The following is a 72089-nucleotide window of genomic DNA, read 5'->3' on the forward strand; positions in this document are numbered from 1 at the left end:
TATTATGTATTCGCTCATGGACAAGCTCGGGCACAAAGCAGACGTACACACATGGGTAGTCATAAGCATTCTCTTTCCTGACATATAAATTGGATAACCATTTCTTTCATTATTAGACAAGCCTTGAGCAACAGAGAAAAAAGTCTTTTCTGCATTTAGTTGCAATAAAGATGAACTGAACTAAACTTCGTGAGCCCGTTGAACTCTACACGACACCTTGGTTTATCAGTTCGGTACATATGCTGACATTTAAGGTTAGATCTCTGTCTGGATAAAATCAAAACGATTCTTAAGCTTCTTTAATAGGAATACAAATATCATTCCAGAGTCACTGACTCTAAGAAAAGAGCACAGACGATAAAAATAATGGACGTAGCCACCATGATGTCACCCATTGGTTTGTGGACACCGACTCCGAGGACTCTGAGCCTCGAATTCGATATTTGGGCCATTTCCATCTTGTGATTTTGCAGCCAGAGGAGACCATTTTTGGACAAGAGGGTAGAGCTAACTTTCACACCAGCTGCTTTATTGGTTAACAATGTGCATTTCAAGTCTATTGTCAACTGCAAGAACTTAAAATACTTAAAATAGCAACAGTTGTTTTCATGAATGGGGAAATTAGCTGTTGAGAACAAAAAAGTTTTTTTTGTTAACATGTTTATTTCTGCTTATTTATTTTTATTATTTATTTATTATTTATCTCTAAAAGTTGCCATTTCAACTTCGAGGTTGACTCACTCTTGGAGTCAGCCTCCAAGAGTGAGTGTAAGAGGAACTGCAGTTTTTGGCACTTACCTTCATTTTTCGGTTCTGGGGGTTGCCATTTGGACTTTGTATTTTCTTAGAAGAAAGGGCTATCATTCACTTGCACGGACAGGGTGATATTACCTTTCACACTTAATAGTAGCCAAGTATTATTTTTTTAAGACAATGAAGAATGGACTGACAGGAGGATTTTAAAAAGTCTTGCAGCTGTAGTGCCAGAGAAGAGTGTTAACATTGACTCTGTGTCGCCTCATTGTTGAATGGTAAGTATTCAGAATTCTCACTTTTTTTCCTCCCTTCACTGAAATTTAATGGCAAAGATTGTGGTAAATAAACTAAATGTAAGGTATGGTTATGTTTAGGTAAAGCTTGTGTGTAGAGTATGTCGCAAACAACAATTGCAGGAGTGTGATGGAAAACAAACTGTGGTCTCCTGCATTAAAACTGATTTGTTTCATGCCAATCAAACATCTTTCTCCACACCCTCAATCTGCCCTGCTGCATGACAAACACATAACTCTCGGCAATGCCTATTGACGCTGTCGGTGAATGTAAATCACAAGGTGCAGAATCATCCAATATACATGTTATTCATATATAAAACATCTCAAAAAATATTGATAGGATGTTGGGCTGAGTCTTGAGTGTAGAGTTACAATGTGTGCCCTAATGGCAACAACAAAAGTATAATTTGACAAGTACTGCAAAACATATGATGTCCAATTTTTCGTGAAATGTGTCAGGGAGCTATTGATCCTATCCATCCATCTACTTTCCAGCACTTATCCAGGACTGTGCCTTGCCATCTCCCTTGCTACATCCTGTATCCCCTCTTGGAGATCCTGGTGTATTCCTGGGCTAGATAGGATTTACAATATAATCCATTCAATGTGTTCTGGGCTTTTTATAGCCTCTCTTCCCATTTGGACACCCAGGATACCTTCCAGTAGAGGATAGATGCCTGAGAACCATTTCAGCCAGTTCCATAAAAGCACAGGAGTGGCAGGTTTACCCTGAGCCCCTTACTGATCTTGTTTTCCATGACAACTAATCATGATATTATGTAATAATGCTCAACTATTCTTTTTATAAACCTTCATTTACGAAGCAAAAGAAAAAAAAGGCATGTAAAAGCCAAAACAATTTGGTTAAAATGTAAGGTTAAGGTTGGAGACTTCAAATAGAAACTGGAATTTGAAATTTGTGGAAATAAACCCAATGCCTCCAGTCCTGTGGAAAACATTTACACTCATCAGGGATTTGACATTTATTGGCAGTCCCTCACTGCAACTGGTGTATAGCAAACAATACAGCATGCAAAGGGGGGACTATCTATATATCATGTTGAAGTTTACTATCTGTGTTGCAGCACTTTGCACTCTTTTCATGGTGAATATGAGGGAGAGAGGATGGCAACAACAGCCAGACCTCCAGGAACATTAAGGTGTCAGTTTGTAACAGCGACTCAAATGCACCATGTACAGATGCTCAGAAAATACACTGTAATGTAACTCATCCTTTCTACAGCCGACTGATTGGTGATAAAAACCTTTAGGGGCACTCAGGGCACTCCACTGGGATAGTTGAGGCTGTATTTCTTTCTGAGTTTACCCTTAAGGCCGACATGTTCAAGTGTAATTTGCAACTTGTATGTTATTTGGAAGGCTGTCTCTCTGGTAACTGACAAGACTATAATCTGACAATGATGCAGGAAAGAACAGAATAATATTGGCTTTTGCCACTTGATTGAACCACTTTCATGCATCAGACTTTGGCTGCATTGAGATATAGTCAGCATTAGGTTCAACTGTTGTGCTTTTTCCATTCTAAAGATTTTCTACTAATACAACAGCATCATGCAAGAACCGCATATGAATTACTTATATAAGATATAATCATGGGAGAACCGCATATGAATTACTTATATAAGAACTAATCATGGGAGAACCGCATATGAATTACCTATATAAGAACTACTCATTGCCATCAATCAAATCAAGTTTTGTATTGGGTTATGTTGTTGTGATCGGCAAAGAAAACCTGTCTATATGCAGATTTCAGTAGCAACAGGCAAACGCTCTAACAGATCAGTGAAACATTATTATCATATTTGCCACTCATTCATACTCCCAACTCATTAAATGCCGACGCTTGATCAGTAGCCCTGCGCACACTATGATGCTCCAGGTACCCCTACAGCGGCAGTTTTGGGTGATCAGGGACATCATGGTTTTGCTTAAAGAAAGTATGCTTGTTAGTAACGTACTGCATCATCACACGAGATGCATCACATTTGTCATACCACATTCATCAGGTGACAAACGTCACTTGCGCGGAATGCTCTTTTTTGTTTTACACGAGACACAAACAGAGGTCTCCTGAGTGAAAGTCCTGAGTTTGTCTGACGAATCCACCTCCCCTTCCGCCTGCCCTATGCGAACTCTCTCGCTCCGTATACCAGTATAGACAGTTGCCTGAAATGTCACAAATGTTGCCCCACTGAGCATATTATGTGGCTGCTGAAGAGAACTTTTTATTTTTTTTACATGGGACATAAACACCAGTCGCCTGGGTTCAAGTCCCAAGTTTGTTTAACTAATCCACCTCCCCTTCAGCTTGCCCAATGCAGACTTTCTCATTTATTTTTACTGTGACAATTTCTTGAAACTTTAAAAGATGTTGCACCACCATGCACTTCATCTCGCCACAAAAGGGTGCTTCGGTATCTGGCATAACAGACACCAACCAGGCGTTGGTATTTGACAAGTGGGAGTAGGACCGGGTTGATAATTGAGTCCTTTTTACATGTGTAATGGAGCATTAGTCTCTTTAGGCTGTATTTTTTAAAATCAGCAGTGTAGAGCACAATCAGGATGTGTGGTGTAACAGCAGCACAGTTGGAAACACTGAGGAAAAATAGACTACGTAACTAGTGGGTGTTGTAGAGGCTAATATCAGCCATGACCAATCAAATCACCTCTTCCCCCTGCCTTTAAAAGCAGTACTTAAGGCTCCAACAATCTGACTCAATCTTAGTGGAGAGAATTGTCTGGAGATCTGCCACAAAGGTGTCTTCCAAGACGAAAACTAAGTCTGTGGTGGGAGGTGTAAAAATCACAAGAACGATTACAAAGCACATCAAATAAAATTTTGTTGGACACATTTGTTTACCCTGGGTCCCAGGAGATCCACTGCCCAACGCAGAGTATAACTCCATTATGAAATAGGGCAAAGAGCCAATAAAGAACTAACAGAGGACTCCACGGACAGTTCCACTGGAGGAAGACGGGCGTCTGCCAGCATTCGTCACCAGTCCATCACATCTATTTAGGATACAGCCGCCTCCACAGTTCACACTAGCATGACGCACACAAACAACTCACACTGCAACACCATAATTAATCCTGCACACACACACACACACACACACACACACACACTGAAGACTCTGCTCTGTCATTGTTTTCCTACACCTACAAATATCTCAGTAAATGTTAGACGTCACACTCGAAGGAAGAAAAAATACTTAAGAAGGAAGGGTTGGTGAGTTCTATGGATATGGATGGGGTTGTGATAAGTTATCATATGGACCATTGTTTGATTATTAAAGTCACAAGTGTTTCAGTTTCTTACAGTTGCTGCTGTAATGGACATCGATTTATCTTACAATATGGAGTTTACCTTTGAAACATGCTTCATTTTTTCATAAAGACAGACAAAAGCAACACTGAATAAAGAGATTGCACCGAGTTACAGAAGCTCAAACAGAGGTTAACGCAGACGTGATGCCACATGACTTTGGCTCTTTATACATTTTTAATCGATATCTTGGCTTGATGTCAAGACCTTCCTTAATTACAAACTGGAGGTGAGGGGTTTGAAAAAAGTGAACCTTTAACGAGGCATAGGGGATCAATTGGAAGATCTTAACATGTTTGGTAAAGGTTGGATCCAGGGGTTTGGGGGCTTTGACGATCCTAGGAACTGAAATTCAGGATGTCTTACCATTTGATGCTTTGAGTTTGCCAATCCTTTCATCAATCATTCTCTTGCAAGCCCCTCAATTCTATTGGCGCCTACTTTTCAGAGAAACATGTGGCAGAAAATGCATTAAAATAAAGAGATATTACGCAAATTGAGACTCAGCATAATTATTTCTTGAGTAATAAATGAATTATTTTCCCCAGCTGAACGCTGCACTACAAACTCTGGTAATTGCCTACGAGGGGGGAGTGGACTGTGAAATTTTTATGATAGTGGCAATTTAGTCAATAAAAGCAGATGTATCGCCTGCTGAGCACTTCCATAAGTAAGTGTTCACAGACTGAGTGAAGTGTCATCACTTTGGCTGGGACAGGAGCATCCTCGGGGCTTTTCTTGTGAAGCCATCATCCAGCACTTCCTCCTACACACCACCTCGCTCCACACGAATGTCACTGTACATTAGTGGGGATTTGTGCCCACCAGTGATGGAAGTTTTCTTCCAAAAGTAACATACAACACATTTTGAGAACTAAAATCAATTCCTGGGAGTTGCAAGTTACACAATACAGTATCTCTGCACAACATTTGTCAGTTTTATTCAATTACAAAAGCAAAAACACTCAGGGTAGAGACATGGATCCCGCATTGACTCTTAAACGTCTCCATTAACTTGGTCACTTGAACACAGATGGTTCTGGTAATCTGTGGTTTTCGGTAACGGAATGATAGAACCGTTCACATATCACATGCTCAACAAAACGACCTCTTCTGAATGGCATAAAGTAATGAGCAGGACAGTACCTCACATTCCCACTGTCACAGCAGTCCTTATTCATGCCATCTCTAGCCAGAGGCCTCTGCTCTGACAATACAGATAGTAGAAAGAAGTAAAGAGTGATATGCCTTTGAGGTTCACCTTCAGAAAAAGGGTTTTATTGAATGCAATAGAGGTATAGTCACTAATTGGAGAGCATAGTAGCAAGCAACTATAGGGTTCAAAATTAATCTATGCAACTGACTATCCATTATTACTATGGAAGCCTACAAGCACCCCAGGAAATGTTAATGCTTAAAAAAGGAAAAATACTGCAGTGTCTGTGAAGTTAGTGAAGACGGAGTGAAGTTACGCTAAAGAGGACTTGCAATTTATCGAATTGGCCCAAATTCAACTTCCCCCCCTTTTTAAGAGCCTAGGTGCAAATGGAATACTAATCAAGGAAAAAAGCTAAGATGACTTCTCTATAACCTTTGATTTAAAATAAAAAAGTATTTCTCAAGCTCCAGGCACAGCTGGTGGTCATAGAACCAAGAAAGGTTCAGTCCCTTTAACAGCCAGCATATGTCCATTAATATACGTGTAAACTGTGAAAGTGTCCTTGAGCGAGGACCCGAACCTTACCCCGTACCCTCTCACCCAGTCTTAGTTGGTCTGGGTAAGAGCTTCAGCTGCAGTAAATCTGTGAAATGTATGTAAATGAAAGTAAGTCATTATGGATCAGACTCGACGCTCCAATTCTGCCAACCTTGTGAGTTTAATTATAGAGCAATTTGAAGGAGGTGTTATGAAGAGAAGGCTACAGGTGCTGGCTTTATAGCTTTGACGTCGACAGAGACCTATTGAATGACTACTTATATTTCAGCTCATGATACGATATGCTTCATTCTTGGCTCAGATGTGACATAAGCGCCGCTCGAATGTTGTGCATTTTCGTTTTCCTGTTTTGCATCGCAATTTTTCACCTTTATTGGGAAAACTGCTGAGAAATCAACTCTGATGAGGAACCACTTCACTGTGTGTGCAATATCTAATGACGGTATAAGGTATGGTTTTTACATGCTCTGCAGATTGTAATCAGAGATAATGGGTCTGACATTCACAATATAATAACTCGGCACTGCACCATTACCAAACTTCTGAAAATGATGGAGCACTATAAAACACTTGTGGTGCTTTCTATTAAAGCAACAGTTGTGTTAAAGTATTCTAATCCAGCAGATATTAAATGGGTGAAATTGAGCGACCCACTGCGCTTGACAACAATCAGAATCATCCACAAAAAAGCAAATGTCGCGTCATAATACTTAACTGCTTTTTTTTTGCAGATGTTATACCAATGTTACCTGTATTTTAGGAAGCAATTATCATTTGTCGGCTTAGTTCTGGCCTTGACAAAATCATTGTTTTGCCGAAAGTCAATCGTGTGTTTGTTTCAGCTTTTCCAGCAGTACACAGTTTTTACTGTACACAATCCTTCCAGAGATGAAACCGACCCCAAAACCTCAATGCACAGCTGCACACCTGGCAGCTAAGTCTTCTCTGTAAAGGAATACTGATTCAAACTGTACAGATTTTCTTTACAGTTTGGGTTACTTTGCAAAGTGAATGGCTGACCTATGAAAGATTGACGTCTTTTCACAGTGTGAAATATCCCCGATGAACCCAAAGCAGCTTGGCTCAGTCAGTCAAAAGGCAGGTGTATGTTTTAAAGGTGCCTCCATCTAACAAATGGATTGGACCCATTTTCTAACATGCCTGTTGCTGCAATAACAACTTGAGCACCGGATACCTTTTTAACTAACCTATATACTTTCATTGATTTATCTGATTCAATCCAAAATGTAAGGGATGGTGGATAGTGTGAGACATAGCTGAATCAGCTAAGATTAGCAAATGAGTGCCAGTAGTTTTTTCAATGGGACATCGCTGCGTTTCCAGCTAGAATTGTGCCCCCAAAAGCGTTTTCTAGCAAGACATTATTACAATTCCAGCAGGGACTGAGCTACGTAAAAGGCAGTTTTCCTCTTTTCATTTGCATTACTAAACTTAAAAGGTTGGTTATTGTGTAACAAATTCACAAAAAACAAGAATGATTGGTCAAATTAAAGAGGGTGCAAATACATGTTTTAGGAGTGAAAATAACTGTAGAGACTAAATGACTCCTGACACCTTGGTATATTAAGAAAAAAAAAAAACAATACAACACTACTGAATTGAGGATTTCTTAAATCAAGCATCACTATACATCTTACATATCACACACTGCTTGCAGTATGTCTGTCTTGGGAAATGCATGCAAAATATAAATTCATGTTTATTGATTTCAAAAATGGGGGCATTAGAACCGTGAAGATAATAAGTTATGGAAAACAAACTCACTAAATTTGGTAGATTTTATAACAGCTTAAGCTATGGGAGGGAAAAAAAATTACCTCATTACTGCGAGAATCGAAAAGTTGTTTAAAATGAAAAAAAAAAAAAACATTCAATATGATTTCAGAGGTAAATGCATGCCCTCGGAAAAAGGTCAGGACTAATGTAAAAAACATAGTATTTCTGTTGAAGCTGTGAAATTATGGCAGTGAGACTGGAAATGTAGTGCAATGTGTAAATGTGATTCAGCCTCTACCTTTTCGCAAAAATTTTAGGAATCATCATGCGGCCGCTAAGTTCGGCATTAAGAGACGATTTGAATTTTCGGCGCTCAGCTAATGTGGTCTTGTCATTGCCGCACAGAGAGCTGTATCAATAACGTATCAGCAGCTGCAGTTGTTATGCCAGCACAGCAAACAGTGGGTAGACATCCGCACTTGAGCGTTCCTTTGGGAAGGGAAGGGAAATCAGAGAACTAATCAGCAGCAGCTAGGACTGTGGAGGTGAATGCAAGTGCAACAAGAAAGTGACGCTGATGGGAGCTGACAGTGAGAATTGGGAGAGGATCAGGAGACACCCTTACTTAAGGAAGCTGTTTCCTCAGCCTGGAAAACTTTGATTTAATGTAATGGAGGCATCATCAAGAGAGGAAGGAAAAAAAACAAAGGGATTCGGGAAATTAAGGCCTGTGGAATTAAGATGAGAAGATTGGAATTTTGTCTAGGAGAGAACTTCATTTCTATATTTCCCAAAACAGTTGGCTACAACGCTCGCTCTTGTTCTCTGATGTTTGCACAGAGTTGTTTGTGCTGCGTAACAACAACGTTATTAACGTCCCAGGGGTGTAGATAGCAGGTAAATTAATACTAATTCTATGCAGAGATGTACAAATTAGCCTGCTTTTTTTTCTCCCAGTGGCTTGTTAGCGAGGAACAACACACACAAATAATCACACACTCACAAGACACATCCATCCAGTTACACACGTGGGTATAAGTAAACATGACAAACCTCCCCTCCCCCCCAGTGGTACATACAAACACAGTACACAAGCCAACACGTGAAACGCAAACACACACACCTACTTCTAAATCTCCCAGCGCCATAAACACAACGAGGGAGTGAATTATGAAGTGCGAGGACTTGGCTTGGTATCAGAGGGAGGCTACCTCGCCCGCTTGTTCGGATGTTAATTAGTTTGGCCTGTTTGCATTTTTATTTATCTGGGTGCAGAGAGTTTGAGCTGATAATCTATTCACACTGATATTGGGAGATAAAACTTGAGCTTGGATGAGGTTGGCCGGCAAAAGAAAAAAAATGCTGCTTTTCTTAAATTATTCATCAACGGCGGCGCTCTGAGTGGCGTCCCATGCATTTCAAAGTCACTTCAAGCGACCGTTTATCTGCTGAAGGTACATGTTGGGGACGAGGTATCGGCATCTAATAACGGATTGCTCCCTGTCCCTCTCCCCTCTCAGCATCAAACACTTATGTGATATATCACCCCCCCACTCTGTTCCCTGAATTAAACTGCTATATCACTCTCAATAGGCTCACGCTATACAGAGATGTATTGATATGCATCCAACATGGAGCATGTAATGAGAAGAGATGACGGAGTGCCTGGACTGCTTGTGCACCTGCCACATACTGCCGGCCAAGTCAGCAGGACGGAAGATGAAGATGAACAGAGCAAAAAAAAAAAAAAAAAAAAAAGGCTGCACCCCCTTTGCCGTGAGGCTGATTTACAAGTTATGGCCTTTTTCCCCTTCATTCCACTGTCATTGAAAGAAGATTAGATGGGGCAGATTGCTTTAGACATCAAACATCATATGGTCGATCCGTCATAGCAGCCGCTTTCAGCGCAGCCTCTTATGCATTCGCAGTGTGAGGGAAAAAAATGAAAACACTCTGTCCCTTTTCCAGCGTCCACCCTCTTCTTCAGCCTCTAACCTCCCCCGTTTCTCCATTCCACAGTCAACTGATGCTCACTGGGATGTAAGGGCACTATTTTCTCCCTTGCCCCCCCCCTTCCCTTTGCTTTTCTTCCCGTTTTCTCTCTCCCTTTTCTTTATCGCCAACTTGTGAATGGCAGCCAATCAGGGGCAGAGTCGCCTCGGCTTCAGCCTCGGTGACATCCACCGCCAGAAGTGATGCACTGCTAGAGAAAGAGAGAGGAGGGGATAGAGAGGAGGAGGAGGTGGAGGGAGGAGGAGGGGGGAGGTGGAGGAGGAGGGAGAGACAGAGAAAGAGAGAGAGAGAGAGATGATAGAAAGAAAGTGTAGAGGAGGAAAAGGGAGAGAAGCCAGAGAGCGGGGAGGAGAAATGGAGCGAGGGAGGGCAGAGAGAAAGAGAGAGGCATAGAGCGAGGGAGGGAAGCAGGCTGGAGTCTCTCTCTCTTTCTCTCACACACACATACACACACACAAACACACACACTCGCATACACATTCGCACCAGCTGAGCTGTTGTCAGTCTTGGAATGTAAGCACTGCCGTGAGGAGTCAGATTCTCCACCGCTAAGCACTGCTAAGGAGTAGGAACACAGTAGCGTGCACTCAGTGACACAGATGGATGCTAAGCTGTGAAAATCAAAGGTAAGGGCTTTTTCTGATTAATGTTTAAGGATATATTTATATTTTTGTGTGCCTCCAGACTCCAGGGGATGATGTGCTTTTTTTTTTTTTTTGCACTGTGACAAAGCCAGACTAATGCAGCAGTGTGGATATCTCGGGAAAAGAAGAAGAGTTGCAACTTCAAAGAGGGTTGATAACAGCTAAATTGAGGGAACCAGGGGGGAATGGTTAGATTTGCTGTTCAATACTCTAATCTTGAATTTGTCTTTGTGATTTATTTATGTACGAGGCGGGCTTGAAAATGAAGGAAACTGAACGTGGTAGTGCTACGGTAGATTCTCTACAGTCTGTTTTTTTTTTGGAGAAATTGGAACTTTATCTCATTAAGGATGCCTGAAAAACACCTTAAAAAATGCATAAATATCTTTAAAATAGATTTCAGCCGATGACACCTGTCACACAGTGAGTAACCGTGCATACGTAACTTTGAGGTTGCCATGATATGTTGGGGGTCACACTGTGCTTTTCTAAAGATTAGAATTAACTTTGTCACCCAATCTAACATTCAAATAACCATCCTTGGCACCACTGGATGCACATAATTGTTGTGTAGATGCACATATGTGATAGATAAGAATGTCCCAAAGTGTGTGTGTGTGCATCTGTGTTTTGTGTGCACCTGTTCAAGTGGCCATGCTAAGCTCTTTTTGTGTACCCGTCTGACTCCTGAGATGCAGCGAGGGCGAAATCATGCTTGTGATGTGCTCGGGGCAGATTTGATGGAGAGGCACTGTACCATTCATATCTCTGAAAATGCATGGAGGTGTTTATCGTGGTGTTTTCGAAGCGGCGCGGCGAGAGCAGCCAACAGTGGTGCTGAGTATGTACATGTGCATATCCTCCACAAAACTTAATCCACCCCTCACTCTTCTGCTTCTCTCCAACCGCCCAGTCCTCGGGTGCACTGCCTCACACACAGACAGCTTTACAATCGGCAAAGTGATATATTAGGGTATGGCTGCGTGCACCGGGTCATCCATGTAACGCCATTACTGTTTAGTGTAAATTAGCCACTAACACGCTCCCTGAATTATTGTCAGATATGGAGTGACCTTTCAGCGTTGAAATGAAAAGAGGTGGAAATCCATTCTCCCACACAGGCACAGAGGCTCTCATGAGCATTCACACAGCTGGTTTTAAAGGACTAAACATGAATATTTATTTGTGAAAACACTGTAAAGAGCAGAAGGGAGGCCATTGGGGGATTTTCTTGACAAAACAATGGAATTAATACGGACATATTAGTGTTTTTCTTATGGTGTGGCTATGGTAGCCTGGGAATAATAGTCTTTACATAGTTGCTGGCAAAACAGATTGATTATCATTACCTCGTTAAAATGCATACACTCCTCTACAGCAATCCCACTATAAGGGATGCACATTTAAGAGTGGATTTTTATGTAACGTTTTCACTGTCAACACTCCCTTTTCAAGAAAGAAGGCCCTCCCTCCCTTTTTAAAGTAGCTTTTCAACGAGGAAGTGTGCACTGTATCACAAAATTGCTTAGAGGATTTCAAAACATGAGTAAAGCTTGCTGAGGTTTGCCAAAGACTGCAGCCAGCCGCGGCAGACTTGGGAAGGTCTAGGGCTCCACCAAGTGGAGGCTCGCACAGGTGCCGCATCCTCCGGTCCCATCACATCAACGCCCCTCATGCTAGATTTACACTCTTGTCTGTGCTGCTCTGTCAACACCGGTAAGCAATCACTGGAGCTCCTCAAACTGCCAATCCCAAAAACACGGCTTTATTGCACCCAGCTCACATGTACGGTTCGTGGTTGTCACTGCAGGGAGGCTGCATTCATTCATGAATCATGTCATTGGATGAACGGTGTGGGAGCAGATGATGGAGACTAATCATGGCAGCAGTTTTGTGACCTTGTAACCCTCCTTCACCCTCTCTCCATCTTTGTCTTTTCCTCTCCCAATTAATCTGTATGTGCTTATTTATGGTCTTCATACGATACATATGCACTTGTTGAACTCCTCAACAGCAAATCTATTATTGAAATGCCAGCAGTTTCAAATGTGATAGATATTTGTGCAGTGGATTAGAGGTTTTGTGCGGTAGATGTTTAATAAAACCTGGTTCGACATCAATTTTCTTTTGGTACTTTAGACACCTCTCACAAGCTTTTTAGCATTTTGAAACCTGAGCAAGCTGATTTCTTTCAAAAAGATTGGGACAAAGTCAATGAGCGACTTGGCGAGAAATGTCCCACAAATTGCAAGAAATAAGTAAAATGTGACAAAAAAAGGTACATTTTCTTGTAACTTTTTATTCATTTCGTATTTTTTGGGCCTTGTGCTGTTGAGTTGCTCATTGCCTTCTCACCATGTGTTTTTAGAAATGAAAGTCAATTTGTTTGTGCAGTTTGATTTTAGAGGTGTGTCCTTCCATGAGGATGTGCAGTTAACCACAAGAGTTAATGACTTAACTCCACTGGCTACTGCAGAAAAAGACATATTAACTTTGACTTAAATGGCAAACCTTAATATTTAGGAGCCTTTAGGTGAAAGTGCAATGTTACGTTTAAACCACACGAACAGGGTGGTACGCTTTCAACAATCTCAGAGCCAAAGGTTGACGAAACATGGAGACCAGATGGTCAGTTTAGGTGTTTATATTCTCCCATGTATAGAGGATTATCGATTTATTATGCATGCAAGACCTCCCGAAAAGCCTTGCCAACCAGACTTGTGCTGCACATAATTATTGTCCTACTAAAGTCAGAGAAGCCATGAAAGTGCTTAGTTGCAGAGCTCAGTTTTATGTTTTTTTTTCTTTGGTGGGGAAGCCTCGCACGTTCAATTTTGGGATGCATGTGCATACAAATTTATACAGACTAATGTGCGAGGCTGTGCTTTTTCGAGGAAGAATATCCTGATGAACAGCCAGTTTATATCTGATCAAAGATATTCTTATTCAGCAAAACAAGAATGTATAATTTTGCAGATTACAGAAATGGAGCACAGCGGAGCTCTTTGCCAGAACCAGCCTTAGCCAAGATTAAGAATAACAACCCTAGACAGCACTTTAAAAGCATATTTAACAATTTGGTCCCTTCACATCTCTGTTTTTAATGCCAAGCCATATAAGCTGTCTACAACTTAATCTAATCATAAACAACTTTTTTCCTAATAAACCCCACTATTTAATAGGCTGAATGAGTTGAGATAATTCAGCTTGAGTCTATAGGATCTGGCACTGATTCAGCATGCTCACTCATCCATTAATGGAGTGTTTGGAAGAATTCTAAAAAGACACACTGGCCCTAATGCTTAATAGGCACACCACATCAAAGATTAATATCCAGAATGCTATTAAAACCCAAGGACAGGCTGGAATGATAATTAGAAAATGCAATCACAAGCATCAGACTAGATTAATTGCAAGGCGGCGTTTCCTGATTTTCGGGAACGCACGTGTCGCAACCACGCCACATTATAGACACGTACAAGAAAATAACATAAAATATGTAGCACTGATCAGCAATTTACAACATTATCTATATTTTATCTCTGCTCCTACTGAGGCAGTACTTTGACAAAATTAAAATCTAAGTACTTTGTGCTCTGGCATCAGAGAAAGAGACTGTTTAGTAAAAGTACTTATACCACATCGTAATACTCTTCTAACAAGCAAAAGTCCTGCACTGAAAAGTAAGTAAGTAAGTAAGTAAGTATATATATATATATATAAGCATTACAAGTGAAAGTACTAACTAAAAGTTTCAGATAAAAGTAATGAATCTAAAAAAAGAAAAAAACACATTATTTCCCTCTGAAGTGTAGTGGAGTAAATGTACAAAATGGCATGTAAAGGAATGAGCTAAGTACAAGTACCCCATATTTGTGCATTATTACAGGACTTAAGTAAATGTACTTAGTTACATTCCATTTGTTCAACTCTGCATTTGGTTACTGCTGGTTTCACAGTTTTTGAGTTTTTCCTCTTTTAAAGTCCCAATGTCAGTGTTCGTCCATAACAAACTTTGATGAACTCCGTCAAAAACTTTTCTGGATACTTGAAAATTATTGCTGATGAAACAGATTCCGTTGAGTAAAACTGTCTGACTCGGAAAGAGCCGAATGAGCGATGTTTAGGTTGAGATCTCATTAGCTCACTCATTTGATTTCCTATTCAAAGGACTGCATTCATTTACATTCACTTTCATCAATGGAACCATAATGCTAATTCGCTCATAGACAGTAATGGGCCCCTTTGTTCGTGTGAATGCTTCCACTGACAGTGCAGTCCTTATTTAAGTGCTCAGGACAAAAGCAGAGGAATTGCTAAAATAGCATGTACATGTTACGCAGCCTTCCCCCGAGGTACACAGGCAGCGCTTGTCAGGATAAGTCTGGCACTCTCGCCCTCGTACGGGAACCCTGCTAAATGGGCTCATTTAGAAAGAGAGGCAAGATTTATTAGGATTAACTTCCAAAAGAGCATAAATTATGCATGCACACCCAAATTACCTATCAGGATGAGTCCTGGTGGGGACTTTTAGAGGAGGACTACCAATAACACAAAATACCGTATCACACGCACAAACCCTCGCATACATGGGGATATTTTGGTGTTTTTGGCATTTCCTCACATCTGTTTAGATTTTATCCTTTAGTGAATGTCATAAAAAAATTAAGAAACATAGATCTATGGAGCTAGCCATCAGAAATGTATGCACAGATAAATTAGAGTTAAATAAATCAGTTAAAATCATGGAGAAATTGGGTCAGGGGGATGAAGAAGATTTTTAGCATACAATACATACGGTAATGAAGGAATGAAGGTCACTCTTTAGTGTTGAAATAAGGGCCACAACCAACAATTATGTTCATACTTGATTAATCTGTCGATTACTTTCAGGATTCATCAATTTAGTCTCCAAAATGCCAAAAATTTTCAAAAATGCTCATTACAATTTGACAGAGCCCAAAGTGACGGCTTCGATTTGATTTATTTTGTCCAGTCAACACAAATACTCTTCATTAACTATCAAAAAATGACAAAGAAAGGCAGCAAACTATAATATATAGAGAGGTGGATCGAGCAAATGGTCAATATTTTTGCTTGAAAAGAAAAAGACAATTTGTAGTTTGTCAAAATACTTGCTGATAAAATGTTCTTTCAACTGACTAATCGATTAATCAAGTAATCATCACAGCTCTAGTTGTGATTTAATTGAGCAAAAACAATACTAGTGATACTTCACTGTGGGGATATTTATGTATTTACTTAATTATAGTCAGTCACCAAAAACATAAAGAATGCTCATCACAATTTCCCAAAGACAAAACTGATGTCTTGAACTTGCTCTGTTTGTCCAACCAAGAGTCAAACCCCAAATGCCTTTCATCTGCAATAATAAATGACAGAGGAAGGCAGCAAACGGTCAGATTAAGAAGCTGGGGCCAGCAAATGTTTGAAGTTTTGCTTAAAAAACGACTGAAACGATTGGTCGATTATCAAAATAGCTGGCGATTAATTTCCTTAGAATTGACTCATCGATTAATCATCTAATCATTGCAGCTCTAGTTGCAATTTAATAACTAAACACATCATGAGAGGCTGCAATATTTCACTCAGGGATTTGTTGATTAAGTTGTAAGAGAGCATCAGGAGAAAACTGCACTTTAACTGGAACTATCATTTCTTTTCTTTTACTCTGGCCCTTTTTGTTCCAATTTAATGTTCAATTTGTTCATTCAAAGAATGTTGAAAACAATTTCCTTTCATTTTCTTTCAATTCAACAGCCATTTGTTGCATTTTAGAAGTGCATTGAAAGAAGCAGAATGAGAGAACTGAGTCAACTTGAATAATGTCAGTTTATCACAATAATATAGTTATCACAATGTTCAACTATTCATTTATCGCAATGATATAGTGATCGCAATATTCAATATTATTGTGTATTGTCATCACAGCCCTAAGCAGAACATAAGAATACAAACTGAGTTTCAGTGGAGTATTTTTACTGTGGTGCCTCTTTTATTCATGTCAGGGGCATTCTGCTTCTGGAGATGCCTCTTCTCCGCTATTCAAATATACTCACCGGCTGTGAAGCACTGTTTACGTATCATCAGTAATGCAACTTATAATTAGTGAAGTGCTGCTCACTCTTTTACTACTCAAACACAAGGAAACAAGGAGGCATGCCAGGGAGTCGTAGCTGCAGTGATTAAACTTCATTTGGATTTGACAAATGCACTAAGATGACTGCAGTCTTTTGTTGATACATTTACATCTCAGTGGCTTTTTATTATTTCTTTCAGTCATGAATCACTACCTAAGAAGTTTGTCTAACAACTCCTGCCGCATTGCATACTTTCTTATTATTAGACTATTTAAATTTTATGAATAAAAAAATATGCTCAGATACGTTTGGGTTGAATCGCTTCAGAACGCTGTTCATTAATTTGTCTCTTTCATTCTACAGCTACTAAATGTAAATGTATTTTTTTGAGTTTACTGATCTTAGATGAATCCAATAACCGAATTAGGACTTTTAAGGTCTCCTACACTCGCACAATGCACATGTACTGATTGTATAATTAGCTGCTGCCCCGGTGAAGCACGAATTGAAAGTGAGACACGGCATACAGAAAAGAGTTTTTGTATACATAAGTGTGCCCTATTGTAGTTCGCGAGCTGACTCAGTGGCTCTTTGACCCCACTCGGATTTAGAGACTATTGTAAAGGAGATACGTAAGTGTCATGAGAGTACTTCTTAAACTAAAGTTTCCTCTTTTCACAGGGATCTAAAGGACATCAAAGAGAGGAATACAATGTCTGTTCTGTTGACACTGCCTTCCAGTGTTCATCCTATCAGAAGTCTATTACCATAATTCAGAAGTCATCCAGGACATTACACAGCTGATTGGATACCATGAAAACCAATCAGGTTCTGCTCCTCCTGATGCTCTCTGTCCTGTGGCCCAGTGCCGCCCTGCCTTTCACACCTGGGAATATTGGGAATCTGTTTGGGATGCCAGAGAGTGATGGGAGGATCCTCCAGCGGTCCAAACGTGGATGGATGTGGAATCAATTCTTTCTGCTCGAGGAATACGCAGGAAATGACCATCAATATGTCGGCAAGGTAACGTGTCCAAACACAATGTCGGCAGACTAATTATAGAAGGTTTAGCTTGTTGAAGTGGTGTTTGATGTAATTGGCTGAAGACGAATGGGCTGCCAGGAATCTGGCTGTTACAAGCGCAGTTAACTGGAGCTATCAGATACACAGAGAGCTCACATAAACGCCTCTCTTTTCCTCCACAGTTCTGCTTTTCATCACAGTTTTTTTTTGCTGAGTAAAAAGCATATTTTTATCTCTAAAGTAAAAACGAGATTGATTCCTTGCTGAGCAGATGTCATCAGTGTTAAAAGAATATCTCAGATCCCCCAAAACAATGACTTGTTTTTTTAACATTAAATATGAAGTCATTTTATTCAGACAAGCATCACAATCACTGCTCACATTCGTCAATAATGCCAAGGGTGTGTGAGTCATGAGCCGATCCAGCTGAGGCTTGCTGTTGGCGAGCCCTATTCAGCACCAGGCCTCTGAAAGAAAGACTTTTCTTTATTAAATGACCCCTTTATTGTGACACATGACAAACTAAAAGAATAAGTAGACAACAATGCCTGCTGCTCAGTAATTTAAATCAGACTTTGACAGTCTATACACTCTCACAACTATGTGTTAATTACTTTGTCAGAGCAAAGCATGTGTTTAAAACTGTTTGCAAGAGCTCCTCCTTACCATGTAACGAGGTTTGATATTGACTTTAATTGTATGGGTGACTTAAAGGGGACCTTTTGTGCTCATTTTTAGCTTCACACTTTTATTTGGGGCTTTCACTAGAACATTTTTACAGGATTCATTTTTAAAAAACACTTTGTTTTCCTCGTACTGTCTGTGCTAGAACACCTGTATTCACCATCTGGCTGAAACACTTCCATTTCGCACCTGCCTCTTTAAGCGTCCCTCCCAAAAAAGCCCATTCAGCTCTGATTGGTCGTTTTTGGGTCTCAAGTATCTTGGCGTCTGTGCACCGCAGTATCATTGCAACTGAAGAATAACGGAGTAGAAACACTTTGTAGTGTGGAAAAAAATCACCACTAAAGCCTTCTTAATACAATCGGCAAAGTAAACAACATCAGCAACCAGGACTACATGTTTGCCTTGCATGCGGCTACATGTAGCAATGTACTTGCAGCTGGGAAATAACCACACATAGTGGGACTTTCCTTAGATAAAAATCACCAATAACAGACTCTAAACAACAAGATCTGTGAGACATTAACAACATCAACAACCGACATTAAGTTTCAGTGATGTTAGCATGTAGCTACATTTAGCAGTGTAGGCTACATAATGTAACCACAGGCAGGATCCTGGCTGGAGCAGCTGACCTGTCTCGAAAGTAGACAAAGAAAATGAAACCGGCTTTCAGAACTGTCTGTAGCCTGAAATATTCACTGACAGGGATTATTTAAAACTTTCGCTACATTTAAGAACATCTGGTACTGTAATATTATACATATGGCAGAAAATAAAGCAAAGCATTAGAGGTCCCCTCTGAAAAACACGAGTAAGGTACAAATTAATAATCAGCATCAGGTCAAGTCAGACTTAAAATAGGCATGCGACAAAAACCAGTCTCAGATGTCACAAAAGTCCTTTGAGAGCAAATTCAACAACTACAGCTCTTGCAAGTCACTTTTCTCCTATGAATCACAAAAAAATGAGAGTTTCGGGACAATGCTCCTCCTCTCCACCCACCCAGATCAGAGAGGTTCTTGTCAGCTCACCCATGCTAGCACTATAAAGACAGGTGTGATGGGGAACGCTACAGTTATCAACTCGAGGGAGGGAAATGAGGTGACTGTCGACAGCCAATTTTCTCAGAGGAAGCTGGCTTTCATCACACACCTCATTCTCCGGAGTAAACAAGTGTCTTGTGCAAGGTTGAGTAGGGTAGATATGACAACTTCTTTTGCAGAAACCATCATCCTGATGTGGTGAAGAGAAAGGATCGGCGAAAAATAAATGGAATATGGTGAGAAGGAGGAGGAAGAAGAAAACATATCAATCAAGAAGGCCAATGAAATTCACCTTGTTGTGTTATGTGATGAAGCAGCAAAGCAAGTGCTAACTATAAATGGGGCCATCCCTTGATATGTCAGTGAGTTGTGCGATGTGGCGTTCGCTCTCGACTCTTTGATGCTCTCTGGCACCCAACTTCTGCGGCATGACAGAAATCACATTCACCAGTTCCCCACTCTGCCTGTGTCCAATATCATTCACTATTAAACTGTCAGAAAAACACGCGGCTGTAATAAATTACTGAGGGGGAAAAATAGGGCAGACACATACAGCCATTCTGCTTTACAGAAGGAGCTGCGGCGATCCGTATCACTAATTCAATCAGTTTAACTTTGGAGTTTTAGATAGAGAGACAGACTGTGATGGCGCCACAGACAGATATACAGAGAACAAGCTAAATGATAGATGCATGGATAGAGAAAAAGTTATAGGAGGAGTAGATAGAAAATAAGCAGCACTGCAAAAAACATTAAATCAACAATGAATTATTCAGTGCCTATTTGGACAATAGAGTGCTGCAGTAATGAGTCCTAAAACCCAGACATGACCTGCATTTCAAGTTGAGTTATGTTAGCTTTTTTGAACGAGTTTTTGGTTAGCTGCCCGAAATAAGGACTGTGGTTAACATAATCTTGAGAGATTTTTATATTTTTTTTCTTTGTCATAAAATTCGTCAGAAATTATCCCACTCATAAAATGTTAAGATTTTACTTGCCTTAACTGGCTTGATGAGACTACAGAGTGTCACTACTGTTAAAATTTACATGGTGCTCATTTGTGAAGACTACCTTCCTGAACTAAATTTCTGTTTGCCACTGAGCCTTGTTTTCTGTAAAAACCCCAAAATCCCCTTAATAAGGGAACCAGGGCAAAATTAACCTCTGGGTTATAATCCCTGCAGCACCCAGTTGGTTAATCAAGCAAAAGTACCACAAGTTTTCTAGGTCCAGCTTCTCATTTGCTGTGTATATTTGTCATAAGATTTAAGACATTACCATGGCCTCTGAGAAATTGTAAATGACATTTATTACAACATTTCAGTAAACTGAGAAAAGAGTGAGTGGATTAATCAATAATGAAAATCTTTATTTGCAGTCCTGAAAAACAAGTTCAAAGATGGATGGATAAATTGGAAAACACGTTGATAGATAGCTATTCAAGTTGAAGTGACGATTCAATTATTTAGTAAGTAAATCCAAAGGAAATTAATCCACTATTTTGATGATTCAATTATTGTTTGGTGAATTTTTCAAGCTAATAGGTCAAGTTTTACCTGGCGTCATTTAGGCTTGGGCTTTATCACAGTATTACCGTATACCGGGGTATTTAGAAACCCCAAAGCTATGTTTTTAAACACCATCATGAATACTAATGCTCCTCTTCCTATTAAACTAATTGTATATAGTGCACAGCATGCACCACCAGAGCTCAGTCTCCAGTCTCTGCTGGTGGAACAGGCAACTGAGCTGAAAGAAACTGTGACACCTACTGGCGGAGGGAGAAGTTACAGGACTGTAAACAACCGACAGCCAGCAGGCAGAAAGAGACACTGTGGGGTATGATAGCATGTTTTTAACATCTAACTTGGGAATTATTCAACCAAACCAGAGCTGGTAATTGTTGGAACAGTAGACATACTAACTAGATTACTAGTAAGAGTAAGTGTGTTTTATAAGGAGTTAACAAGGCAATTGAGCCTTGTGTTTCTCTGTTTAATAAGAAAACAGGCATGAGAATATTACATTTCTTAACATTTTGTGGGTTTGTACTGTGTATTCATTAGTCTGAAAGGCTAAAAGTAAGTAGCGCCCTCGCCATCAGAGTAAGGGTGGGGGCGCACAATTATATTGTTATATACTATAAACTCCAGTAAATTTCAGGAAGATATAAAACGTATGAAATACTACAAATACTCCTCAGCCTAGCTCCAGTTTTTAAAAGTGTTAAAATATGCTAACTGCTGTCAGTGAATATCATTGTAAATTTAGGGTCTCTGGGTTGTGGGCTAGAGCTCCAACTTAATTTCTATTGTTAATTAATCTGTTCTTTTTCTGCCCTATTAATCGATTACTTGTTTCATCTATAAAATGTTAGAAAATAGTAAAAAAAAAAATGTGGATCAGCGTTTCCTAAAGTCCAAGATGACCTCCAAAAACGCCTCGGTTTGTGAATAACCTAAAGATATTCACTTTACTGTCATGGAGGAGTAACAAAACCAGAAGAAAAAAGGAATCATATTTAAGAGGCTGGAATCATTTATAGTTTCACCTCTATCGCGGACTGCTGGTCAGAAAAAAAAATGCTCCGGGAAATGATTAAAGACCTTTTTTTTTTTCTTTTTTGTGAAATCTTGAACACAACGAAAAGTAATTGATAGTTGCAGCTATAAAAGACAGAGCAATATGGACAAAACAGTGGCTGGATAATGGCAATAGCAGAGAGAAAGACAAATAACAGAGGTAGAGAGAGAATGAAACAGGGAGAGAGATGAAGAACCAAGACCAAATGCAAAATCACTTTCATGCCCAGCACAAAGCCATCAGAGCCTCGATGGTCCTCCTCATAAAGATCATTTAATGGCCTTTGCAGAGCTCTGTGGGAAACCTTGTTTATTTCACATTCAATCAAAGCTCTCCAATCAACCCACACACACTCAGTGACTGTCACTCGAGGTTGATTTCTTGATTACGCCAATCAAATCCGATGTAAAGAAACAGCCACACTCTCGTATAGCTCGGCTTTTTTTTTTTTTAAAGTGAAAAAGAAGCAGTGCAACACTGCAACTTCAACATATAATAAATGCAGCTCATAAGGCTTATCAAGGTGTTCAAAAGACACGCTGCTTTGAAGCTCACACACTGAGTGGTGCTGACGGATGCCTCACAGAATGATAAGGAAAATAACTGCATTAGTTAATGTAAGGTTTGGTACACTTACTCAGTGGTAATTGTCAACACTGAAAAAGAGGAGTGTGTTTTATGATTGCAAAAATACTATGCAGTGGCTGCGTGCGTATCAAGCGTAAAACCCTCAAATCTCATTTTAACTGACTTTCACGGGGCCATTAATGAGTGTGAGCACTCACTGTGTGCAGCTGTGGTGCCCTACTTCTTAAGCAGGGCTGTGGAGTGTGAACACTTGCAATGCTGAGCAATAAGACCACAAACTTTGGATTCTGGAGCATTTGAGTGGCGTGTTTGAAGTGAACTAAATCCTATTAAACTCCTGGTACACTCGCATTGTCTTGGAAAAAAAAAATGCTGCTCTAAATTAAAATATTCAAGGTAGCTCACTTTGTTGTGGTAATATTATACCAATAAGTATCCTTGAGATTTTACAAGGCCTTGTTCAATACATTTCTGCATGAATTTTGCAGAACTTTGGAAACTACAAGGCACACAAGAGATACTGAAAGCTGTAACTTTAACCTGCACAATATACATTATAGTACAGTGTTTCAATGGTAAATCATTTCCGCCTATGTCTTAAGAGACAGAGGGAAAAAGGGAGGAAGAGTAATTATTCTGTATCCATCCTGCACTCTATTTTGCTATCTCCTCTTTGCAGCAACGAGCCATGCTTACCAGAGACCTGACAAGAATTGCCAATGATTTTGCCGCTTTACTGACAATTCCTCAGTGTTTGTGCAAGGCGATTTAACTCATCAAGGCTCTCTTCTGTGCTTCTGTTGTAAGGCCTTGAAAACGCCGTGTTTGTGCTACAAGGCCTTGAAAGGAGAGCCACTAAATCTCTGCAAATATAGTGCGGAAGTGCTAACATTTGATTTTGTTAAGGTTGTGTGGAAAAAAAACACTTTGTGTCACACTTTGTCAACAGTATCAATGCCATTTTTTTCTTAGCTGTAAAAGACATAATAGATTTATAACACGTGGTGGATGCAGAGTTGAGCGCACTTTGACTGGAAGAACTCCCCTAGGTATGTCAATAAAAATCAATTTTACTTGGTTTCCACACATCAAGTGCTTGCATTAACTATATCACTTTTATGGGGCATCCCTGCACAAATCAAAGCTTAAATCTCCATGATGCTGGCTGATGTAGATTTACAGGAGCACTATTATTTTTAGGTGGAATGCTACCTCATTATAACTCGCCACAGCATCGCTTACTTCTGCAAAAAAAAAACATCCTTATTTGCACTACCACCACTCAGGAAGAAACTTACTATATGGCCATAGGGAGAAGATTTGTTTACCCATATGATTAGGAAGCTGACATCATGCAGACATCTAATAATTAGCAAAAGTGCATGAGGTAAGGGCTTGAATACCCCCGCGTAGACGAGGGGAAATATGTAAAATGCATACCACGAGGTTCTGCAAACACTGTAAAATTCCTATTATCCTGTAGACAGCTTGGCTGCATAGGGTGCAGGCTCCTTTGATGGCTCATTGTTTGTTGTTCTTGCCTCTCAAGTTCCTTTTTTTTTTCAGGATTAACAACCAAGACTGAAAATATGGTAATAATCAGATGAAAACTACTGAAGAATACAATCAAAAGATGTGCTAAGAAAAATGCATTTCCTGTGGTTTGACTGGAATTGTATTGGCCTAATTATCACCATGAAAGCATAGAGGTGTGTTTGAATGGTAACAGTGCTGAAAACCAGTAATGATATATGCTCTAATATTCAGCACTGCTTAGTGTCCTAATGTGTCATGAAGTCAATGCACAGTACCGTTATGAGGATAATGCATTTCAAAGGGGAGAAAAGGTGTCCGTGGCACTATTCAAGGTTTTTTCTCTGTGAGTAAATGCACATACCACAGATATGAATCCCTTTTTGAATGCAAAAATTCTTTCACACAGATCCTTTCTCACCAAAATTAGCCTGTCATTCATAGTCAGTAGCAGTGGCAGCCTTCACCTCTATAACATGCCATAGATCCTCGCTTCTCTGGTGTACAGCTCAGGCGAGAATTCATATTCATAAACAATGAAAAGAGTCCCAGTACACAGATATATGTGAAAACACAAGCTGATATGTATTCATCTTTAATAGACTTTGGATAATGGAGTTCATCTGCATGGAATATTTTCAAACGTAACGCCAAATACCGCACATACTGTTTATTTGAATTTGACAGCATCTTGGGTTTTTTCTTTTTTAACAAGCGTCCCCATAATTTCTGCCTTAGAATAGCTAGCAATACGTTTCTGATTTCCATTCAAAGCTGTACTGTTGACATCACTCTCCCATCTGCGGTGAATTAAAAAAAAAAAGTTTCCTCACAGCATGCAGACATTAATATTAATAAGTTGGTGACGTACACTCTGTGTCCCTAACTACTTGTCATTTAAAATGCGAACCCATGAGATAGAGCTCTAAATATATCTGCTGACAGATTCCAGTACAGTAATGAGCTTGAACCAAGTGTCTGTCACAGTATGCCGCCATTACTTCTCCACGACACTTGGAGCAGCTTCAAGGTGATGGATAGGTCAGAGGTGACTAATTTTAGCAATTGTTGCTGTAGGTTAGGTTTTCATCATTTTTCAAAGGCACAATTTGGAAGAAAAATCTAAGACTAATTTGATGTGAACTAATGGAGTGTGTCACACTTGACACTGCGGGTGCCAAGGCGATGTTCTGTTCTGAGACTGAAACGGTTACATTCCTCTGCGGGTTTGTGCTGTTATTTCACTGTTCACAAGAGGGTCAAAGTTTTCATACACCTAGACGACGGTGTAAATGTAGTCGAGGTCCCTTTGGCTGTAAACTGTATATTCAATTTATTTATTCCCAAGGAGACTGTGGTGTGCTGTTTATTTACTGCATGCTCTGTAAATGAACCAAAGGATGTGAAATACAAACTAACCTATGTGTTGAGATACAGCCACAACTCGTGCAGTGAAGAAGAAACTTTATGACGGAAAAAAAAATAGCGCAGCATCCCTAAGGAAGACATGTTGTACTGTTTATTCATTGCTTGTTTGGTAAATTAACTAAAGGATGCAGAATACAATCTTATACAAACTTACCTAAGTGTCAAGATACAACCACAATTCAAAGAAGGCAAGAAAAACAAAACAAAACAAAATTTAAAAAACACTAACACCCACAAACATCTGCTTTTGTTTTTAGTGGGAAAAGGTTATAATCTACATTCATTTCCGAGCAACACATTCTCATTCCTAACTCGTCAAATACCAGGGGTGGAAATCACCGCAGCCGCCACCATAAAATATCATTACAATACTTAAGTCAATATAACATAATTGCAGTTTGAAATGTGTTGCAATATGATAAATATTAAGATAAAATATATTGTGATTTATCTTCTTTTTTAAACTGAAAATTATGTCCTCAAAGGAAAACTTCTGTTTTATTTAATAAGATAAGGTTTTTGGTTTGTTCATCTTACTTCAGTCATTTTTATTTGAGCTACATGTATACAGTGATCTGATAAAGCAGATGATTTTATTATTCTAGTCGGCTGACAAAAATTTAACTTGTATTTGTAATACTGATAATTTATTCAATGGAAATAAATCTATATTTGGCGTCCGTGTAACGATATCATATCGCCACAGAAAAATATCATAATACTACGCTGTATCGATTTCACCCTCCCCTATCGGTTCGTGGCCTGTCACAGTACGCTACAAATAACAGTCGATTTGGGTTTCACACAGGACACAAACAGCATGTTCCCGGTTAAAAATCCAGAGTCTGTTTGACCCATCCACCACCACTCCCGCCCACTCAATGTTGACTTTCTGCTCTATAGACGTCGGTAGATGAGTGAACCATCAACAAAATCTGCCCCCTTGGGTGTCTCATACCGCCACTTAATGATGCCTCTGTGTGTGTGTGTGTGTGTGTGTGTGTGTGTGTGTGTGTGTCTCTGATACCGAGTGGTCACTGATCAAGTCAGTATCAAACAAGTTGGAGGATAGACCAGACAGTGCCAGGACAAATGACTTTGCAGTTATCATGGGTATTTTTCACCATCGCTCCAAATTAATCAGCAGCAAGTTTGAAAGAGAGACTGAATAAGTAACAGATATGAAGAAAAAGTAACCCCTGTAACATTTTCACTGACCTCAATGCTGATATCTACTATAATTCACCATTTTCTGGCGCATTATTGTCATCGAACATGACACACCAGTAACAGAAAACAAACAATCAAGCAAAAAAACAAACAAAAAAGGCATACTCATCTAACTACAATGGAAAAGGACTTTACCTATTTTTAGCTGGTTTTCCCACATTTAAAAAGAACAGTGCTAATTTTGGTGGAAAAATGCTAGAGGCAAATGACGACAGTAAAAGTTAAAAGTTCACAAAAGTTACCTCTCACTGGTGCCTGTCATAGTTTTCAATTTTAAAAAAAAGAAAAGAAAGAAAGAGAGAACTGGCAAGCAGGGCATAAAGCTAAAATTGGAGATATGCAGAGAAAGCACATTTCTCTCAGTAACCCCTAAAGACCAATGATCCATGGGTATACTCTGACATGTTCAGATCCATTGTATCACATTTAAATTTATTTTATTTTATCTGGCTGAATGTGTCACCATGCAAACATAAAATAAACTGTCACCTTATTTCACAAAAAGACTTGTAAGATGTTAACAACAATGGGGACAATTCTTTTGGTATGATGTGCAGAGGTGTTCAATGGCATTGATTAGGACTTGTGAATATCCTGAAAAACTCTCTTTTCTCAGTGGAATTTGACTTTTAACAGCTATGAGCTGTTGCCAATGTTTACACAAAATGTTGATGGTGTATTTTTTTGTCATTCATTTGTAGAAGCAACCAATTCAACATTACTATACTTATACAAATTTGGCTGTTTATGTATAAAATGTGTTTTTTTAATTTACAGCTGCACTCCAACATGGACAAAGGGGACGGCAACGTGAAGTACATCCTGACTGGAGACGGGGCAGGCACCCTGTTCCTGATCGATGAGAAATCTGGGGATATTCATGCCACCAAGAGGCTGGACAGGGAAGAGAAAGCTATGTACACACTCAACGCAAAGGTCCTGGACAGGAACACCAACGCAGAGCTGGAGCCTGACACTGAGTTCAATATAAAAATCCACGACATCAACGACAACGAGCCAAAGTTTGCAAAGGAAATCTACTTCGCCAGTGTCCCTGAGATGTCTGAAGTGGGTAAGTTATGTTTTTTTTTTCTTTTAGAGATGGATGGATATGTCTATCATTTTCTGACCATAGCTTCTTCAATGTTAGGATTCATTGCCTTTCTGTTTAATGTCTTATCAAGTAGTTTTCTTGTTGCCTAAACCTACAGTAATTTCGGTGACAATACCTATGAACCTTTCCCATGAACACATATGTTCATTTCGAAAAGACAATGTAGCATGTAATGAGCGGAAACTGACACACTGTCCTTGAGAGTCCCAAACTGACACCAGAGGGGTGTTTAGAGCATCATACATTAAAGCGCAGGGCCACAGACCGAGCTGCTGTGTTTGAGTTGAGAGTGAGTACACGATGTTAGTAATATGCAATTTGAAGAAGTCACCTTTGGCTCTAAAAATATCATATCGGAGATTCATTTTTTTTTTGTGTCTTTTTCTTGTTATTTCAATGGATGAAGTAATTAATCAAGAAAATAACCAGCAGATAAACCTTCAGGTTAAATAATCATTGGTTGCAGCCGTACTTCATTAGTTTACTTAAATGTGCGGAACCATATAATGAATTGAATGTTGTGTTTTCAGGCAATGGAAAAAAACAAACAAACACACAAAAAAGAACACTAACAGTGTTGTTCATCAGTCAGCTCGGCTGGCCTATTGTGCCGCTGTACTCAGTTCTTCAAAGTTATTTACTTGTTTTGTGTTTATTTGTTTGGTCAGGCTCATTGGGCATTCATAACAAGTAATGCCATTTGCCATTTTTAATAGGCAATGGAAATATTGAAAGTTTAGATTGTCACAGTCTTTCAAATTAAGGATTTGCTCCATTGCGCTCCACTTCATTCCATTCAAGTCGTATAAATAAACCGATTGGCATGAATATAAACAAAGCTTATGAAAATAATGCATGCAACTTGAAATCAATCTTCAATTATGCGACCACAAATTAATACACAGGAGCAATCAAGGGCAAATCAAAACCCAATTGCCAATATGACAAACAACAATGCCCTGTTTGGAATTCATCATGCACCGTTCTTAGATTTCTCGGCTGCATGGATAGCGACAAAAGGTGGGTCAGGGTCACCACCGCTCGTCTGCGGACTGATAAACTGCCTTATATGTTCAGACCGAACACACTGGTTAATCAAGCCAGCCAGCCATGAAAAATCAGCAGCTCCCTTTTATGCTATCAGTGCTGGGACTAAGTGGGACAGATGTTCAAGGGTTCATTAGTATGCACGGAGACAGTCAGACCCAGAGAGGACACGGCAGAGGTCTCCTGAATGCCAAGGACAGTATTTGCAATGTGGCGTTATTGAAACGCTTGGGTGGATTACGCCAGACTTAATATGGAAGTGACTCAATGACAAGATATCTGAGAGGAACTGAGCTCTTTCTAAGCATAAATATGTATTAATTCTATCAGGTTTACTTATTTAACACATAATTTACTCATATTCTGGCGCCTATCACTTGTTGCGGAGGCTCAAGTGTGTATAGGGTCCCTGTGGTTGAATTTTAGTGATATGATACTGCAGGTGATACAGTTTTATTGCCAAATAACACTTTCAACACCAGTTGCTGGATGTAATGCCAGCTGGAAATAAGAAATAGTGTCCCCGAGCACAGTAAATATATTCCAGCTCCTCAGTAGAAGCTTGTCAGTATTTATCTCATGGCGCCACACCTTTGGCACTGACAACCGAGGTCAGACACAAATGCATCAGTAATATGGCCTTGCAAAGCTAAGTGTTTCATTACATTAATTAATGACACATCTAGAGATCTTTAGCCCGGAGACGGTGCAAGAAACATGTAATTATTTGTCCGAAGGCTGAGCTAAAAGTTTGATTTATCGGACTCTGTGATATATATCAACTAAGGAGAGAGACATCTTTACTTCCAAGTCTTGATGACGTAGAACCTTTCAGTCTCACTGACATTTAAGAAACCCATCTACTGGGACATCAGGGTTTAATCAGAGCAGTAATTTTAACTGTGGTGCCAGAAGAGAGCCAGCGAGAGTCTGCAAGCCTATCACTTTTGTTCCACACTTTTGCCAGCTGGAGCAACTACCTTGTTTTTCCCTTAAAGAAGGGAAGAAATTACTACCACTGTTCATGATTGATTTTACTCAGACATCAACGCCTTTTAGTCCCCAAAGTGTTATTTGACAGGAAATTAGAGATTAGTCAGTAAAACTTAGCTGAAAAGTAGTCATTGAAGCATATTCTCTCCAGAAAAATAGAAAGAAAATGAAAATTAAAATGAAAATTAAAAGAAAACATAAAAAACATATGTTGAAACAGTTGCTTGATCACACCGTGCAGTATCACCGCTTTGGCATTCAAAATGACTTTGCATGTTCTTTTCACAGGTACATCTGTTGTCACCGTAACTGCCAACGATGCTGACGATCAAACATACGGGAACAGTGCCAAGCTTGTATATAGCATTCTACAGGGACAACCGTACTTCTCTGTGGATTCTGAGAACGGTAAGCCGAACCCAGCAGGAGCTCTTGGATGCAGTTTCTAATGTTATGCAAGTCTGTAAACAGATCTTTTCGCACTGCGAAATGTTTCTGAGAAACAAAGTAGCAGAAGAAAAATTCAGCTGCTCTTCAGTGCTACTGATCCTAAAAAACTCAAGATTTTACTACAATTAACTTGTGAATTTTCTTTAGGAACAACAGCATGACTAGTTTTGACTGAACTGTCAAATTTGGAAAAAAAATAGTTCATTTCTAATACGTGTTTGTGTTGAATCTTTCAACTATTCAGTTTAATTTGAAAATCTAAAATGGGTTGCACCAGCTGATTATCAATCCTTCCTACGTTTCTGCACAAAGTTCATTGTAACTATGAGCTAGTTTCAAACTAACAAGGTCTTTAATAAGGTTGCACAAGTTAAACGTGACGTCTTTGCTTGTAAAGGTTTTCTTAATTTCTAAATCATCTGCTAAATTACGTAAATGGCAGCATCCAATTCAGCCCAGTCACCCCCAGACGAAACATACCACGCCAGCATTTTCGCCCAGGACATGGCTATGTATTCTGCGGGGACAGCGCCACAAAAAGCGGTTGTTTTTTACAAGGAAATCAGTACACTTTTGGATGGCATTGTGCCACCAAAGCCATAAATTTTAGCCCAAATGTGCTCTTCTCCTAAATATAACCAAGTGATTTTGGTGCCTAACCCTATCAACATGTTAACCACAGCATTGAAATGTAAATTTTCAATGTAGCCACAACTTAATAACATAAAAATATAACGCATCTGTGGTTTGCAGAGACATACAATGCCAAAATATTTTCTTGCCATTGGGTTGTCCAATCAGAAAATATTTGATAACCTTAACAAGGTTGTCAATTGCATCATCATGTTGGAGCAAATATCCATCATAATGTCAAATAACATTTTCAACTGACAAACATTTACAAGTATAACCTGGCAATTGGCTTTCAAAGATAGTTGAAAGTGGTTTTTGGAAGTGAGACCACTACAACTTAAGTAGCAAACTGCCACATAATAGACACCTCTTGGGAAAAAAATGTTAATGCCCTAACTGATTTGGATACATTTTTTATTTGAAAATTGTACTGAAAGAATCATGTTACTTACAGAAGCATAAATCACATCCGTTATGTTAACTGTTGGAGGTATAGGTTTCAGCAGCTATGCTGTGGCTGTGATCTCTAATGTGACATTAAGGCTGGCGGCCCCTGATATTTAAGGGTGAAAAACTGCAAGCATCAGAGGAAAAAAAATTAACACACGTTGGAAGTCATGATATTATTAAGTATTGTGAAGGAAAAATATATATCTACTCGACTCCAGGTCCAAGTTCAATAACAGACTCGCCAGCAGAAGCAAGCCTGAGAAATGGCAAATGATAACTGCAGCCATTAATATCAAAGGATTCAAGTAAGGGAAGTGCGAGTGGTGAGAAGAAAAGGAGTGAGCCCAAAAGCCAGGCCACGAATGACTTCCCCACATCAAAACACTTTACAACTAAAGGTGGTCCCAAACTAGAGCTGGGCCCGTATTCATCACTGGTCCTGAGTATGATCGGAGAGATATCACCTGCGGTTAAAGGTATCGACTTTGGTGCGGTAAGGGGATTGAGAGACCAGTCATCATGCTCTAAAGACCTTCACCCAACCAACCGCCAGCAACCCGGCCCTGCAGCCAGTCTCCGAGTCTGTCAATCAGCCATCGTGTCTGTAATCCAGTCATATGAATAGTCAAATTGCTAGCCCACAAGATAATCCTTCCGTGGGTGAGCAGGCTTATACGAGCACCTCCACAGACCTCAAATATCAGCTGCTCCTCAGGCAGTCACACATCCTGTGAGGAGAGGAGCCTTAATGGAGGACATTGAGACCCTGAGGTGCCGGCTTTATAAGGCAGAGCAAAGTTAAGAGGAGACTCTGAAATAACCAGCTGGAAAAGAAAGAAACGAGCTCGAGAAAAACCTCGAAAACACAAAACTACAAGAGGAACCAAAGCATTAAAGTGTTTAACAGTGAAAGTAAATTGCAACATATTTTTGTGCCTATTGAAAATGTTGATTAAATGAAGACTAAATTCTTCAACTGTATCTGTTTGATTTATTGCAGCTTTATGCAGGATGTGTGTTTATTATGTATGTTTGTATTTCTGCTACATTTTGTTCACAAAAGCAGTGAAATTAAGTTGCTACATCAGCTAATTTAGAATTGCAGACTTGAATGTGCATTTTTTAAAATTTACTGCAGCAGATAAATTGGTTTGGTTACTACGCAGTCGTTACATCTAGTTGTTGCTGGGTTAAATATGAAGTAACAACTAGGGCTGTCAGCGTTGACACATTAATCGTGACAATTAAGGTCCGTAATTAATACGTTAATTTCTAAAATTGGATTAATCGCTGGCCAACGTTCTCGTCTTTAAGAGACTGTACTAGGATTCACAAATTTGTCCCAATAATTGTCCAGATTGCTCGTGTTTTCACCATGTGTGAAGGAGTTACGTGACATCTGGCTGTAAATTTTGTTGTGGAGGACAACAAAAAACCACAAACAATATCCAGTTTGCCGTCAACCGTCTCCCTGATTCCATGTAAATGTAAAATAAATTTCAGCTTTGTGAACCTTTATGTCATTGCAAGACCAAGTTTGAACTAAAAAAAGGTGGTGCAACTTGCTCCAGCAACATTATTGCTTTTCAAGTAGACTGTGGTATTATGATTGAAATTTTTTCTTTGTACTTCCTGTATTACAAACATCTTATCAATGAACCATGTGTTGCATCTGTGACTCATAAAAGCTTAAAAGGCAAAGCTGGTTTAAGTCATTATTTGCATTATTAATTTGCAGAATGCTGAAAATAAGATTTAAGTAAATTACATTTTAGTAAGTGTCCTTATTTGCCATCCAACCAAGAGGTACAAGAAATAATCTGTGTCATCTGGGGGCGTTCGGTACAGAGCACATAGCTCTGTGACATTGTTAGCTGGAAGCTGAGGGAAACAGATAGCCTTGCTCTGTCAAAGGCCCATTCTAAGAACTGCAAACTGTCTTATTTACAAGTTGGATGTGTTCCTCTAACATGGAGAAAAGAGAAAGAACAATGTGGTTTAACACACAGCGTAGGCAGTGACCAGAAAACAGCCAGGCTCCATTTGCAGCACCACAGAAGTCATCTTTAAATGAAATGCCTTTGTGGTTTGACACCCTGAGTCCTGCGCGTGGTTGGGTTCAAAGTCCTGTGCTTTGTAGGCGCATCCACCCCGACCACCTCCTACGACTGGCATGCAGAACATAAATGTAGCACTTGTGACACTAGAAAAGCGTTGCCAGGGAACATAATCTAGGCAGCAATTACATTTTCCCCTCAAAACGTAATTGGCAAACCAAATTAGTAGTATATAAATGCAATTTTCTCGGAGACATGGTTGAGCACAGGGATGGAATTGATCTTAATCTGAGCTCATTTTCAGTAAGGCAGCAAATACATTTTCCAAAATGAAGTTTTCCTTTAAATTGGCTACGGTGGTGGAAAGAATGTTTCTTTATTTCTCTCTCCAGGCACTATCAAGACAGCCCTGCCAGGCATGGACAGAGAAGTGAAAGAAAACTACCAGGTTGTGATCCAGGCCAAGGACATGGCTGGACAGATGGGTGGACTTTCAGGGACAACTACAGTCAGCATCACACTCTCGGATGTGAACGACAGTCCGCCACGCTTTGCTAACCGTAAGAGGCCTTGTTTGTTTTAGTCACCAAGAAAATACATTTCTTAAACATGCACAGGCGCCTAATAAATTTAATTCCCTGTCATGTATAGATTCCTTCCGTGTGACTGCCGTGGAGTCTACAGAGATCGGAGGTGCCATTGGACGTATCAAGGCCGATGATCCAGATATTGGACGCAATGCAGAGATGGAGTACAGTATCGTCGGGAGTCACGACATATTCAAAATTACCACTGACCAAACCACACAAGAGGGAGTCATCGCAATCAAAGAGGTTACTTATTTTTGTCCCTATTTTCCCTTTCCTGTCATGTGCTTTACAGTCTTCTTTCATGCACTTCAGTGCTTCATGATTTTGAAGTCCACAAACAGCCTCAAACACAGCCACTCTGAACAGTCACGTAACTATTGCTTGATCGATAACTGCTGTGCAATCAGACAAAGCGCTTTTGACAAGTGACATGTTTTCCCACAGCTGCAATGAATAGCCTTCAAGAAATGCTGTAGAGTTTCCAGGAAAGCGTTGAAATGAAACACATTTAATTAAGACGTTATGTAATGCCACGTTTGTGAAAAAATAAATAAAAATAATAAAGACTTTAAAACTTGAGACAAAATACAGACAATTCAGATGTCAATCCATTATAACAACCCCATCTCCAGAACAAGTGCAGGCATTGTTCTTTTCTGCAAATCTTAGACAGGTTACATGTGTACGCTATAATGTAGCTCAAACGTTCAAACATCATTTCTATGTTTCAACAATGCTACGATTAACGTGCCATTAGGTTTTGACACAAATCACACTTGGTTATGTTCAGGAACAGTTCATGTTTTTTTGCTAAAATTACCATCTTATGGTGGCACAATCCTAGCTGGTAATTCAGGGAAGTATCAGGAAGAAAATAAAGACGTGCCGCCCAGGGCGTCCCATACTGTGTGTTGGTGTCTGACAATATTGGGTCAATGACCAAGCGTCGGTATTTGATTAGTTAAGAGTGAGATCAGGTTGGCCAATGACAAAGTCAGCTCATATACTCGCTCAGTTTGGAAATGTTGATTTGATAAATGAAACATACAAAAGCAGTGGTCTGTGGTCTGCAGAAATGTACAATGCCAATATTTTCTTCTGGTGACTGGCATGCTTATACAATTAAGATACTCTTTTTAATTAAGTACATATGCTATTTTTTCAATGAAATACCAGCCCAGGCCCCTGTTTTCCAAACCTGCTATCATTACTTCCTTTAGTTTAATTCATTAACCTTTAGGAGTTTCTCTTAACGCTTTGGAATATGTTTTAATTTGAACCCAATTTGAGCTGTCTTTTTTATCTCGTCTGTATGTGCATTTAACTTCAATGAAAGGACAGAGTGGGACAGTCTCTGATTAGAAAAAGCCCCGTGATAGCATTTATTCATGTAAGAGAGACATATGGCAGAATTTATTTTTGAACCGTAGTGTAAAATCAGATACCCTAAGCCTGTGAAATGAATAATATAAAGCAGTCTTTTGCTCAAAACTCTTTTTTAGTTTATCCCCTGAGATCTTAAAGATCAGTATTCCACACTTGGATTTGTAACTTAGAATTTGGAGCATGAATAAGATAAAGGCAGACAAATGAAATGCAATGAATTGCCCATCAAAAATCCTGGAGGCGGACTGTTTTGTATGGAAAAGTCCACAGCTTGACTTCTGATGCTCTTTCATCTCCAGGCGCTGGATTACGAAAGTAAGCGGGACTATGAGTTCAGAGTGGAGGTGAAAAACACCTACTTAGACGCAAGGTTCATCCACGGTTTGCAATTCAAAGACTACGCCACGGTCAAGGTAACCGTGGAGGATGTGGATGAGCCGCCCGTCTTCACCAGGAACCCTTACATCATCGAGGTGCATGAGGACACGGCTGCTGGCAGCTTCGTTGGCGTGGTGTCGGCCAGGGACCCCGATGCTGACAACAAGCCAGTCAAGTACGCGCTACGACACAGTGAAAAGTGCTCAGACCTAATGCAGTGCCAGCCTGTAAGACCGTATGCCAAATCCCTTCCCTACCCTTTCACAACAAATTAATTCTCTTTGGGAATTAAGATCTCACTATTTAGTAAACTAAAAAATGAATCAATGAGCTGTAGAGCAAAGATTTCCCCAAACAAGCAAGTGGATTCGACACTTTGCTGTGATAATTTGATCAAAACGCATTGTTCCAGCTTTAATTATACTAGTATAAAATCAATAAGAAAACAAACACATGGTGCAAACGCAAAGTCTCCTCTTATTATTATTTTTTTTTAGCAGGATGATGAAAATGTCCACTTGGCTAAATCTAATCCATCAGCTAAACCATGTGTCAGTGCAGAGGAGGGGGAGGAAAGGATATTATTCACAGGTCCCCCCTGGTTATTTCCCAGTGGAAGGTGGCGGCGGCCTTGTGAAGTGAATACAGACACTGTTTATTTCCCAGAATTATGTAAGCCCTCTGTGGCACCGCACAAAGTCAAAGTGAAAGAGCCTAATTTGCTGTATCGATTCCACACAGCTCAGTACTGCCATTGAACACATATGGCGCCTGCCCGTCTCTGACAAAGAGATATGCCATTCTCGGCCCATGCCACATGGTGTATTGTGTTGCATTATTCAATTTTCAGTGAAATATGAAAGTTGACTATGACAAATGAGCAGGCACGAGGAGGGATGTATCATCTTTTGACAAAGGAGAGCAGGGAATATATTTTCTTTTGGCAATAACGAGTGATGTATTGTGTAAAAACACCTTTTTTATGAAGTAAAGCGGGACTTTGGTGTGTTTGGTGAAGAAAGATCTGTTCAGGCACAGAAAAAGATCATAACTGCACTTGCATTTTATGAGCAATATTACAGGTATTCAAATGCTGTGGAGACAAACAATGTGCTATCTTCACAGGTGATGGATGCTATTTGTATTGGTCTTAACAATAACATGTTGGTGTGTTTCTCTTTCAGATACTCTATTGATCGGCATACAGATCTCGAGAGGCTGTTCAGTATTGATTCTGTGAACGGCACCATCACAACACTGAAAGCTCTGGACAGAGAAATGTCCAAATGGCACAACATCTCTGTGGTGGCCACTGAAATAAGTAATTGCTGTTTGGATTTCTAAAATATATATATATATTTTTTTTGGGTGCAATTCCTTATATATGACCTTAAAAAATTCAGCTAAAGTCCATCTTTAATTCCCATTTCTACAAAGACATGCTGGTTTTTATTTTGAATCTATATTTTTCAGATAACCCACGTCAGACAACTCGAGTGCCTGTGTTCATCAAGGTGTTGGATGTCAATGACAACGCCCCTGAGTTTGCAATGTCCTACGACACATTTGTCTGTGAGAATGTCAAAGCAGGACAGGTGCTTAAAATTCACGATTATGATAGAAAAATATGTTTCACTAATGTTATCATTTTAGTTAAGGTTCACATTTATTATAAGCTGTGTCACAGTAACACAATGTTTTTTTAAATACATAACTACTGAGACTGTTACTCCAATTTAATTGCAGACAAAACATTGGCTCTATGTTCCTGAAACCACCGATTTGTTTAATTTATGTTATTTTGAAGGGGATGCACTGATATACCAAAACCATTTAGTTGTGGTTAGGAAAAGATCGTGTTTGGGTATAAACAACACGGTTTTGGTGTCACAACCCCAGATAGAGAAGCTGTCGATATTCAGGTAAAAAAAAGAAAAAAAGTTCCCCTCGCATATTCTTGTCGATAAAACGCAGTTGTATCATGGTAAAAAATAACTTTTCATGGCACTATTCTGGCTGGATACATGTTAATTTCTAGGTAAATCAACCACTTTTTGTGGCACTATCCCAGCTAGAAATTTAGCAATTTCTAGATAAAAACAAGATTTTTTTGTGGTTTCTTACAAGCTGGAAACATATTGAGTTTTGAGAGACAGCAAATCCCTAAATTATCCAAACGCTCCATGCTAATTGCAGATTAGTGTACAATATATCTGACTGGCCACCGTTAACGCTCAGTGAATGCTGTTATTTAACAACAGTCTTGGCAATAAAGTTTAATGCATGAAAATGTATATGTTTCAAATGTTTTTAAAAAAAGTACAGATAATTGCTTTGCTCTATGACATGAGTTTATATTAAGAAGAAGAAGCGCTCAAGTGTTTTCTCATATTCTTTTTTCTCATCTTTGCAGCTGATTCAAACAATAAGTGCTGTGGACACAGATGAACCTCTTGTTGGACACAAGTTTGTCTTTAGCATAAGCGCCACCAACCCGAACTTCACAATTGTTGACAGGGAAGGTAAGATATACATTTTTGCATTTTACCAATAAACCAAACAATTGTATGTTCAGGCAAAAGGTTACAATTTTAAAAGGGGAACAAAATTCAAAATTTTCACATATTTAATTCCTATGCTCAATCATAGTCCAAAAATATCAGTGGACACGAAGAGTTCTATTAAAAAACTAGGATGCTAAAATTGAAATTTGTGATTTGTGATGCTAGCCTTTTGATTGGCTTTGTCAAACGAATGCCCTTCCCTGAAAAGCCTCTAATGCTCAGGGTTCTTAAGCAAAATATGATTAACTGAAGAGCCATTGTGAAATTAGGCTTCAGTCAGTCATCCCGTATTTATCCTGCATTGTGTTACAGACAGATTTTGGTTTCTCATTCATACAATAACAATATGCTCATGAGAAAAAGCGGTAATGCTCTCTGAGCTCCTTGGGGGGAGTGAAACGTAGAGGTCAATCAGCAAGCTTGCAGTAACAGATTGGGCATCTTCAGATGCTTGATTGGTATATTTCCTTTCTATCTAGCTTCAATATGGCTATCATAGTTTTAGAATAGATTTCGAGCAAAATGAAAAGATGGCATCAGATTCTCAAAGTGACTGGAAATTCCCCTCTAAGTGGATTTTTACAAACAAACTTTGGACTTTAATTAGTTTTGCAAGAAAGTGTGGTCATGCATAACACTACGCTTATGTCCTGTTAGAATGCAGACTACTGTATGATTACTAATTAAGCTATGTTTGCTGACAAACTGTATATTCTTAAAAAAAGGCTGAATAACACAGGTTGCTACCAATATGCAAACTTTAATTACTATTTAGACGCCTTTACTCATGCAACCTGCATTTCTAAATGGTCCTGCAAAGTTATTCTGAGGTGTCTGTCATAGGATAAAAAGGAAATAAAAAAATTGCAATTGTTTCCTCTACGACCGAAACATCGCATCCCTGACAACCCATTTGCATCTTTCCACAGATAACACCGCCAATATCCTGACACGGAGGGGAGGTTTCAGCCGGCGTGAGATGAGCATGTACTTCCTGCCTGTAGTGATCTCAGACAACGACTACCCCATACAAAGCAGCACCAGCACACTGGTAGTGCGTGTGTGTGCTTGTGACAGCCGTGGAAACATGCAGTCCTGTAACCCCGAGGTCCTGCCCTTCTCAGATGGTCTCACAACTGGAGCTCTGGTGGCCATACTGCTGTGTGTCATCATTCTCCTCAGTAAGTCCCCTCGTGTATGCATGTGTGTGTGTGTGTGCATGTGTGTGATTTGAACCCTTGTGATGTTTGTTGCTTTGTTCCGCTGTGTCTGCAACTGCTGCTTGTAGCAGCAAACTCAGTTCTTTTATTCAAGTCGATTTCATTGATATTGCCCAGAATCAAAATCACAAATTGGCCTCACAGGCTTTAAAATCTATACAACAAACAACTTTATCCTCAGACTCTCAAATAACTCTTTGCTACACCCGACGCCTGGCAAACCCTGTTGCTATGCATGTTAAGCTTTCCATTTTGGCATAACACATATGCAATTTACAATAATAACGGTGGCAGATTTTGAAATGTGTAAAGCAGACATCTCGTTTCTAGCCAGCCACTGTTGATTTTGCTGGCTCTAATGACATTGATTTAGTTGAAAACTCCACGACCAATGGACTTTTTAAAGTTTCCGGCTCAGTGTTTTTAAAAAAAAAAAGGAATCTGTAAAAGGGTCTCGAGCATCCATCAGTGACTGGAACTAAAGCTACATGTTTAATGCCAATAAAAAAATGAAAGCATCCTTACCAGTCGATGGCCGATGTAGAGGACACATTAATGAGAATGAATCATATGAATGAATCATTTACTGTAACACCATTACAAATAAACATGCAACCCAGTTTGAAAGATTACTATTAAAAAGATGTAAGATTTAAGCTTTATTATAAGTGTACTAAGTCTCATTTAGATTGTCTTGATTGGAAATTTACTGTCCGGGATGATGTTGCCAATTCCAGTAATGTAGGTATGTTAAATTTAGTTGTCAATATCAATACCAGTGAAATTCCATGATTCTCAATACTTAAAATTACTTAGATGAGATTTTGTGTGTGGGGGAGCATATTAATATGTTGCATACAGTATATTAACAAAATCCTACAGCAATTGTTAACTTGCTGACTTGACACCAAAGTCTCTGTTCTTTTGACACTTTTACTGCAATGTCAACCATGTCACTTTTGTTGTGACAGAACATTATTTCAAGCAGGGATCTACCTGACCTTGATGTGACAACAATGTATGTAGCGCTTAAGCTCTGCAGAAACATTCATCTGTACATCCCACACACATACATGTCTATATCTTGGAAGGATAAGACCTAAACAAAGGATCATAATGATGACTTTCCCAAAGCAAACACCGTTTTTTTTATGCTCTTTTTTCTAATGCTGTTGAGGTTTTTGTTTTCCATGGAGTGAACACATGAGAAAAAGGAAGCATGTATAATTAGCAGTCCAGACAGGCATTACTTTCATTGCTCTATGCTGCTGCTACTTCAAGATGCTAAATTCAATAACACAGCCCAGAGCGAGCTGCTTTGCTCAGCCTGTGCCCACATGGAAGGCAAAATAAATAGTTAATATCTCTACCATAACACGGTCCATCATTACAAACAGGACATCGATTGAAAGCTGTCCCAACTCACTGCAATCAATAAAATGTTACGGAAAATATGCATTTCTGCCAGCACTGTGGCCAGCACCAGCTTAGCATCTTAATGTATTAAAACCATTTTTGTGACATTAAATGCTTGCTAACAATGGTTGATTCAAAGACAAGGAGCCCTTGAACGGTACTAAATTAGAGTATTAGAAATAATGCAATAGGATGAATCAGTCTACTTCACAATGACCCACAACACCCAAATGGCAAAGTAAGTCATTCGTCAGTTCCTTCCAAAAAGACCCATGTGGCCGTTCGACATATGACTCATACTCACATTCAACAATACCTGGTTAAGCTTAGAGAAAGATCTTAATCAAAAGAAAACTGCATTGACTTTTGGTAGTTGCCATCTTCAAACATTTTACACCAAACAGTGCATTTCTAATAGCATACTATTTTTACTTTCAATATGTACCACAAGTGCCTTTACAAAGTATGCTCTGTTGCATGGAGTATGCATCCAGCTGGGACATACCAATTCATCATATCAATGGGCCTTGAACTTTGACTGTTTTGCCCGTATATCCATCACAGTCAATGGCGCCAAATTTAAATTAAGAAGTAAAAAGATTTTTGTGATTTTTGTGATATATTGGTTACTACTTCACAATACCATAACCAGGTATTTTAGCACTCAAAATACCAGGTATTGTAGAAATAAAAAATACAAGGTGTTTTAGCACTCAAAATACCTGGTTAAGCTCAGAGAAAGATCTACGTCATCCTTAAAAGAAAACTGCATTAACTTTTGGTAGACGCAAATGGCTGTGTTCTGAATAGCATCCTATTATTTTTTTACTTTCAGTGCATACTACAGCTGCACTTACAAAGTCCATGCCCTCTCTTGCATGTAGTATGTTTACAATGGGGATGTACCAATTTGTTATATCATTGCGCATTGAACTTTGACCGTCTCGTCAGTATATCTGTTGCAGTCCGTAGCACCAACTTGGAAATAAAAGGTATGTGATTTGAAATGCTCCCGCTATCACCTCATGCGATACAACAAAATGCCATTCACTGTGTTTACCAGAGGCCAACTCGGCTCTTGTTACTTTCCAATGCGTATCTTTTTAACTTCTAAGTCATACCTGCATACACTGTGGTTATGTATTGACTGATCATAGACATTGTGACGTCTACTCCAAGGGGCATACTGTAAAATACGATCTAATGCAGTAAAAAAATCCTAGTATTCCTGGTATACTAAATCTTTTTTCTGGCATACTAACAAATACGGTAGTATGGGTTTTGGAACGTACTGCTTTGTCCCAGGGCTCTACAAGAAGTCATGCCACAGTACCTCCACCTCTGCTTCTGAGCGAGGACAGTCATTATTCACTTGACCACAGGAGGTTACTTGTCAAGAAAACATTAAAATAAGCCATTAAAGGCATTCCAACAAACAACCGATGCTGCTGGTAGCAAGGACACTGCAGTAATATTTAAAATTTCTGTCACCTGCTGCAAAGAGCTTCAGGAGGTTTTGTTAAGGTCCTTTTAGCATGTAGGCAATCATTAGTAATTAAAGCAGGTCTAATCAAAGACAGGTTACTTTGCATATTTTGTTAAACACAGCAGTTCATCCTCAGAAAATAGCACTGTGGTTCTAAGCTCCATTCATTAGCAAGTAAATCCACTTCACAAAACTGTCGGTGTGTTTCCCTGGTTGGTTGCATGCTACTTCCTGACATCCTAAAGCACCACTTCAGCCCTCCTCGTGATCTAATGCAGTATGTAACAGCATACAGGGCACAGCAGCAACAGTGCCTATCATTTTACCCAGCAAAAAGCAGAAATGCGGAGTGCTTATGGTCAAGGGCGTATCAATAAATAATGGGTTTCAACTGTCATTGAACTTTACCTCGCTTGGCCAAGCACAGTGCTTGATAGGAGCGTTTATGACTCACTAGACATTGTGACGGTAGAATTCCTTGCACATTGTTAAGGGCAATTAACAGTTTCAACAAAACTGCCCTCACGAATGTGTGCATGCACGTGTGTGTGTGTGTGTGTGTGTGTGTGTGTGTGTGTGTGCGCTGCTCTGCATATGAGCCTGTAACCTTTTTTTCCATGTGTTAAATCTGGACACCCTTTCCTCCTGTCATGATTTCTTTTTTTGGAGTGCGCTATTTGATCTGCACCCTGACTAAACCGGCGATACAAGCAAATTAGAATTGACCAGCTTCTCTTCCATCTGCTTGTTTCTACTCCAAATTTTAAATTCAGAGTCTGGCAGTGGGCAGATCTTCTCACACATATCGAGCGTACTGAAGGTTAAACTCCATGCTCTCCTCTTGAGCAAAATATCATGACATCTGCTCATTATCTGACGCTTTTCGCGCTTGAACCCCCCTGACAGACTGTCTCATTCACCTCTGCTTGACTCTGACAGGCAGGCGCTGAGCTGGAACCGCTCTCCCTATCTGGTCCTTCTCTTGCAGCCCTCTGCACCGTCTAAAATTGTGGCACCAGTCAGTCACAAATGTTCGTGAAGAACCGTATAAACAGCCACCTCCACCCACGTACGACCCATATCGAAGGCGTTGTAATTAACACCCAGGTGGGAGGCAAGTAGACAACTAGAGTACCTGCTGGTAGGACAAAAAGGGAAAGGAAGGAGATGGAAAGGAGCACAGGTGAAGCAGGATGCTTGTCCTAAATGAGAGATTGCCTCCTCTTTTTCTCAAGAATTATGGGTTTATTTAAAAACTTGCTACCGCACAGTGCCGCTCTCTGGAAACATGCTCACTCTGCAATCTCCGATTGTCTTTTACCGCTGAAAAGGAATGAAGGAGATGATAGATACGAGGCCGTGCGCTGGAGAGAAAATCTAACCACCGTGCATTTTATACAGTGAATGTGTCGTTCAAGGAGAAAAGAAAGAAAAAGCTTTTTCACTGAATCTTTAATAATAGGAGGTGAATGCCTGAGGCAGTGTTGGGGATTTATCACTGGTAGCAAATGTGTCTCCCCTCTGCGCTTCTGCTCCCCTGTGCTCTTTAATGCATGACACATGTTAGGAGGCACACATCTTATGCTGAGCTTTCTGTCTCTGTGTTTCCCACTGTTTTTGTGTAGTGATCGTGGTGCTGTTTGCTGCCCTGAGGAGACAGAGGAAGAAGGAGCCTCTGATCATCTCCAAAGAGGATGTCAGAGACAACGTTGTCAGCTACAACGATGAAGGGGGTGGAGAGGAGGACACTCAGGCCTTTGATATCGGCACGCTGCGCAACCCAGAGGTGATGGATGCTAACAAGCTACGCAGGGACATCATACCCGAAATGCTGTTTCCCTTTCGGAGGACATCACCTATAAAGGATAACACGGATGTCAGAGACTTCATTAACGGGAGGCTTCAGGAGAACGATTCAGATCCGACAGCGCCGCCTTACGACTCCCTGGCCACGTATGCTTACGAAGGCAGCGGGTCGCTGGCAGAATCCCTCAGCTCGCTGGAGTCTGCGGCCACTGAGGGGGACCATGATTACGATTACCTCGGCAACTGGGGGCCGCAATTTAAAAAGTTGGCGGAGATGTACATAGGAAAGAGCCCCGATAGAGAGACCTAGACAGCGCTTTGACGGTCTCTCGTTTTTCAATCCCATTTTTTTTCTGTCTGTTTATCTAGCTAGCTAGCCAGACAGCTATTTGTCTAGTTAGCTAGCCAGCCAGTTGACTGTCTGTCGCCTATCTATCCAGCTATCTATCTGTTTATCTGTCTAGTTTGCTAGCTAGCTCGCTAGTTGACTAGTAGTCTTTTTGATTCTCATACACACACACATTCACACACGCACAAAAACACACAAGAAAATTCCCACAGTCCACGCGTGGATGCTGAAATGGATATTAAGACTTGAACTGAGTTGAATTTTCTCATTAATGGAGATACAGTATAATTATCTTACTGTTTTTGGTCATAATCAGTAAAGATGCCTTTGAATTTTAGGATATTTTGTGAACAATGGTGTGGACAATGTGTTTTGTAATCGACCTGAGCGATAGTAGTATTGTATACTATCAATGTTTAATGGCACTGGACCGGGTTTCGGGCGGGTGTAGGGGAAGGAGTCGAGTGGTTTTTCCAGCCACCTCCATTAAATACTGTATATGTACAAAGTGTTTTTAATGATGGACATCCTATATACTATTTGCTATCTTTGTTTGACAAGCAATGTTCATGTGAGTGGTTGGTGCAGTTGATTTGTCAAACTGTGAATTCATTCCATCATATAGGTGTAATATGTAATGGAAAGTGTATGTTGTAGGAAAAAGTGTCATACACTGACAGTTCATGCCGTTTGAATGCTGAGTCATATTGTTTTATATTTATATTTTTATACTTATTTTCTTAATAAAATGATGTAAAAAAAAAAAGGGCAGCTATAGTTTCAGTCCATTGCCTGCTTTTGTGGTCACTGAAAGGGTTAATTAAGAGCATACTTTTCCTGAAGACAAGAAAGTATTCAAATGTCACCCAGTGTGCATTTTGCAAAAACTGTTTCACCTATTATAAATATGAATAGAGCTGTGCTTCATTAAAACAGTCATAGAAGTCTTTATAATCAGTATGATAATAGAGACCATTTTGAGATTAGTATCAGGCTCAGGTCAGTGTACATGACAACATCGCATTTTTAGTTGGTTCTTTTTCAGCGTTGGGTAGTTTTGTTACAATGACTTATTTATTTACCTGAATAAAGCAGCACAAAAGAATGACCATGTATAGACACAGGAAAAAAAGAGAGAAAACGCTAGGCTAAAAAGTGAGTCATCTTTTCTTTTCATTTATTTATCTATTTTATATTCAACATCGCACTAACTAATTTCCCTTCTGAAAACCTCGGAAATAAATTTCAAAATCTAGCTGTCTTGTTAGTGTAACCATGTTGCTTCAGCTGAATTTGACAAGCTGCCTGAATTCAGCAGAGATGCAAGAGTTGGGTGTCGACGGATGGATATTGCATACGGAGGAGGGGGAATGCAGTAATTTATGGGTTATTATGGTATACTTTTAGGTAGTTGTGCTATATGCAGCTTCAGATTAATCTAAACTATATTTCTAACAATTTGTAGGACTCAAGACATGGTTCATCATCCCCAACATCTCATTTTGACTTTAAATGAAGTCAAGAAAAAAAAAGAGCTTTGTTCTTGAAGGGTATTTGATGAGGGGTTAGGGTAAGGCTTGACATCAGGGTGAGTTTTGACTGGAGATTCTCTTTTTGCTCTTTAAAAAACTGACTTTCAAAAGCAGGATTTCTTGTTAACTATGTCTATTTAAACATCACAAATGATTCTTGAAAAGGCAAGAGTTATTTTGGGGTACATCGGTGATTGACTTTCTCTTAATTATGAGTTAAATATGTGCGAGAAAACCTCAGACCGGAAGAAAATGACATTCTCAAACTTGCAGTATACCCAACTCCACGTGCTTAATTACACACTCATCTGCAAATGTTCAGTTCTTCAACACAGTGCTCGCTGATTAGTGGGCAGCTGCGGAGATGACAATACCTCAAATCAATGCCCTTCTCACGTCGTTTCACTCGGATTCAAATCTTAACAGCTGCCAGCTCACCGCTGCAGTGCTTCACATGTAATGGCGGTCCTATTTTTTTGATGTATGATTCCTGAAGTACTCACAACATGTGTGCCACACCCAGAGGAATTAGTTGCAAAGTTAAAGTCTTGCTGTGTTGTTAAATGTCTGTCTGTCTACCCAAGACATAATGATTTTATTTACCAAGTCCATGAAAGCTTTCTTGTTTAGCTGTTTGGATTTGTCAAATCTTATCATGCATCGCTACAATAGTTGTCACTTAAAACAGAACAGCAGAAATAAGGATCTCAGATCTCACTAACAGCATGCTTTATCGCTGAATAAAGACACACGATGACAGTTGCCCAATATTTAAAACTTTGCTGACAGCAAGAGAAAGGTGTTGTTTTGAGCTCTGCAAAATGTCATGAAACGTCTATTATTGCAGTTTGTCAAACTGCAAATAATTCATCACAGTTAAAAAGAAAGTAACACTCGATTAGAAGTTACAATTTATAGTTTGTCATAAAGTACACATGTAAACCACTATGACAGCCAAGCAATGAATACTGTCGCTGGTAGCAATATTTTAATGTCCAGCCATCACTGACACCACCTTCTCCTTAAAATTGGTTGTGGTTCTTGAATTGGTTTCATTTAGGACTATTGGGACCTTGGTGCGATGCTGCAAACCAGCCTGCGTTTCCACCAGACTTGAATGGAACCATCATCAATGGATGCCATTACAAAATGTAAAATTGAAGTAAACAGCAGTAGCAAGATCGACTGCATCACCTGATAACCTGCGAGATGTTGTTTTCTAATTACAAATGTATGGACCAACAAATAATAAGACCTGTGTGCACTTTTTTCCCGACCATTTCTCACATAATGTATCTACTGTCACATTCCCCATCCACTTTTTCCAAACTGTAGAATATGCCATGCTCACTGATGTCATCAAGATTTGCACTTCAGGACAACAAAAAAATGATATATTTTGGTTCCAGTTTAGAACAAACTTTTCAGGTTCTGAAGCAATATAGTTTTGGATTAAATGCACCAAATGGTTAAGAATAAGGTGTGGGAACTTTTGCAGGGCTGATTTGCAATATATGCAGGGTTTGCATCGATAGATAGATAAATAGATAGACAAGATAGCTAGATAGATAGAGAGACAGATAGATAAGATAGATATGATAGATGGATAGATAGAACCTGCATAAAGGCTCCGTGGCTGTGCTTCTATTCAGGTGATTATTCTGAAAGTGAGAGCCGCCAGGAAAGGCCGGACCTAATTCTGCAAAACCTCTCCAGTCTCTTGAGCTGAAGCCCAGTCCACACTGCAGCATACCCACAGTCTCGCCATGTCACACAGCTATTATTGACCGTCCTGCTTTCTGTCACCTGCTGCTTGCACATTCCACAGAGCGTACCTGCTGAACACGGGGGAGATTACTGCCTTCCCCATATTGATTTTATTTCAGCCACTAAAGATGATGGAAGCAATATTACCTAAATACTTCAACATGACAGACAGAGAATGTCTAAAGAACTGACATAAACTACACAATACATAAACTAATCGGAGTCCAAATTTGATGCTGAAATTGGCTGTTGCAGCGAGCCTCGTAGCGTGACCAACATATAACATTAGAATGAGCATATCAGCTTCAGCCATTTATTGTCCTTTATTATGTTGTTGAGGTAGATGTTGCTGGGAAATGTCATGCGATATCGGGTACTGACAAACAAAATTGATAACGTGTTCCCCCCATTTTGGCAGCAAGCTAGCTTCAGTGGAAAATCACAATTTGAGATCTATCCAAATATTTTTCCCCTGTTTGAAAATTTGGGGTGCAAACATTTGTAAGAAACATATATATATATATATATATATATATGTGCGTGTGTGTGTGTGTGTGTGTGTGTGTGTGTGAGATACAAATGCATACTAATGGTGAAATAGCTTTAAATGTGTGTTTTAAGTGTTTTTTTTAGTGTTTTATTGAAGTACGACCTGAGTTTAATGAACCATAAATTAACTTGTCAATGTTGCAACTGTTGTAGGAAATATAAAACAAATGATCGATACAAATGCATTAAATAAAACAACAATTATGATTAAAGTGCAAACATGAAATTTGTCTAGTGTGTTTGGAAACTTGCAGAAAAAAATATTCTAAAGTTTCAGAAGACGTTGAATATTTATTCATGAATGTGAATCACTGCTGTGGAATGATTTTGCTCGTCATAAAATAATTTGGTTTTCTGTCCAGTGGGAGGAATCAAAGGAAACGCTCTAAATTTGACCTGCTATGCAGGGACACCAACGCCCAGTGGGAAGTGATTATTCTTCCATCATTTCATTAATGGTGTATCCTCTATTATGTTTCATGTCTTGCCACTAATTTGACCACAGTGACCTGCGTTGAGGCCGGCCTCTGTTCTCTTTGGGGTCTCTATTGGCTTTCTAGGCAGAAAGAGGGAATTTTCTCCGCTAACCCTGCTCACATGACTGCATGATTAGTGCTTAAGTAGAACATATCCTGTTTGATGTAAGAAATGCATTTGCATGTCACATGGAATAATACATGATGAATAACTCCTGATGGTAAACCAACTTTGGGCTACTGCAGCTGTATTAGTTCAAGTGGGGTTCATAAAAGGCTGCTGATGTTTTTCTCTGATGTGACCAAAGCCAGGCTTGTAGATTGTTTGGACGCTATTTCCATTCATTACTGACATGAGCATCTGAATAAAAAATGGTTTCCCTGTAACGCAAAGAGGGCACATCCACGACAGGCAGTTCAGCTCCGACTTTACAAAAGCTTTGCTCCAGATTGTTTGTTGCACAGCGGCTCTAAGATTATCACAGACAGACTTCAGACAGCAGGTTGATGCCACAACTTGAAGGCTTTCATTTTTAGGATGTTTGTGTGCCCCCTGCCAGGCTCACGAGAAACAGGCCTCTTGTCAGGATTCATAATGCATCATGTCTCATATGGGTCTGGCTGGAAAGACTAAAAGATGCAAAGTACTGCAATCAATAATGCAGGTGAAATATTGGTATGCAGACAAGATGTGACAGCACAGGCGAGCCACCTGAGGCTTTGTTTCTTGTCCTGTGCCTGGACTATTTAAAAACAGTCTTTTCTCTTGTACCATTTCCGCAAAACAAGTAACAAGCAGATACCCAAGACACCCAATTTTAGAACAGGCCCTGCGCATCAGCTTAATGTGGCTAAAATGTAACTGAAAGGGCGTTATTTTTAACACATATTGATTGCATAACCGTCCATTTGGCTACTTGTAAAGCCTCGGCTACCCAGCTTGAGTGCAGAATTGATTTTTCCATTAACTGACCTTTAGAAACTGAAACCCCCCTGCGCCAATATAGGTGGACTTCAGAAATGTGTTGTAAAATAAAATCCGCTAAAATAAATCATGAGGGGTTGTTATTTTTAAGCTACAACCAGTAATACACAGCTATAGTTACAGATGAGACATAGATATCAATGTTTTGATCATACAGTAAAAAGTTGGAACTCTACTTCTCTTACTTTCTTGTTCCTTATTTTTTTTCTAATCCATCTTTGTCATGTCTCGAAAACACTTTATTTTTGGTCTGTTGATGGTGTGTCTGGAGTAGTGGCCAGTTTGAGCCAGGTTGTACACCTTAGGACAGATTGTCACATGTTTGTGAGCCAGACAAGACACAGCAAGAGTCAGGCAAAAGCACCAAAGACTGTGAAGCTTAGTTGAATCCTGGAGTCATGACATGTGGCGACACCTGCTCTGTCTCACACACCTTCTATAATGAGATTTGTGCTTTTTGGATCATGGACAAATTATAAAACATATATTTTTCCAGAAGTCCAAGACATAAATACATAAAACTAGAGACCGCTTCGGTGCTAAATCACTCTCAAGTAGCACGTTTCACCCATGACTGTATATAAAGATGGACAACATGACAGTTCCTCCAAAGTGTAGCTTTTAAATCTCTATCGCCCCCTGGTGTCTGTCTGCAGTATAGGTCATAAAGCCGGCCCCTCCTATTAGACAATGGGACATAAGGAAAAACTAAAAACTCAAAGCCCACGCCGAATAAATTTTTCCCAAAGATAGTTTTTCGCCACTAAAGATAGTTCTCATCACCCTGATGTTTGTTCAAGTGTTTGTTTTTATGTTTTAATGAGTAATTTGATTCTAAAAAAAAGGGGGTTTTCCACCATAATTGACAGCTGTGACAGCCAATCCATGTGCTTGCATTCAGTGGTACTGGTTGCAATTGATCAGACAGGTGTTTTGGCAGGAACTCCCCTATGACGGATATCGTTACTTCGCAGTCTTCCGGCTCTGGAATATCGTCACCAGCACAAGATGGCAGCAGCCATATCCGGGATATTATAGCTTCATTTAGGCATAGTGGGAGTAAGTGGGGGCGCGTCGTACATCTTTATATACAGTCTATATAAAGTCAAAATTGCAAGTCAGGATAAGAAAGTCTCAACTGACTGTTTCAGTACTTAACAACATCATTAACCATTTCCAAGAATGGCCATGTCAGTTCCTGATAGGGTTGGGCAATGTATCGATATTATATCCAAATTGTGATATTGTTTTAAGCTTACACTGATCTAACTGTCATTACATCCACATGACTTCTGATTATTTACCAAAAATCTCATTGTTTAAATATTTAGCACCAGTAGTCACCCCTACACACTGGCACAGTACAGTGTAATTTGGTCAAAAATATTGCAATATTTGAATATGATCCTAGTCTCTCACATTACAACTGATGACAAAATGAAATGAATCACTCCGGTCACAATACAACAATCCTAAATTGAATGTTGGCCGACGGTATAAATCCGGGGACCAATAGCCCCTTCACATATGTAAAAACATATAACTTATCAAAATAAAGCATTTCTTGAGCAATTCTTTGCAGAACATAGACTGATAACAAATTTGCTAAACTGAGAGTGTGCTCTAGTGGGAAAAAAAACACACTTGAAGGACAAGCTTTTATTGAAAGCACAACACACTAACTGGATTTCAATACTTAAGAGAACAATTTAAAAGCAATGTCTCCTTAAAAAAGAGCATTCTCATCATTTTCTTTGTGATAGTAGCAATTTTCAGCATCCCTTTACCTAAAAGACTTCTCACTTTTCACAAAATGATTACACTTCATTTGCGATAGCAATCACAACTCCACAGGGATCTTCATCGCAACAAAAACCCTGCTTTGACCATTTTTTTCCCCTTTTTGGTAGCTGTTGCAATTTTGAAACCACTCTTCCAGGTTTAAAGCGATTTCAGTGCTCTACTGGCTAGCAGTTATGGACGTGGGTTGAACATTAAAAAACACAAGGCAGCTTTTTTCCCCTAAGGAAAAGAAAATTACTTCTGAGCACAAAGGGAATGCATCAGTGGCATGGCATACTGCCTAGTTTGTTATAATTACAAGCAAAAGCAGTTCTGAATAGGCATCTTAATGACCAAACAAATTGTTGCATATTTCAAACCCATCTGGATAATTTTCTTAGGGGAAATGTAATTGCTGTTCAGAAATGGTGAATGCTATCTTTGTTGTGGTGAGTGTAAGCACACAAAAACAGCACCTGAGATGATGCATAATGCCACTTCCTCCACTGCCAATGAACTGTCATTCTGTCAGGTTTCATGTAATGCAGGTGCTGCTTTCTGCCTGTCAGTCAATTAGGCCTGTAATAGCCTATTAGAGCTTGGTTTGGGAGCTGATCTATAGTGCACTTTTACAGCCGACACGATTAAATTTCCGTATTGAATAACCAGTTTCAACAGGGAATTTATCACCAAAAGTATGTTCAAAAGACTCCAATTAAGGGTGGACTCTGTATTTTTGTAAACTGCCTATTCCTATCATGCTGTGCTGTGGTGTAATGCAGCACCTTCCCACTCCAACAGTAGATTTCTTTAATTGGTATTTGGCTCCATCTCCTGGAAGTCTCAAATCACAACATATAGATGCTGGCATATTTCCACTTGGTGCAATTGGTTTTAATGGTTAATTTTCCAAAACAATTAAATTACATTTTCTGGATCATGAAAGAAAAAAAAGAAATGGCAATAATGTAAAATATGGTTGTTACATTAAGTTTGAAGAAAAAAACAGAATTATAGAAATTACATACAGCAGCTCAATTTGCAGGAAATCCTGTTTTCTAGTAAGTATTAGAAACTGTATTGTATCCATTAAAATGGACAGTTAGAGTTTTCAAAAGAATGCAATTAACACAATAATTAAGTATGTTTCACACCTATAGTGTTCATCATAGTCACACTGGATATGGGTCTGCGTAGGTTGATGTCCTTAGATGGCCGTCAACAGAGGGCAGCAGAGATCTTTGAATAAGTATTTGGAAGCTGTACCAAATATTTCTGCTGCAACACTCCCATACACTACACTAAAGCGCCTCCAAAGATCTAAATGATTTCCTTAATAGACTGCATTTTTCATCCAAATCTTGCACCCCCAAAAATACACAACAGCAATGAAAGTATCACTAAAAGCGACTGATGAGTTGCTCGTAGTGGTAATCACTTGGTAAAGATGCAAATTGGTATATTTTGTATATATTAGAAATACTCCTCAATCATGTGGCTATATTTTTAAAAGGTGAAAAACAGAACAGAATGAGACTTTAAGTTTCTTCAGTGGCAGTTACACTGCATATACAATATGAAAACACAGTAATTAACTAATTGGTACCTTCATGTAAATAAATTGTTTTTGTATTTGCTTAAATTATCACTACATCTACACAGTACTATACAAGACAGAGAGTTTGTGAAAAAACTAATGTTGTTCTTCCACGTTTTAGTACTTCTAAAGGCACTGCTAGAATCCACCGCAGATGAACGAAAACATCCTATCAGAGCCGAGAAGTCTTGAACGCAGCTGTCAACAAGTCAATCACTGCTTGTGAACTGCGGTCAGACTGTCAAACTCGGCAGCGCTGATCAAATATGAATCATGATTCTGTTACTGCTCTGCCTATTTCTCACCTCAAAAGTTTTCAGAAACATGTTTTAGTGCACTGTTTGGATGTAAATTAAGAAAGTCTGTGCTCAGCCGTCACGTGGAAAACAGTCAATCACAGCTCACCTATTCTTCGAGCGCCTAGAGGAAGCAGAGAAACATGGTTTCAGTATCTATGTACCCCTGTGTAGCTATCGTGACAAGTTTTAGCAAATATGACAAAAAGTAACCAACTACAGCTCTAGAGACTTGCAAACATATCAAAGATTAACAGAGGTAATTACTGTTAATCCACGTCTAGAGGTAAAGATTTGTTTTACTGTGTTTACGGATTGTATAGAATTTCAGTTAGGAAGATATTAGCAAGACGAGAGAGCGAGTATATTCTTACAGCATTTACATTTTCTGTATAGATACAGAAGCAATTAAAATGAAATATGGAAATGGAGATTACTTATCTAAACTGGGCAGGGTGACAGTTGATTATGACTACACACAATGAATCCATATAAAGTCATCACCAAACTGCAGCTCTCCTCAGCTCCATTTAGCGTTTTAGCATCTTTAAGCGCTGTTTTGGTTTTGTAACCCACATTAGTCTGGTAACCAGCAGTGGATTGTTGCTTTTGTACTGAGATTAGAATGCAGATTAAACTGAAATGACATAACATATTAATTAGTATTGGGAAGCAAATTTTGTCACATTTGGGCAAGTTAGATGTTTGCCAATGTTTCCAGTCTTAATGCTAGGCTATATTAACTGTTGCCTGACTACATTTGTTGGTTTTACACTGATGTCATTTATCCAGTCATATGCCCAGTACTTACAAAACACATTAGCACAAAACTTAACTATTTACAACACTTCTGCAACAGTCTCACACATGCAAACACTTGCACATATCTCTTTTTGCATGAGAAAGTTTTTTCTTGAATTATACTGCACGCATTGTGTGAGAATTTGCAAACCTATGTTTTTAAATAGTTTGCTGTTTGTAAACGCGTCATCTCTGTACTTGAATTTTTGGAGAATGTTGGCCGCCTTTGATTCTTTGCTCACCACTGAGGCTTGTGAGAACAGTTCACTTTTCTTCATAAAGTTAATGTAACACTGGGTGAGTTATTGATATAGAAATTGGCATTTTGTTAGTGAAGTATTGCTTGGGCTATAAAACAATGATCAAACATTCCTCATACAACATGAGGTGTTGAATCACTGCAACAGTTCTCAGTGCCATTTCATTAGGTGTGTTGCATGGGTTGCATCATTCAGTGTTCATGATCATGGACATTTTATTTTCATGTTTTGCTGATGAGATGCTTCCAAAATGATACACCCTTTTTGCAGATGATTACATTTCCTGATTTAACTTGTCCTTCCTTTCACGCTGCCTACAATGAAAAACCAAAGAATATGAGTGCCTCCTTCCATTAAAAAAAAAAAAGTACATATTTTTTATGAAACCCTTTAGGTCTGGTAAACTGAATCCAACCTCTCTGAATCTGCCTAGAAAACAATCCTACCCCATATTTAACCCCTCGGTAACCAAATTAACTGAGCAAGTGGGATCCTACAAAAAACTTTGTAACAACAACAATCAGGACATTCATGAGAAAATTCAACTTGCACAGATCTAACCTACACCTCTATGAATTCACGCTCTATTAAGGAAATGCTTCAGTTACTGAACAATGATGAAACACCCCCCGTACGACATACGCTGGTGAAATCACTGCAACAGTTCTGGATGCCTGTTCATTAGGAGTGTCATATGAGTTGCATCATTCAGTGTTCATGATCATGGACATCCTATGTTCATGTTGCACTGATGATGTGCTGCCAAAATTATGTATCCTTTGTGTGGATGATTAGATTTTCTGATTTTGACTTCCACCTAACAATGAAAAACTAATGACAACGTCGACTCCCTCCAAAAATATGTGCACAAAACCTTTAAGATGTTGTAAATTGAATGCGACCTGCCAGAGTCATCCTAGAAACCAATCCCAACTGTGCAATATTTAATGAATACATGAAAGATCCTTTCGTCCTTTCCAATCCGAAAAACTTTGCAACGTAACAAGATCATGATAAATGCAGTAGTCCTGCACAGAACAAAGCATATGAAGAATGGCCCTTGGGATTTTCTTTATGTGTGCTTTGCAGTGCCAGCGTTTGTCAGATTACAAAATGTTCATACCACCCCCTTTAAATAATCTCTGACTGCAGCCTCTAGCTTTTGGCTTTTGTGTATGGAGTGTGTTCCAGAGGTCAGCTCTGATCTCATCTTCTATTTTCTACGTTCGTTAAGCTCCATTCTGCTAAGCGTGTCCAAATAGGGTAATTCTGTGTTCAATTAAGCAGGGCAGACACAGGACATTCAACACAATGTCAATGAGATGCCACTATGAGTGAGCTATCAATTTGATAGACAGTCAGAGAGGTGGATAATAAGCTGTTGTATGTCCCCTGATTCTGCACCACCCAAGGCCATCCCTACAATTGAATTACATCGGTGCCTTGGTAAGTCACAGCTGATAGGGCCTCATGCATTGCAAAAAGCCACCTTGCAGTGACTGTGTTGTATAAGTGTGCGGTTGTCTGTAGCTATCATGGCACTGTCTTCCAACCAGCCATGGCCATGAAGCCGGTATAAAGAGACCCGCTAGGCCACACAAAGCACTGCAGTTGTCCTTAGGCAAGTGGCCAGTGAGGGAGAGAGAAGAAGAGAGAGAAGGAGAGAGAGAGAGCGGGAGAGAGAAGTAAAGTAGGGAATTAGGGGGATGGGGTGATTCTGCTATGCACAGCGAGCCAAATATCCCTGGGCCACATGCCAAGTGGCCAGTCACAAGGATGGCGTGCCAAGAGAATGCCATCCGGCCAGGTTGCACAGCCAGATAAAAAGCTCCGCGGGTTGCCTGTAGCTCCACACAGACACCCCATAATACAACAGTCTCTTCTCTTCTCACTAACTAGCATCTTGCCATGGTGCAGTTTGTAGCAATGCACATGTGCTTCAATCACTGAAAAAGAAAACCCTGACCAAAAAACAGAGCATTGCTATGATCTTGAGGTAACTCTGTCCAGGTGTGAAAACAGGAGTTTATTCCAGGGTTGCTGAAAACAGAGACACAATTCAAAGCTTTGATATTTGTTAGTCACAAAGCCCGAAGCTGATGCACTGGAATTTCTTTTGTTGGGCTTTGCTAGTAAGCCTCTGTACAAAAGTTCCTTGGGGTGTTCAACGTCTACCTACTGTATCTCAAAAGATTCGGTACAGAGGTGGGTAAAATACTTTGGAAAACTTTCAATAGTGCTCAAGGTCCATGACTCAATTGGTTGACGGCAACAGAATACAATGATTGCTACAAAATTCTTCCTTCCCATCCAACATGCGGTGAGGCAAAAGTTACTGTAACACAACTACAACTAAGTTATTTTCGTTGTTAAATTCTCTGGGAGTTATTTTGTTACTTCCTTCAATAATAATTTAGATCAGAAAATGTAGGAAAAAATGAGTAAAAAAAAGATTCACAAAGTTTTAACCAATAAACATATTACTTCTTTCAAGTTACATAATTCATACAGTGGATATGAACTACACTTAAACTTCAATAAATTTTGCAGCATCCCACAGGTCTTACTAAGTGAGCCAACTGGTCACTCTTTACATGAAATTAGCAGTAGTATATTATCTAAAGTACAGAGGAACATATGTAGGAGTTATCACGGACCTGTTTGTGTAGATGAAATCAAATTCTGCCTGCAGCTGGCATTTCCAGGGAGTATTGTGCTTTTACTCGCATCTCTACTTAAATATACTACTCAAATATTGATGCTCTGGGAGCCTTTAGCAGTGGTTGTGTTTAGGTAACATAATTACCAGGTTAAGGTTAAGAAAAAAAAGTGGCTACCATAAATCTCATCAACTGACTCTCGTGACTATTGATGGACTAACAACTCAAGTGACTAATGACTCGCTTGGCAAAATAACTCAACGTTGATTTTAAGTTTCATTAAGGACACAAACTGGTCTCATGGACCAAAGTCCTATGCTTGTTGGACCCATCCACCTCCACTGCCCTAAGCAGACTTTCTCACCATCAGTACTACATCCCTTTCTCTGAACCTCTAAAAATAATAGGGTATACACTGGAGTTGGTTTAAAGCCTGGTGCATCAAATACAGACACTAAAGGGGAAAACTGTTTTTGGATATCTGATGTTGACGGCCACTGACACCATAGGAGTGAGCCCAGGGTATTCTTTTCAATATAATCACATTTTCATTACAGAGTAAGCAGTGAGACAGTATGTTACACAGTCAAATGAATAAACTAAATATATTGAAACTCAATGTGAGTGCAAATGGTTGAGTTTGCATTGCATCAAAACAACTGCCAAGCTTCCCACATGTAACAGCTCTTTTCCTCAGGCAGTCAGGTTTCTGAACAGTTGATGCACGTCTCACATTGTTGCTGTTTATTGTATGAACCGAATCAGTGCTTCCCAGCTCGTAAAAGGGAAAGGAAAGCACCTTAAAACCAGATGTTTTTGGTGAAATTAAGTTATGTATTAATTAAAGGAGTTTGGATAACTAAACCAAATAAAAAGGAAAATGGGCTTGATGTGTGCTGTTCAACTCAAATTGAGAAATATAACCAAAATAGGACTCTTAGAATTGAAAACCAAAATAAAGACCTAACAGTCGCGTTAATTGTGTGATATGTTTCTTCTTTTTGTTGTTAACTACGGATGTGTGCCCTCTAAATTGTAGCATAGATAACCACTGTGCACTCATATTTCATTGTATTTTTAACACATATGAGTATTAATGCAAATTTAAACTTGAACATACATGTAATAATAATAAAAGGCAGCACATCTCTATCAGATCTTTTAAGAAAGCCATTAATGTCCAAATACAAGGTCTTTTAGTTACTATGTAGAAACATCACCACACAGTAATTCATTGTTATATAAAAGGCTAGCAGTCAAGTTCTTTTATTATGTGTAGAGTACTCTTAATATTTTGTTATGTATTCAAAAAAATAATCTAATTTCTGTAACATTTCTATTGCCTACTTCAATGTTTTGCTTGATATTTGATGTGAAACTGAGCTTTAAAAATCATTTTAATTTAAGTTCATCAGCACATCTACTTAGAATTATTCATACACTTCATATTTGTGAATGGGCTGCACTTTAAAATAATTGTATCCATTCACTGCAGCACTTAATCCACAGCGTTATATCTCCTGATCTACAGGAAAAAATGGATAATTGATAAGATTTTTTAAAAAGATCCTGAAAGGTAGTCAGCTCCTTTTCACTTCAAAATATGGTTTTGTTATGTCTTGCTGTTATATTTTCAAAATGGCAAACTTGTTTAATCCTTTAGCACCACTGATCCAAAATACTATGCCTTAAACCAGAATATTTAGTCTGGACACAAGAAAAAGTGCATTTCTTTTTTTTTTGGGCTTTCTTGGAGAGACTGAAAAAAAAGGTGGCAGATGAGTGCCAGGATGATGTCAAGAAAGCAGCGCGAGACTGGCAGGGGAGCAGCAGGAGGGTGTAATGACAAAATTGGGAATGACAGAAAAGTGACAAAAGCGAGACAGCAGGGGGTCAGAACTGGGGAAAGACCAGAGGAACCCACCTTTTCTTCGGAAGTGCAAAACCACCATTTGCTGCTTGTGAGACTGGTATATGAGTCATGCTACATGTACGCAAAGTGAGAACAACACATTTTCTCACTCAAGAAGGTTTTTGCAAAGGAGGTATGATGAGAAACAGGTGCATGCTGGAAAGTAAGTTCATAGATGTTTGCATCAATTTCTGACTCATATCTGTAAATGAAGTTATTTTATTTGTCTATTCACTGTTTAATTACATTGCCTACTCCTCCACAATCTATTAAATATATATATATATATATATATATATATATATATATATATATATATATAATTAATGTTATCATCTTAAAACGCAGTTAAAGAGAAGAGTACACAGAAAACAAATAAAACTCACAAAACCATCTTGGTTCAGATTTCAACCAATTCTGGTTTGATTGAAATAAACCCTTATCAAAATATGCCGGCTCTACACACATTCAAGCTGCTGTAGAGTCTGGTAGCAACGGCTGTTTGAGGCTGTTTTGGGTTACTAAAACTAAAAAACCTTACTGTTTGACGAAAAGGTCTCTCTTTGCAAGAATCCTCTCTATAATTTGTTCAGACACTTAGAATAACAATCTAAGATGGTCATTGGCAAAAACAAGCACTTTCAGTGGTGTAAAATTGACAGTGCAACCTTGCCCCCGATGGTCACGGTGTGACCTGTTTCTCTGCTGCCGTCTGCTGCACTCTCGCTCAATACCGGACCAATTTCAAAAATTGTTGTTTCCATTAGTCACTTAGACATGAAGAACATGGGAAACTAGGGTCAAGGTTGGAAAATACCAAACTTACCCTTTAATACTGGCTCTAAATCACACAACACTAACGACTAATGTCCACTGAAAGAGTTAAAATTACATGTCGCCTTGGGATGATCTTGAGCTCCCTCCTCCGGCATGTCAGCCTGTCAGACTCATTTAGGAATCATTTCTGAACAGCCCATAAACTGCTAAAATCTACCATTTGTAAAACTGAAGTGCACAACCTTTTATATTTTCATTAGCAGAAGCTCGATAGATATCGGTCGATTCATTCCTCTACCTCTGGCAGGAGCAACATTATTATTCCCCCAACTGTGCACTAAATTCAATAAGCATTATTTGTATGTTGTATTTTCCAGAATTAAGGGAAATGTTCTAGATCTTTGTTTAAATTTGGTGTTGTAATTTACAGTGTGACCATTCACATGTGTTTGATTGATAGGATCGGCAGTTTATTTTCTCTCAGGGCTAACATGCACTGAGCTCTGTAACTAGAGTTGGTTTGTGGACCATTAATCTGGCCTTACATGTACCCCCATGAGTAAAGCAACTCTCTGCCACTGTGACTGCTCAGAAATCATTCGGGCTGAGGAATGAAACCATCGATCCAGGTAACAATTATCTCTTGAAGGCAGCTCAAAAATCATGGCAGCTCTTTGAATTAAAATAAAGAGCCCTAGTCCCATTCCAATTAAAAAAAGTATTGAGTAAATATCCTAGTGTTTATTTTTATTATTTTTTATTTATTTATGTTCGCAACTCAGGGCGAGACAAAAATAGTACACTGCATTAGACCGGTGCTGTTGTTTATTATATCAAAATAGACACATGGGTAAAACCTGTCCAGAGAATCCATATATCTTATTGCTGAGGGCATTCGTAATAACCATTATGAAGAAAGCATATGAAGCCCATCGCTCATATGCCCAAAACATACTGCTGTTTGTTTTTTGTTTTGGTTTTTTTGTTGTCGTTTTTATCAAGAATAAAGAAAGACAGAAATCCTTTCACAGTGATTACTGTAAGCCATATTTGGCAAAAGCCCAACATCAGCAGATTTCACCTTTCCTAGATACGTGTACAAACTCGACCTCCAAAGGTCCGATAAAGGGCAGAGATGATAAAGGACACTTGTCTGTTGTTTCACTGGAAGCTCTCCCGCTGATGACGGGTGCCAGCTTGGCTCGGCCCAGTCAATACAACTCATATGTTTCATATTTATAACCTCCTCTCCTTTTTACCCTAAGAGCCTGTAATGCATTATTTATGCTGCCAAGACGATATATTGAATTTTGATCTGACACTTCAATAAGGTATAGTCTGTCCAACTTAAGACGGCTATGGCAGATCCTAACATCTTATTAGGAACATCAAACCGACGGTTTTATTTTCAGCTAAGTAGTCGTTCTGTAATAAACCTCCTTTCTGACACTGAGAGACTGACATGTTTTGGTGGGCTATTTTTTTTTTTTTTTTAAATAGTTTCCAACACTCATGTCCAAAACTGTATTGACTCATTGTCCTCTGCCATGTTTAACATTAAAGGCCCATGAATTTTTTATCACCAACATGGTAACAGTTGGGCTACTGTATTGGCCAAGTGCTATCTTTAGCGCTCAGCTCAGTCAGAAAGGTTGGAGGGAAGTAATATGACCTTAATGTGTCAGACCCAAAGACCTCGCCTGGCTCAGCGCCTGTCAATATTACATCAGGATCAGCACTTTTGAAACAGCATAGAGCCTCCCCACCTGAATCTCTGCAGCAGGAAGTGGAGAGCTGTCCTTGCTCACTGTTTACAAGCGCCGAGGTTGTATTTGCCCCTGATGGGATGCGGCTCATCACAAGTGTCTCTTTCAAGAATGGGATGCGTGTTTCAGCTCGGACATGATAAGCCTATGTCAATATAAGATTTATTGGAAACAGGATATAAAAGGTGGTGCAGCAAATAAGTCAGATGATGCAACCTGGCACCTGCTATACATCATGTCCCAGTTATCTCTAAGCACGAATTGCCTGTGTGATATTAAACTGCGGGTCCAATTTTAGCACCTGTTCTATGGTACATATTTGAAGTTTGACCTTGGCTAAGTTTCAGGTATGTTCTGTTAATGCATATGTTATCTCCTAAAGTAATCAGAACATGAGCGATCCGCTAACCTTTATATAAATGGTGATGAGATGTACCCGAGCTGTGCCAGTGTGTTCATTTGAACACCAAGAGAGACACATGGACAGATTATGAATGCTAATGGTCTTGCAGCCATGGTCTCTGTAATGCCCCCTGCTTTTTTGTGCTCCTATCAATCTAATAATATCTTGTTGTTGCACAAAGGCCTCAGATGAAAATCTAACAATATTTATGTGCACACAAACTGTTTTTATGCAGTGTCTACTACAATATTGCTTGTGATGTACCTCAAAGATAAAGTTGTGCTTTGTTTAGGGTTTTTATGCTTCTTGACTGGCTAAAACCAAACAATAGTATCTCCTGAACTCCATTGCAAAACCCCTGAATACCATAAATATATGTTTGTGTTTTGGCAATTTCTATAAAAAGATCTGCATATGTAGGCAGAATTTAAAGGCAACGGGATTAGACCTTTAGTATCGGAAGGTCTTTGGTTTCCTGTTAGGGAATTTTTAGTCTAAGTTGTGTTGACCAATCATGTTTAAGCGGCAGGTAAACAGTGCATGTGGAGAGGTGGAATGCCAGAATTCAGTCTTTTAACCCATCGGCTATCTTCTGACAATGTTTTAACTTTATATCAGCTATTCTTAAAAAACTTACCTGCATTCATATGTAAATATGTGTTTCTAGAGATTAACTGAAATCACCAGGATATCTGCTTGCTACACCAAATCTCCCCTAGAGGCTTGTCAGAGAGATAAATAATTTATAGTTTCTGAGATTGGTCTTTTGGAGGATTCAAAGTATATTCCAAACAGACACCCCCTTCAGGAAACTACAATTGCAAAAGTAAAGGAAGTTTCAATCGATCCCCGTGAAATATGTGTGACCTTGTCATTTTGTCCAATCACCACAACTTTTGTGCAAATTTGTGAATAGTTCATAGTTCCACGTGTCTCAAAACTTACTCCCTTATTTCTGGTTGTGAAGAAACGGTCATTTGCGTCATGAAAATCTCACATTTACAAGTAAAAATTACTGCTATAGACCATGCAAGGTAATTCCTCGATGTTCTGCACATAAAAGGGTTAACTGGTTTGCTAACACGTAACAGTGTAGTGAAACACAAACGAAAGTCATCCGATCCACAAACACTTCCACTACCACAAATCACATCCAGAAAACGACTGAAGTACGCGGACAACAGAAAAGACAAATCACCATGACAGAGACTGTTGTATCGAGATCTGTTGTAAGTGCTGAAAGGATCAAGATGGCTTAGATGAAATTTGCACTGTTAGTGGTAGCGTTAGAAAACTGCTGAGGAATAAAACAGTCTTGATAATATGAATGCTTTACTCAGCCTTTTTGGTGAGGTTACTTCAAGCCTTAAAAAGAATAATGCTGTCTGTTGTATTCCATCTGGAAGCAGTTTTCTTTGGTTTGTAATAAATTATACACACACATATACAAACATCTTACTAATACTGGAATTTACAATTCCACTTTCATTGCAAAAAATGTCTTAAGACATTGCAACATGCATCACAATTTCATGCATAAGGCATTGTAAAGCAACAACCGTCCCACAATAAAGCCAGAATAATCCAGAGGGGCTGAATACCTATTGACATATATTCAAGGTATCACCCATATCAAGCGATATGGTTTACTGACTTCACTAGTTAGGTATGTGCTGTGTTATTTGACAACAAAAGCCTCCACTTATCAGATACAGCTCATTTGAAAACAGCAATGTGTGCGCTATGAGCCGTTCACAATCCGATACTGTGACTACTGCCTGTGAGGAGATTAATTCCATAAATATGCTTACTTATTTATTGCAAAACAATATAAACAAACAAAAGAAAAAAATGCAGCATGAGACCTATAGAGGACTCCATCTGTTTACACACCTATACGTTATTGCAGCACCGTACCTCAGAATCATATATGTTTACTAAGACGGTTTATTAATAGAGATATAAAGGCTGTGCTGGTAGAAAACAATGAGCCTGAGGCAAAATTGCCTGCGGCAGCAACACCATCCCTCCCCACTAAGTATTAAAACAAATAACATCTGCTTCTGTTAACACCACCTTCACTGCAGCTGTGTTGATTCCTCATAATCCCCAAAGAATAAAACCCACACCGGTAATGCTTCCTCAACTGTCAGAACTGTTTCATCAACACAAAAAGCATTTGTTTACGCTCAGCCCATCTCTTTTATAACAAATGGCATCAGAAATGCTTTATAGTCTCCAACGTGGCAACAAGTTACATGCCTTTTAAAATTCTTGCAATGTTGCGAAAAAAATTCCCCATGCAGCTGTTGTTCAGAACAACTTACAATAATCACACAGGCAGCCTGAAGACGAGTCCACACCTCAGCAAGACGGTTTCCAAGAGTCTATAGATTTTGTCAGCTACATCTATGAAACTACTTGTTTTTGTCAAGTTATATACAGTAAATTATCAAATGTGCCATGCAGCTCTGAAAGGATATTGGAACATGTAATGAAAAGAGCAAATTTTCCAAGAATAGTAAGTGCTCTGATTGCACCTGGACTGATGTACTCACATGTGACGCCAAAGAGTCACAGTTATGTAAGGCAAACTCTCCTCATTTGTCTGTCTAAGTATTCTTGTTGTGTAATATCATCTACAGAAGGAACATACATCATTTTCCTATATAATGAAAACTGCAAATTGAGAGAGTGGGAATAAATTAAACATAACATTGCAAGCAACTGTTAAATGTCAACAATATACCAATAACAGTAGGATATGTATAATTGTACTTTTAAGCATAAACTACTGCTGTTAAGGACATATGAATGTTTGTGTTGATTAATATCTGACTCTATGAGACAACTCCATGGTCACAACCTTCATGGGTAGACATTGTTTAGTTTAAGTTAATACAATGTAAAGCAAAATTAAGCTTCCATTTAAATGGGTACTTTGTATTAAAACAGTTTGGGTAGAATTTGTAGATGAACTGTGGTAAACTTCCCTCCATCATACATATTCCCAAAAACATGTTTTAGCTCACTGTTTTACTGTAATTCGAGATTGTTATCAGCCGGCCACTTTGGTTCACATGACACCTAAGGAGCGTTTATTGGTCTGGAACAGCACAATGCATTCTGGTACTTGTAGGTTTTCTACCTCTTGAGCAAAAACAAATATCACAGACCTTTTTTAATTTACTCTAGTAGTTGTAGGTTTTCTACTTTTTGAGCAAAAATGAATGCCACAGTCCTTTATCTATTCTCTATTCTCTTGTCATGGATTACCTATTTCAAAAGTATTTGTGTCTTTCGACTGCATAGATGGCCTAGTTTTATTTAAGGACATTCTTCATATAAGTGAAATACAGCTTTAATTTGACTTACATCACATTACAATCTGCCGCATTTTCTCCATCAGTCATGTCTTTTATTTAACAAGAGGAACAATTATCTTTTATATACACAAGTAGTGCACCTGCGTTTTAAGCAATTAAAACCATAGGTCTGCGTGTATATTTTGAAAGGTAAAATTACACCTGGTGTATGGCAGATTTAGTGTCTACTCCTGTGAGTACATCACACATACTGCAGGAAGGACACACTGCATGGATGCTATCACACTGCACCTGGAAAGTCTTAGTTGTTCTTAAACTCAATCTTGGTTCACTTACCTGAGCCACCAAGGTTACATGACTCTGACCTCCATTTCTACAATCTCTAAAGCATTTTGCCGCTGCCACCACCTGGCCAAAATAGCTTTTTCTGGAATTCACTATCATCCATGCTCAACACTGAAATAATTTAATGTGGGGAATCCCGGCCGAGCTAATCTCTGATAAACTCTTCTTGTCTATACCGCCCTGTAAAGTGTGAAATATACCGGCATCATTTATGATATCCTACACCGGCACCCTGCAACATCCAAACCCGCAATACCATGAGGCCATGTTTAAAGACTATGGTGGAAAATATCCCTTGTGTGTTGTCATGCCCACTGCACCTCACTGAGCATTCACCTCATATTTGCGATGCACTTCCGTGCCTCAACAAGCAGCGAGATCCCAGAGCACTCTGTAAATTGGACAATCAGTAATGGTATTTGATGGCATTAAGAGTGGAGATGAAAGGAAGGACACTTCAGTTATCAACAGGATAATGGGGCTGCTGCCTTGCACTTTGTGCCCAATGAAATGGGACTCAGTTAATTATCCTTGCCATTAATTAGGCCATCCTATCAAGGAGAAAGGGGTTACTCTTCATTGACAATACACCGTATTATATTGAATTATTCGCCTCAAGAAATGTGGGTTACTTTGTTTGTTTTTGCATTTAAATAGGTGTGCAGGGATGGAATCTCACGGGAGTGACCACACAAATAAAACAAAATAAATGCTGCTCTGTATCTGTACTACTGGAAAAAGCATGCTGTTACCTCCAGTTATTGGGAATTTGGCAGCCAATTTGCAATTACGCCTGTTGTGAAAATAACATTATCGACTTTCTGTGTGACATACAGACATAACCGCTATCATTCTGCTGACCGCGACATTGCCTTTTGTGTTTATTTGATTTGTTTACATCAGAATTTTTACAGTATTTTAGTTAACATGATGCCAAAACAATCGACACAGTTTCCTGACCACTGTAAGACTTGTGCTGCCATTTTTTCAGTGTTTTTCTTTACATGCTTGCCAACGTGAGCCAGTTCAAAGACAAATAAAACAGCACTTCAAAGACGACACAGTGTAGCTTATCGGTAGCCTGCAGAAGCTCAGTCCTGATCGTCATTAGCTTGTCAACCCTTGGCAACAATCAGTTGTTTATTGTTTTATCCTCCAACAACTCCATTCCCAAAAAGGTACACCCACCAGCAAACCACCCGGCTCACACGCCATCTTTCCTCGGCATTATGGAAGCAGCTGTAGTTTTTGCAGAGCTTTACTAAGCTTATCACTTGGCTGCATTTTTGTTGGCCAAATTTTGTATTAAGTCTCAAATGAGTCTCTGAGTAATGTTGCACTACTCCTCTGGAGGCTCTATAGATTTATATATATATATATATATATATATATATATATATTCAAGTATAAATTAACAACAGGTACTAATTACTTTAAAAATATATGCTCAGTATTTTTTTATTCAGATTAGCTCTAAGTTTATTAGGTTATTACAGTCTGGAGGTGAAGTAAGGATTATCACTTGACTCCGACTGTGCAAGTACATTATTTAAAGGGAAAAAGAAAGCCTTCATGCAAATTATACGCAGCCTTGTCAGTTGAACCAACATGGACTACACCAAATCTGAATGTTAAAGTTGAGCCGAGTGAATTTCCAGCATAATGTGACTCGTGCCTCAAATTGAAATGTGCATATTTCCCATGTTAAGTCTCATACAGTTGTACAATGTGAGATAGTGTTCATTTGGGAGTGCCTATGTGATGGACAGACATGGAAATTATAATAATGAATGGCTCTTAAAGGACTTCAGTTCATCCATTCTGAGTCCACTGACGTGCAGATACGTAGTCCCAAGTGGGCTGCCAAACATGGGAGAATAATTCGTTTTTATTATCAGCGACCAAAAGGGGGTACTAAAGGTGTGTGCCTCAAAGACTCCCTTTATGTCTTTATTTTATGAGATAACACCACGGGCACACTGGCACACAGCCTAATGAAGAAAAATGCCAATGAAATGAAAGATAAGCACTGAAGTAACTTTAGTTTGTGCATTGCATAATGATGCAAAGCAACATAAATTAGCTGACGAGTTTCAGCATAGGAGTTCTACCAAATTAACAGTTGCTTCAGACTGTTTTGAATTCAACAGTGCGAGTATGCTCATTTAAATTTACACTTAAATATGCCTCAAGAAACATCATAGATTGTTTTTATAATCTGTTCTGCAACAAGCCATTCTGCCAACCCCAGGTCACATGATATCTTAATTTGGCAGAATCATATTATTACTGTGGGAGATGGGAACAGCTCCAGGCAAAAAAAAAAAAAAAAAAGAAAGAAAATAGGGAGACAGATTTAAGATTCCCCATTATATGTCAAGTTTATTATCTCTTCTGCTGGCTAAAAGGATGGCTCGTAGGCCATAACATATTTCATCCATGACTGCATTTGTGTAAACCTGTAGTGCTATTTTTAATAGCCAACAGGGGTGTAATGATAATTAAAGTGCTACATCTGAAGTACTACAATAAACAAATTGTGCAGTCTTTGTAATCTAATGGAAAAGGATGACTAAATATATACAAAATATATACTATGGCTCCCATAGTGTTTTTCAGAGAACTATGTGCAAGTATGTGCAAAACTGCAAGGTTTTGGGAGGCTATAAGTATCAAACTGTCAACTCTAACCCTAAATCAGAATACAGTAGTGTAATTTGACAGAAGAGTTACACCTGTGTCAACCTTGAGACTCATTAGTCTGACAATGATAAGACTCTGGAGGTGTAGCCAGCAGATATCCTGGACAAACTTTCTTATCGATGTTCAGACATTTCAGAAAATCTCAATTGCAAAAGAAAAAAAATCAATATATGAATGCACGTAAATTAATTTAAAAAGCTAACAAAAATGCTTATTTTTTGTCAGACGATAACTAAAAAAGTTCTGAGATTGTATATTGGCCAATGCGGCCGACTGTTTACCTGCTTTCAGATGTGACTAGTCAATAGTACTTAAACTACTAAAACCAGAGTTTATAGCCAACAAATGTGACTGTGCCCTAAAACTGTGAGTTTCTGGCTGTCAGTCCAAACTGAGATGAAGAAAATATCTGGAATTGAGATGCCATTAAATCTGCATAATTTTGTACTCAGACTTCAAATTTGAACGTAGGTTTATATACATTTTTAGAATTGCTTTATGCTGTATGCCTCGCAATTTTACAAAAGCGGTTAGAAGATGATATGACGGATTATTTTTATGTGCTTGTTTCTCTTTTGTTTTGTGTGGCTTACATTATGTCTTGTCTTTTTTGTAAAAAAACAAACAAAAAAAGACAAAAAAAATCAACGAGCGCTTACAATATCGAAATATGGGACCATTGACTACAGATACTGCACACATATGTAAATTTCTGATGATTTAAAAAAAAAAAAAAGAAAGAAAACCAGAGCACTTATAATATTGAAAATTTGGACCATATGGCATATATATGTAGATTTGTGACAATAAAAAATACACTTTTGCAAATAAAACCTCCCATGTGTTGATGTGATACAATAATTAAAATTGGAGAGGTTATGAAAGCATCTTTTATCAAAGCACTTTCAGAAAATTGAGACTTTTTTTTTTTTTTTTTAAAAAAAGGGGTCTTTTGACCTTTCAGCAAACATGAAAAACAAAACAAGACACTTCTCCCCCGCACGTCCTGATTAAAGATTCAAATGAAACCATGAAGTCAACCTTTTCTAACTTCCGTAACTGACAGCGAGCACTGAGCATTCGCTGTTTGAAACGCAGCCATTACCATTTCTCATGATAATAATTAATTAGCCCTTTATTTGAAGGTGATCTCAGCTCTCTGGCTCCCAAGTTGATCAGCTGCCTTAATTTGTTCCATGGAGAATACAGTGATATTGGACTACGTGATTTGCTAGTTAATATTTTCCAATCAACCACAAATATAACTTGCCAGAAACATTTAAAAATGCAAGCCATGTCTTGTTGATTGCCTAATTTTGTGTATTTTTAATGACACCGGGGTCCTCTGTGGCTCAGGAGGCAGAGCGGGTCATCCACTTGTCAGAAAGGATAGCGGGTTCGATCCCCAGTTCCTCCTGTTCACGTGTCTTCCAACTGTCAGATTAGGACCTTGCATGGTAGCTTGCTGCCATCTAACTTGGCATTGGCACATTTCTGATACAGAGATAGACAGAGATCAGGAACATAAAACCCCAATAAAACTACCAATATATAATTTTCAGAGAACATGTAAAAACAGTCTCTGAACGCCTGCATGAAGACTGAAATCCGTGACCTAAATTTTAGAGCAGTTTCTCTAATTATTAAACCTTCCAGCTGCACTAACCCCCATGGCCCAAACGTCTGCAGCTGCAGACAGCTCACATGGTTTCACATTGTCTTCTGGGTTTGAATATATCCTCTGGGCAACGTACCAGTATTTTTTAAATTTATTTATTTATTTAACTGGCGTGGGTCAGCCACTTCTAGCATGGTTATGTTTCTGCTGCTCTTGTCAAAAGCACTGAAAACTGGAATACATTTACAGCAGCTGACCCTTCTGTCAGTTCAGCTGCCACATTTATTCCACTAAATGTTGGTGAGTGAATGCAGCCTACCACATGTTCCTCCCTTTTGGTGATCTATTTCAGTCTCTTTGCGAGAACTCTGTGCCAACGGGGCAAAATAGTTGAAAGTGGCCTAGTTGTTCTGCACACTTTGTGTGTACCTGAGCAACATCTGCCACTGTGAATAAAAATAATGTCACATTTGACACTTAAAATGTTCCACCGTACCCCATGGTGTACAAGTATTTGCTTTCTCACAGGGACAGGTCTATAGCCACTGCATAAGGCGTCTGCCAAAACCTGACATCACTATTTCTGGCGTGGTTGAAATTATTAATGATATATAATCGCACATAAACCACAAGAAGCTATAGCTTATTGCGAAACCTGTGAGTAAAATCCTAGAAAGAGAAACTGGAAGTATTTCAAAAATTAATCCTACTGCAGGCCTGCCCGTTCATCCATCCATCCCGCCACAGCCTTGAGTGTGTGTGTGTGTGTGTGTGTGTGTGTGTGTTTGTGTGATGAATCATCCACATAGCGGCAACTCGCAAGGCTGTTGTCAAGATAAAACCTGAAATGTGTTCACCCCAAATGAACAACCGAGTTGATTCAGACGGTGGGTGGCAAAACAAACGGCGCATGTTCATTCACACTTTAACCTGGCGCGGTTTGTTGTTTTTCCTCTCATTTGCAACAAGCTATTTTGAAACACAATACAGACAATGGAGGATGGCAGAGCGGGATGTGAAGTGGAGGAGCTAAGTGCACGGATAAAAAGGCTTTTGTGAAAGCAATAGCAGTCACATGCTATGTTTTGGTATTGTTTTTTGTTAATTCCATTTCAATTTTGGTGATTTGGATCAATGTTATCGCCACAGTGGCATTTCAAAGACGCGCAAAAGTGCAGTGCCATTAGTGTCATTATAATGATGACCAATTCACCGAAATGGTTTAGTCACGGTAACTGAAAACCAAAGCAAATAGATATATTTTTGCCCCTGTCTGTCACAGGAATTAAAAGTTAGATTTCAGTTTTACACACACTGAGCAAAGGTACCAGAGCCTCTTTGCTCTCATGAGTTTCACCTCATTGTTCCTGATTTGCAGTGGAAAGGCTATTGATAGACCTGGTAATGTGAATATAGATTTTGAGTAAAGTGATGAAAGTAAATGGCAAACACATTTTGAAGTCTTGCATCAAGGTGATGAACACGTCTTGACAGCAGACTGTGCTGAGAAATTTGTTCATCTTACAGATCTTTGAGAAGTTACAGTAATATCTGTATGTTTAACGAGCACAATGATAAAACATTAAGGATAAAACTTTAAGGGTAAGCCTGGCATTTTCCTACTCTAAATGACCAGTGGGAACAACATTTTCTGGAAATGGTCCACTATTGAGCGAGAGGGCTGCAGCAATCAGCTGCAAAAAAGGGTGCAGTGTAACAACTCAATGCGCTGTCAATGTAGATCCACTAAAAGCGCTTGTTTTTACTACTGACAGGCTCAGATTATTATTTTAAGAGTCTGACAACTAAAGGAATAGATCCATACAGAGATTAACCTTTTTGTTACAGATCATTTTCGTTT

At 39.1% G+C, this 72089-nt stretch overlaps 1 protein-coding gene across 2 annotated transcripts; it reads left to right on the forward strand.

Annotated features, from left to right (window-relative positions):
- The first annotated feature begins 10403 nt into the window (after positions 1–10403).
- Positions 10404–45098, forward strand: cdh10a (cadherin 10, type 2a (T2-cadherin)). Of its 2 annotated transcripts, none has more exons than XM_042510197.1 (11): positions 10404–10500; positions 27512–27806; positions 30177–30296; positions 33871–34038; positions 34130–34311; positions 35754–36007; positions 37017–37153; positions 37306–37427; positions 38246–38354; positions 39326–39577; positions 44144–45098. In XM_042510197.1, exons 2-11 carry the CDS (start codon positions 27524–27526, stop codon positions 44632–44634), a joined length of 2118 nt encoding a protein of 705 aa, XP_042366131.1. In that variant the 5' UTR covers positions 10404–10500; positions 27512–27523; the 3' UTR covers positions 44635–45098. The 2 variants fall into 2 exon arrangements, with proteins under 2 accessions (XP_042366131.1, XP_042366130.1); XM_042510196.1 differs by lacking the exon at positions 10404–10500 and adding an exon at positions 17409–17642.
- Positions 45099–72089: the final 26991 nt, after the last annotated feature.

The sequence above is a fragment of the Plectropomus leopardus genome, chromosome 21, assembly GCF_008729295.1.
Source record: "Plectropomus leopardus isolate mb chromosome 21, YSFRI_Pleo_2.0, whole genome shotgun sequence".
In the NCBI taxonomy this organism is placed as follows: Eukaryota; Metazoa; Chordata; class Actinopteri; order Perciformes; family Serranidae; genus Plectropomus; species Plectropomus leopardus.

Coding starts and splice junctions, on each gene's coding strand:
- cdh10a (XM_042510196.1), top strand. CDS start 17,433: ATGAAAACCAATCAGGTTCTGCTCCTCCTGATGCTCTCTGTCCTGTGG. Junction 17,643..27,511: donor ACCATCAATATGTCGGCAAG/GTAACGTGTCCA, acceptor TTTAATTTACAG/CTGCACTCCAACATGGACAA. Junction 30,297..33,870: donor CTCTGTGGATTCTGAGAACG/GTAAGCCGAACC, acceptor TTCTCTCTCCAG/GCACTATCAAGACAGCCCTG.